The sequence below is a fragment of the Protobothrops mucrosquamatus genome, unplaced genomic scaffold (assembly GCF_001527695.2).
Source record: "Protobothrops mucrosquamatus isolate PMUCROS unplaced genomic scaffold, P.Mucros_1.0 scaffold791, whole genome shotgun sequence".
In the NCBI taxonomy this organism is placed as follows: Eukaryota; Metazoa; Chordata; class Lepidosauria; order Squamata; family Viperidae; genus Protobothrops; species Protobothrops mucrosquamatus.
This window is the reverse complement of record NW_015387058.1, coordinates 338,170-410,258: the sequence shown is the minus strand read 5'-3', so window position 1 is coordinate 410,258 and position 72,089 is coordinate 338,170. Positions and strand designations below refer to the sequence as shown.

The following is a 72,089-nucleotide window of genomic DNA, read 5'->3' as shown; positions in this document are numbered from 1 at the left end:
GGGTGGGATATGGAATAGGGAACATACTAAGGCAATTGGCACAACTGCACCTAAATGCTCTTTCCAATATACTTCAAAAATAGAGCTTTTGTGTTTGTGCATGTATGTATACATATACATATGTACATACACATGGAAGAACAGGAGCTGAAGTGGCATACAGAGTGCAGTGGAAATTGACTCAACATAAATCTGAGCCACTACAATATCAGTGTGCATTATGTTGAGGCAAAACATGCAAGATTGTTTTGCACAAATTGCCTCTGCAGGCTCATGGGCTGATGAATTATTTCAGGTGTGAGAGAGCTGATTTTACCTCTACCATCTCCTCCTTTAATTAGATCACAGAACCTTCAGCTATTTGCTTTTAATGAGAGGTTTTTTTTCTGGATAGTATCTCTTGTAGCCTGGCCAGTCTGGTAGCAAATTTAATTATGGAAATATCTGCTAATTCCTTTTGGACAGAAACAAAATGAGAGTATACCAGAAAAACTAAACACCCTATTGGACATAGTACACTCCAGTACTAGTTTTCTTTGTCTTGGCTCAACATTTAACCAAAAAGTTAAGACACATCTCCCCCTCCCCCCCCAATACTGCTCTACTTTATGGGTGTACTACAGGTAATCCTTAAATTATGACAATTCAGACCAGGATTGCCATCATAAATCACTATGGCTGTAAAGTGAAACATCACATGACTGCACTGATTTATGACAGCAATCCTGGCACACCCCATTGTAGTTGTTTACCAAGAATCATGGGTCATCAGGCAAGAACTCACCACATTCTGGGTTTGATCTTTTCCAGCACAGAGCCTCAGGTAAAGGACTGCCTCCAACTCCCCCCAACTGCCTATCTCCCCCCATCTCTATTCTGCACCATGCCTTGCTGGATGGCAAGCAGCCCCCAGGGCCACATGGATCTGAGACCACTTGCCATACTCAGGGCATTCTAGCCCACCCCAGCAAGTGCCAGCAAGCATTCATTCACCCAGCTGCTTTGACTCCCAGTTCCCCACACTGACCTTTCAGCTTTTGTCCTCAGCCACTGCTTTACTCCTTTTTGGACTCAGCTTCTCTGGTGAACATTTCCTACCTGTGGCTCCCTCAGCCTTCAGAAAGCCGCTTTGCCTTTGTAAAGCTGTGCTATCTTTCCAAAGGCTTTCTGAAGACAGCACAACTGTTTGAACAGCCATAATAGGCCACAAGTCTATTTTTTCAGCACTGTCAAAACTTTGAATGGATGCTGAACAAATGGTCGTAAGTCAAAGATTCCTTATTTTGGCAACATAGGGTTTTTTGTTTTTTTGGGGGGCAACAATGGTTTTTGCGTGCCTTTTTACAGGATGGTATTTTTTTCTAACTTCCTGGAATAGTCTATGGTGGGATTTCATGATGGCATCCTATCTAAATACTAAACAGATCTGTTTGCTAGATGTTGCCACCTGCTGTGGCAGAAATTCCTCAGTTATAACATTACAAATACTTCTAGATCAGGCTTAGACATGAATACTGTAACCCACTCTTTATAATCTTGTCTATGCCTCTAATTCAGAAACTTCCAGTTTGTATGCAACTTTCAGCTCTACATGGTTGAACAGATCAGGAAACTGACTCCACGGGAAGATTAAATGTTACACTTTATGGAGATAGGCTGTAGTAACAAAATCTTGCAAGTCTGCCTATATTTTTCCTCCCTTCCTCCTTATATTCCAGTAAATGAGGAAAGAATAAGTGTTAGGTTTTTTTTTAAATAATCTTCTCAACCTTCCACGTTTATTGCCCTTTGTTGCAACCAATAGTTGCATACTTGCATAGTTGAATAGTTCTTAGAATGGCATCTTTTGTTTAACTTTGGTTTTATGCTGTATTGTAAATCACAGTTTGGTGTAGTGGTTAAGAAGTTAGGCTAGAAACTGGGAGACTGTGACTTCTAGTCCCACTTTAGGCACAAAGCCAGCTGAGTAATCTTGAGCCAGTCACTTTCTCTCAGTGAGGAAGGAGGCAATGGCAAACCAATTCTGGAAGAAAAAACGTTGCCAAGAAAATTGGTCAAGACAGTCTTGAAGAATCAGACATGATTGAATGGAAGAAAAAAAATATCAGAGGGATATTTTACTAATTAGTAGCATGCATAATGAAATATTCAACTAAAATACCGGTAGTACCATTGCTAGATTGGCACACAATTACCCTAACAATCACAAGAGAACAGGAAATAGGTGCAAAGAGTGACTTTTCCTTTTCATCTCTGCCATTCCTGCTCTTCCAGAGTTATTTGGAAGTATTCCTGAATTAATGCCCCTTATATGGTAGTATTGGCTTATTATGAACTTTGAAGTTATATTATTCTGTTCATGCTAACTGGGAATTCTTGGCCCTGCAGTCTCAGTACAATTAGAAGGTGCCAGTTAGGGAAGATTAGTTTGCTTTGGAACACTTCATTTATTTGTTTGTTTTTAATTAATCTCCCACATTTATTATTTTAATAAATAATTCAAGTTGGTGAATAGACTCAATACTCTTTCCTCCTCCTATTTTTTGCACAACTACCCTGTCAGGTGGATTGGGCTAAGAGAGAGTGATTTAGTCATGAGAGAAACTCTCATGCCTAAGGTGGGACTGGAACTCAGACGTTTCTAGACTGGTGCCTTAACCACTAGACCAAATTGGTCTACTTTCCTGAACACTGAAATATATACACAAACAATGGTGGTTTGCCTTGCTCTGTTTTCTGCCTTCCCCTTAGGGCCAAGAATTCCCAGCTAGCATGACTAAAGTAATACAACTTCAAGGTTCATAATAAGCCAATATTACTGTATAAGGAGTATTGATTTACATTAATATTAATTTTCCTTTATTTCTATAATAATTTCTATTTCTTTTATTTCTCTTTTTCCCTTACCTGGACTATGACTCTCGCCCTACTCCAATTTGCCTCTGATCACAGTGATGCCCACAGATCTTGGACTTCCCCTAGCAGCACCATTAAATTTTAGTGGTACAATTCTGAAAAGTCATGGTGTAGTTCTCTGACATTTTGAGATGGGAAATTCATTAAAAGTACAATGCAAGCCATAGATGAGGTTTAATTTAAGGAAGAAAATCAAAGACAGAGGAAACCCAAATGGGGCACAGGTCCAAATATGTGAGCCTACTCCCAAACTATACAATCCATTGTGACTTCTGCCCTCCCCAAAATTGTAAGCCTTGCTCCCATTCCTCTAAGGATGTCCATTCCCTGCACCAGCTCTTCTAACTCCACAGTTGTATAGAAACAGAAAACTGCTATTCATTCCGTGGTGGAGAAAGAGAGGATTCCACTCAATTGGGAGTGAAGTCCCTAAGAACAGCCCCTCCCCGCAAATCTTATCTGCAAAGTCTCCTGCTGAGTTGTTTGTTGATTGAAATTCTGCTGAAATACTAGGGTGCAATTTGTCCCATCATAGAATAATGTGCAGACCTTTGCTGGGGTTTATCATTCCTAATTCAAAAAATGCAATGAGCAATGGTAACTGACCTTCAGTGTTGCTGGAAGTGAACATCTTTGCTCATCCAAACGACTTCTCTAGACAGACAGATAAGGAGACAAGGAAGGCCGGAAGAGAGGGAGGGAGGAAGAAGGAAAGAAGAAATCAATCAATCTCTGGTTTATTTTTTCCTCTCCCTCAGAGGGGGAAGGTTGTTGAAAGTCCATTTGGCCTTCGAATAACATGGTGAGGGCAATACTCCAAAAATTCTGGGGCAAGGATAATAATTCATCAGAGTAGTAATTCAATGAAACTAAATATTCTCCTAATTCACCTTCCCCATCCACTTTCTTCTGAGAGCATCAAATGGAAAGATAAATTTCATTTATCAAATTACCAAAAGCTTACTCTAGGTAGCACATCTACATGTGTTAGAGTGAGACTTTATGTGATATCTACCACACAATTTGCCCTGGAAAGCAAGTTGGGTTTTTTTATAATTCATTCCACAAATTTGAATTGAGCTTATCAGTGACGTAGAGTGATTTTAATTTAAATTCCAGTACATAAGAAACACAGATGTGCAAGAGAGGAGCCCAAAAAAACATTTCATCCAACATATTTCCCTCATGTAGGTATCCCTGCATATTTGGCCTCCTGCAGCCAGACAATTACCAGGCCAAAATGAAAACAGGGAGAGCACAGCTCTTGGAGTTACAGGCTTCCAGAAGTACAGCAGAAAGAAAGCATCCATTTCTAAGAAACAATCACAGCAGAGAGGTAAAAACATTTTCGTAAATTACAAGGAGAATCTCACAGGAGCCAGATGAACCAACAGAAACATCACGCAGGAAGAGGAAGGGTGAAATAGAAGGGCAACAAAGTAAGAAGCCAGATGTGTGGAGTGGATTAACAGCTTACACAACTATAGACAGGGTAGAGACCTTTGAAGTAATTATTGCATTTGGGTTATGGTAAAGTTCAAGTGCCAAAACAATTCCATAACAGAAGCAGCTTATTATCAGAAGTTCAAAATTTGATCATGAAACTAGAAAAACATACCTGCATTTTTTCAATCATTTCAAATAAGTCGACTACCTGTATGGAATCACATAAAATAAGAAATCAATTTGCAGACCCCCAACTTTAGATCATAATTACTGTTTCATTAGATTGTGTCTTCAGTATTGCAGAGTTTATGAAAACACAAAATACAGAGTGCTTCCTGATAGCTGCTGTCTCAGAAGAGAAAAAAGCATATTGTGTAAGCCAGGGGTAGTCAACCTTGGCTCTTTTATGACTCGTGGACTTCAATTCCCAGAATTCCTGAGCCAGCTTAGCTGGCTCAGGAATTCTGGGAGTTGAAGTCCACGAGTCATAAAAGAGCCAAGGTTGACTACCCCTGGTATAAGCTCTAATTATCTGGAAACCAGGCCATTTTGGAAAAGTGTCATGTCTTACACTTTTTAGTGAGCTGCTCATCACTACTTATTCCTTACTCAGATACTTCTTTTTATCTAAAAAGAACCAAATATTTTGCCATTTAAAGGACAACCTTTAAATTTTAAACCTTAAAAAACCATAATTGGAAGAGACCCTGGAAAGTCCAAGTATCTACTAAAAGCAGGACAGCACTATAGCACTCCCAACATATTGTATCAATCTATCAATCATATCTCTCTCACTTTCACTCACTCACTCATCTAATTTAGATACCACCCGTCTCACTCTCAGAGTGACTCCAGGTGGTGTGCATAAGGCTGCCCAGGTCTGCTTAAACACTTTAAGGGGCATAATCTATCCTATTTAAGGCAGTCTGTTACCATTAAAAGTTCTTCTAAATTTTAGCCAAAAATTTACCTCTGGCTGATTCCATATCTTTCTCATCAAGACAAAAGAAACTAATCTACTGCATATTCAACATGAAAATCTTTCAAACTGTCAAATACAACTGATATATTTCTCATCAATATATTCCTGGCTTCCATCTCTTAAATGACTGGTCCCAAATTGAAGACTACCTGTACACATAGTACTTTCATGAGAGAAGACTGAATAGAACCTTCTCCTTTGTTCTTGATGATAGTTTTTCACAGACAAAACACAGGAAATAATATTGACTTAGCAACATATATATATATATATAGGGCATTGTGACTGCAAGAAAGGAAAGAAGAAGAACTGTAAGCAGTAAGGTCAGAAAAAAATGCAGAAAAGAATTATATTATTGACAGCATCAAATTGAGATACAAAAGGTAGGTTTGTTACATAAACACCTAAACATGACCTAAAGAGATGAGAGCTTATGTGGAAAAACAGCATGCTCCAAACTTTCCCAAATCCCTAGATATATCCGTTCCATTTTCAATCTTTGATACTTGGGTGCCAAGAACTAATGTTCTAAGTTTATCCAGTTGAAAGAGCTTATCCAGCTGTGCTAACCCAGTTCCTGTCCCTGAGGAGGTGGATGCTAATTGCATTCAGTTTAGAAGATCCTCAGTCAGCCAGAAAACTGTCTGGGTGACCTTAGATTGGCTTCTCTCTCAAGCTAAGTTATATCCCTAAGGGTAACGAGGATTATTTGAAGCTCCTAAAACAAAGACAACACATAAGCACATCTGTACTATTAGTGGCAGGCAGAAAGCAAGTGCACTCCTTACCTTATTCTGAACACCTAGATTAAGGGCAGCCTGAGAGTCCTGGATAGGTGAATCTAAGATGTCACTGATGCAGTGTTCTGCTTCATCAGATCTCCTGTATGAAAAGGAGGACATGCCAGTTAGCATAATTAAAAACAAATAACAGCTGCAGAACTGTCACCTTTCCCAGATGCTGACACCCTTTTTCATAAGCCTAGGAACTGGCCTGATTGCAGTTCAGATAAGGCCTAGACTGTATTTTTATAAAATCCATTTGGAGAAATATACATAATTCTTTTTAAGGAAAGATTATAGCTGTTAATGGGCAGGAAGAGAAGGTTTTAAATGATATCTAGGCAAAGCATAGCACTAAAAGAAAGAAACCCTAGGTAAATTCCCCTAGTCATCACAGGCATACATTTATTAATACGCCTCACACAAGCATACAACACTGAATATGGTTTCAGAGACAGAAGCCATCTCGCAATTAAACCTCAGTCAGTGAGTAGTCAAATAGAAACATGTTTAAAAACCAAGAACAGAGCTTGTACAGCTATACATGCAATCACAAATCATCCTTGCCAATCCATTGTTGCATCCCCGCTTGCATTCTGGTTTATTTATTATTTATTAGATACAAATCACCTTTCATTCAGGAGTTTAAGCAGTGTATATATGCTACCTCTTCCCATTTCCTCTACACAGCAGCAACCCAGTGAAATCAGTTAGGCTGAGAGAGAATGACTGGCCCCCAAGCCACCCAGGAAGCTTCTATGGCTGAGGATGGACTTGGACTTAAGCCTCCCTAATGCCAGTGCACCCCTTAAGCACTATCTCTCCCTCCCATTCTTGGAGTGAGGTAAAGGTGTCCCTGCAGGTTTAACCACCACTTGTGACTGACTTTAGGGGGCCATGCTCATCTCTATTTCTTAAGCCAAAAAGCCAGCGATGTCTGGAGATGTTTCCACAGTCTTGTGGCCAACAAGACATCACCCCTGACTGAGACCTTTTATATATTATCCTGTCTGCCACTTCAGTCTTCTATCACAGCTGCCTTTTCCCTTTCGTGCAAAGCAACTGTTTGGGAGACTTTAACAGTGCCACTGAATGAGAAATTGTTGAACTCACATATATCAAAAAGTTTCAGCCAATCTCAGAAGATCTCAACAAGCACGAGGGGTTTTAACATGCTACAATAATTAACTGATAAAATAATCTGTTGCACACATAACCTGTGTCTTCCCCCCCACCTCATCCCCATTTAAATCCTACATCAGTCTAGCTACTCTATGCATTTGATGAAGTGCCTGGCAACTCGTGAATGCTGATGCCTTTTAATAAAATGTGTCAAAAAAGGTGCTGCCAGACTCCTGATTTTTCACATTCCATTTCAGATGCTCAGGACTCTCCACTTGCTGCAGTGACAAATTACTTCTCCACCTCTTCTCCACACAAGTATTTGCATGGATGGGATGTTCAAGAAAGTATAATTAGAAAGAGAAATCCTGAAGAATCATATTGGGAACATTCATAAATAACAAAGGAGAATGCTATGAATAAAAAATAGCATCCTCCTGGAATGATTCCCCCAAAGTTGCGTGACGTGGCAGTCCTGCAAATAACAGTTTGACCTGATTTAACTTTTTATCACAAAAAATCCTCCTCTGATATAGAAAGGCTTCCTATTCGGTATGCGTAAAATATGTGTTTCTATGCGTACAAAACCACAATGTAACAGTATAGAAGTTCTTACAATACATGACAAAACACCTGACAGTAAAACAAAAGACCATCTACTCCAACGTTCTGTATCCCAGCAGCTGACACGTACATCCACAAAGTTCAGAATTAGGACATAATAGCAATAGCCTTTGATTTATGTGTTAATTTATCTTGCGGTCCTTAGCAACAGCTCCCTATGTTTGGTCTCCAACAGCTGGTATTTTAAGATAGGCTGTGTTTGATTCTAGAGTAATTTACTAGCTTAGTAGCCAATGAAAGTCCTGTCCTCCATGAAGTGTCTTCTTTTACATCCATCTTACATCTTTCCTATTTGTTTCTGTATAATCATTTATTTCCTTGAAAGAGTCCTGAATCTCCTTGCACAAGGAAAAAGGGAGGGAGAAAAATACATCTCTGCCATGTTTTCCATCAATGCTCAACATTATTTTATATGCTTCTGTTGGATCTTTTCTTATCTGCCCTCATTTGGGCCCTTGAGGTCCAAGTGCTTTAATGTATGTTTTTGAAGTCAGGTAACAACATTTCCACGCAGGTTTTTTTTCTCTTAAAGCCTACCTTTTGGCAGTACTTTGCAGACATCTATCTTAACAGGACACAGCAGCTGAATTACTTACAAATGACAGCTCCCCCCTATCCTAAAAGGCACAAGATAGCAACCAGCAACCTACTTCTCCACTCCAAAGTGGCAGGCATTATCTGTAGCTAGTGAAATATGCTTGGATGTTAAGGATCATTTATCAAAGCAATAAAAAGACTCATTCAGTACTATAATAAGAATTACTTCTGAGTATGAGCCATTTGCATAGAGAATGCCAGGATACATATTTCGCTGCTCCAGATGCATTTCAGTCTGGATTACCTCTAGCTGCAGTCTGCTATACACTCTGTCTAGGATTCAGTGAGTAAGCTGTAGTTTAGTTATACAGAGAGCTTACCTGCATTAATAGCAGTATTACGTAAAGAGTATTATTGTGCAGTATTATGTAAATTTTCTATTAGCAGTATTATGTAAATTCTCTATTATTAGCAGTATTATGTAAATTCTCAGATTCTGCTATGTTCTTCGGCCTGACTATAAACCTAAATAAGACTGAAATACTTGACCAGGCTGTGCCAAATACCAATCCCATAGAACCAAAAATCACTGTTGATGATACCCAGTTGACAATGCAAACAGCTTCAAATACTTGGGAAGCATCTTCTTGAGCGGTGGCTCTTTGGACAAAGAAACTGACTCCAGGATCAGCAAGGCCAGCAGCTGCATACTAGAGTGCTCAATTACACAATGTCTGTACCTTCACAAAGTCTACAGAGTTGTGATTATCCCTTCTCTCCTATATGGAAGTGAATTCTTTATCAATGACATATCAAACAACTGGAGAAGTTTCACATGGGTGCTCTCAGCTTCATCCCTGATATTTGATGGCAAGACCTTGTCTCCAACCTGGAGGTCCTGGGTCACACAAAGTCCACCAGCATTGAGTCCCTTATTATCAGAGCCAAGATGCAGTGGATGGGACATGTCATCCAAATGGATGACCACTGTATAACTTGCCAATTGTTCTATGATGTACTGGAGGCTGGAAAGAGATCTTGAGGTAATTCACACAAACCCTTACAATGATGCTCTGAAGAAAACTAACACCACTGTAACATTCAGCTAAAGGAACCAGAAGCTGTGGTTGCTGACACAACCTGCTAAGTCAGCTCTGTGCTATGAAGCCTCCTTTTGTCAGCTTTGAAGAAAGGTGCTGACAAAAACTGATAGAAATCTGTGAACTGCATCACATAACAGCATCCATAGTTACTGCAACAATGGACTTTCAGTGCCCCCATTGTGTTAGACGCTGCATTCCAGACTGGGACTGCAGAGCCATCTCTGTATCTGTCATGGCCACATTGGAGCCTGGTTTGGAGGAGGAGGAGTTGGAACTGGGACCATCCAACGGAGATAGCACATCTCCTTTGGCATGTTTGGAGAGACCAGGGGTTGAGGACAATGCTGCCTGTCTGCCCTCACAGACACAGGGAAGGATTGGCTGCTGACAGGCAGTGGTGCTGATAGGCAGCCGATCCCCTCTGATGAGGAATAGCTGCCTCCCCCATTCGATCCAAGGACACAGAGTATAGGTAAGTTCAGAGAAGGGCTGCAAGGCTACTTGGGAGAATGTCACCCCACCCCTCCTCACAAGGAACACCTGGAGTGGATTGACTTAAGGAGAAGCCATGGGGAATTAGTCTCTGCCAGGAACATTTTTTTGTTTTGGCTTATACTCCCCCGGCTTTGACTCGTGCCTTTTGCCTTGCCTACTAGCCTTGAGGATTGCCTTCCGCCTTTTGCTTTGCCTAGCCTTGAGGACTATCTTCTGCCTTTTGTCTTGTATCTTTCCCTTGCTTTGAGGACTGCTTTTTGCCTTGTATCTTGTCTTTGCCCTGAAGACTGCCTTTTGTCTTGTGCCTTGATGTGCTTTGTGGACTCGCTTAGCCGGGTGGACTGGACTTGGAACCCTGGAACTTGCCCTGTGAGCGTGCTCCTACTCTGTGGTCTTTCTTTGTTACATACGGCCTGTTATTTGGGGGACTGACGTAGCTGCCTTCAGGGTAGCACGGGGTGGAGCCTTACCAGTCGTTGGAGGACTGTTTGTTGGAACATTTACTTAAAGCAATAAAGGACTTTCTAGAGGTCTGCCTTGCCTTGACCACCTGGGTCTTAACAGTATCCGCAGATGAACTGTACAACAGTATGTCTTCTTTAAATCTGAAGGACTACCTATATGTAAAGAGGAAGCAGCTCTGCCTTCACATCAGTTTCTCACAGATAATCATGTAAAAGGGCAAGGCAGACTTTGCACAGCAAGGAGCCATTACTGCTTCCAATAAACCCAGGATTTCCTAGAAGAGTGTGCTTCTAGAACAAATGTGCACTAGGGGGAAAAATTACCTCATCATGGCTCATTCACATAGGTAAACCATTTGTGTCTAATGCAAATTAAAGTGTTCAATGTAAGCTTTGTAATGTGGATTTAAAGCAGCTAGAAAATCAAATAAGAACAGCTGGGTTACCCGAAGTTGCCTATTGCAAATCTAATATTGAGACATCTCAACAATTACCAGAACAATCTACTTCAAACTAAAAATGTTAATTTCCTGGGGACAAGAAATAATGGGAACTGAACCCAGAAATATCGATTGATGAAAAGGAAAGGATAGGATCAACAGCCAGAGGCCAACAATAAAACTCTTGTTGAGTGGCCACTAAAATATATTAGCTTTTAAAACCCTCCAACAGTGGGATATTTGATTGGTACCACAGAATAATGGCTATCTGGCAAGTTTCAATAGTAATAAAAAAGAGAACATTTGCAGGAGAAGGCAGCTTGGTGTCCTCCAGTGGTTTTGGCATTCAGTTTCCATCAACTACATTCAGCATGGTCAGACAGTGACCAGGGACTATTTATAGTCCAAAACTTCTGGAAGACATGAAGTTCAGACCCTGAACATTTCTATAGTTTATTTGACTGCTCAAAGTGATCGTAATAATGCATTATCCCCTTTCTGCAGGGAGCTCCAAGATCAAGACACAGTCATGTTAGAAATGATACCTTTGAGATGTTAATGAAGCATGAATATTTGGGAGAATATTTACCACTATTTACCATAAAGCATTTATATAGCCATTATATTTCCAAACAGTTTCTAGCAGAATAATGAATAATAAAGTTGAAAGGGGCCTCAGAGGTCTTCTAGTCCAACTTCCTATTCAAGCGGGAGATCCTATACCATGTCAAATGGCTGTCCAATCTCTTCTTTAAAACTTCCACAACTTTTGAAGGCAAGCTGTTTCACCGGTTAATTGTTCTCACTGTCAGGACATTTCTCCTTAGTTCTAAGTTGGATCACTTCTTGACAAGATTCCATCTGTTGCTTCTTGTTCAGCCTTCACAATAGGTTGACTCCCTCTTCTGTGTGGCGGCCCTTAGATACTGGAAGACTGCTACCATGTCACTCCTAATCCTTCTCTTCATTAGGCTAGACATGCCCAGTTCCTGCAGCTGTTCTTCATATGTTGTAGCCTCCAGATCACTCACAGCATTAGAAGTCAAAATTAATTGGGAAGTCCTTCCATCTTCCACAAATCTTCACCAGTGAAAAAATGAAAGGAAATAATGGGGCTAGACCCTTCCCTCATAATAATCCAAAGTAAAGAGAAGAGTTCAATATTAAGAGGACTTGCTTAAAGCTATCTTTTGGATTTATGGCTATAGCAAGATTTCAAATGATGTCAGCAATGGCACTCTTGACTTTTAAGAATAAAAAAATGAGGTGAGTACAAGGGAGAACTCATTTGCTTCAAACCCCCTTCTGGTAGTATTCACAATTGTTTACCATATTTGGGGGAATGACTGTCTTCCCTCAAGGGGATTTTTGTATTTTTGGACACTCCTTGCCCAATTGAGAATGCAGATTTCTAAGTTGTGCAGACAGCCTATAGGAACACAGAACAAATGTCTGTGAACACATGGACAGTGTACCAAAACTGGTGATGGATGCAGAGGGATGGCAGAAATAGAATACTTCCACTACCCACCCACCTTGCATACTTACTGGATGTTCCCCTCCGAGGAGGGGGGGGAGGCAAAACAAGTGATAAAATATTTTTCTTCTACTGACTTGCAGTGGAATGTGCGGGCAGAAATGATTCCTAATTGCTCTTAGCCTGCAGTGCTTTGCCAACAAGAGCAAAACTCCCATCTTCTGGGGCTAATTGACATGAGGCACTTTAATTTACATATAAAAATAAGTATCCTATTAATAATAATATTAAATAACTGAAAACATATTTGGTTACCTACTCTGGGTTAATTTATATTGATACTCTGGACTTCTAAGCATACCATAAGGTCTTTCATAAAAATGTAAATGGAATGAAAACTTCCTTCCCTTTAGCCCTCCATCTTCAGTCTAATTCACAACTGAAGTCTACAAAGTCCTACTGTATCTACACATTTTAATGGTAATGCCTTATGAACAATCAAATTTAGCCATTTCTACATTTCCAAAACTATGTAGGCCAACTCTCCATAATCTGGTTCCTTCCAGACTTACTGGGATAGCAACTCCAACAAATCCAAGCAACATTAGCATTAGCTAGCAATTTTGAGAGCTTCATTTCCAACATCCCTGGAGAGAACCAAGTTGGGGAAGGGAGAAAGAGAAACAGAGGCAAAAGCATCCTGAAATAATGAAGCACACTCCTCTTCCTCACCAAGGTATACAAAGCCATACTTCTCTTGCAAGTGGCTCCAGTTTCTTAGATGTGCTAAAAGCACATGGCAGCCTTTATTTCCTTGGAATAAACATGGAGAGATATAACACAGGTTGAAGGAATGTAGAGTAAAGCCATAGTTGGTCTAATACGTACCCTCCATAGGTCCCAAAGGTCAAACTACGCTTCCAAGAAAACATCCTCTCTTCTTGCAGGCTCTTCTGTGCCTGTTGAGGCTTTGTTGGTCTCCTGCATGTAGGCTTTGTTCTTTCTGTGCGGTATACACTGGCCAGCCTGTCTCCAGAGGGCACAACTACTATCCCCAAATCACTTCCTCCCTGGAAGTTAAATGGCTACTGCCTTTCTTTCCTGAGATACACTTCAAATGAGAAAAAGAAGAGCCTATTCTGCGCAAGAGCAGGAAACTCCTGGGGAGACACTGCAGGTTACCAGCCATGTGAGCGAGTGAGCGAGCATCCACAGAGAAAATGGGAGAGGAGGGGCTTCATGTAAAAGAAAATCATAGAAGAACTGAATGAGATAAACATAAAAGAGGAAAGTGAAAATACATTTTAAAACATAGCATATCTTCCATAGGAATATTGTAATCTGGGTCCCCATCATGTTTATTATTTTATGGTTTACCTGCCACAAAAATACACAGAGGGATATCCGGTATATCATGCAAAATAGATACTTAGATCCTACGGAGATAACATTTCCAAGGGAAGTAAAGATAGAAACGTAATAGTGTACTCAATCTTTATTGAAGAAGGACAAAATGATCCTCATTCTGAGAATGTATGTGGAATTTTAAAGGAAACATGTGGGCATGTTTCAGTGGTGCTAATAATGTAGAGGTACAATATAATTCCATTTAACTGCCTCAAGTCACATCCTGGCCAATAATTTTTCATAGATTATTTTTCTCCTAAATAAATTAAAAGAATAAAATAAAATAAAAATAAATTATTTTTTTCTTTTCTTCTGACTCATCCCTACATCAAATATAACTACGGTAGGTCTTCAAATCTAATTTTCCTACCTTGAACCACTAAGATAAGAGAAGATCTTTATATCAAATTCTCCTTATGCAGGATGAGAATCTACTCATAGATTCGAGAACTTCTGTAAGTAGAGATCTTCACTAAGACCCCCTTTGGCCAGTGTCATTAATATTGCCTGTTTCTATCTTCAAGAACATTATAACAATAACAATAATAGAGTTGGAAGGGACCTTTAAGGTCTTCTAGTCCAACCCCCTGCTCAGGCAGGAAACATGAAGACAGATGGGATTAGGGTTCTAAAGCAGATTTCTTGGTAATATTTTGTTCATATTAATAATCTGAATCTTGCTCTTCTATATCAGGAATTAACCTAAACCATTTCCCTAGATAAAAATTAATATATAAAAAGGAATGATACTAAATAGAGGACAGAAACAAGAAAAAACACAAATTCTATTCTCTTAGTTACTTTACACAATAATAAATCTCAAGCAGAATTACCCATAGCCTATTTATTATACCAATTTTTTGTATAAAAGGGTGAATTATATAAAAGTATAGCTGTTGGACCGGTGCGCAACGACACCGAGTCAGACCAATTTACCTTTTCTTTCTTTTCTCTTTCGCGTGCAAACACAGTGTCCACACTGTAGATATATTATCATCCATATATTTTTGTGCACGTATAAGCTTACGTTGCAACACAGTTTTAAAGTTTCTTTAGCCACTTCTTGAAAGCCTCTAAATTCTAAAACTTGTTTGCTACATTTACATTTTTATTTATATAGATTACCTTTACCTTATCCTCACAACAGTAATTTTGGTAAAAAGCTGGACTGAGGAATAGAGTTGGTTATGTATAATGGGGTAAGCCTTAATGTGTTGTTTTTAAAGAATTCAGACTTATTGTAGCATGTAGATTTGCCAATTCAAGATCTTCTGACCATAAATTTATTTAGGACTCTAAAGATAAATTAAACTAAACCATGAAACTATGAGGTAGCCAGTTCCCGTAAATAGATAGATAGATAGATAGATAGATAGATAGATAGATAGATAGATAGATAGATAGATAGATAGATAGATAGATAGATAGATAGATAAAATTACTCTCTTAAGAGAGGTTTGGGGCTTATCTTTAATTATGATGTTGTTTTGAGATTTTTTTTTCCTGCTGTGCTTTCTGTTTTATTGATATTACCCTTAGGCCCTTGCAAAAAGTAAAAGGAACAAAAATACATAATTAAAATACAAGCAACCAAAATCAAATTTGCAGCAGTCATTTAACAGCAAGAGAAATATGTTAAAATGGCTTTTCTCTGCCAGACAGCCAGGGTAAACCTCATTTAGACATGAATGATCCAAATATAGTAAGTTATAGAAGGACATTCTAAATAACTTTTGCTTGGCTTTTAGCTGAATTTAATGCAAAGCATGTTGCACTATATAGTGCTTTATTGTTTAATGTTTAATAATATATTTAATAATATATTAAGACTTTTAACACTGATGAGAAACATCCTGCCAAGTTAAACACAATACGCTATTGCCTACAAGTATGCAAAAGGTTTCTCTCATGCCACAATCTTAAAAAAATCCAATCATCATTATAAAATCATCATCTATTATAAAAATAAATATTAGAAGAAAACTAGAATAACAAGATATTAAAAAGTCTTTGAAATGTCAAAAGTTGCAGAGGAAAATACAGATATTAAATTTAGTCTGAAAAATGTAATTCTCTCCAGTAGCTGGGTGCATACATCACATCAAGCCATATTGTGTTAATGCCTTAAGCTTAGCACATTATGGAGTCCAGCCATTGTGGTTTATTAAAAAATATTCTACTTAAAACAAACTATACTTAGCATGAGGTAGATTTTACTTTGCTGAGTACTATAAAACCCATGGGGCAAATTGTTCTCTATCTTTTAAACAATCTATACTAATAAACTGTACACTATCAGTTTTGAAAAGTAGCCATGGAAAAACCTTATAATAAAATGTTGGTGTCACCCAAATAACAACCTCTGGCGTATTTCTTTGGCAAGAAACACTATTTGAAGCTTGGTTTGAAGTTAGCTTATGAATCCTGGCTTTCTGATCCCATGGCTTTGTCAAAAAATCAGAAAGACAGATTTCTACCTACATGGCGTGGCCATTATTTCTGAATCTAGAATCTCTTTTCCCAGAATCCCCAACAATATTGTTCTGAAGTTCAGCATCACTTTGAAAGCAATGAAGAAATGAGAATCTCACTTCCAAATCCCAAACTACATGTTGCATCAGTGCAAGAACATCCCTATTTCACAGATGAGAAACTAGGAGACTCTGCTGTCCTCATTTTATCTCAAAGGTGCTTTTTCAAAAGGCAGCTGGATTGTTTTTTTTGTCCTTTGAGGAAGAATAACAAAACATTTTGTTTCTCATCCGAGAAACTTCATCAGATGTGATAGGGGGAAGGGGGGAATGGGAGGATAGGTACTGACAGTCAAGACTAGAGAGTGGGGGGCATGGAAGGATAGGTTCTGACCGGATTGAGGGGGGGGTGAGGGAAGGATTGTATTTCTTTGCAGTCATCTGGTCGTTAGCACTCTCCATGAGAGCTCTTGAGGCCACTTGGGGGTTTATCTTTGACCTCAGGGTCACCTGAATCAAAGTACAATTGGTTGTGGAATCTTCCTGGAACTGCTGCAAGACTGGAGATAGGTGGTGTCTTATCCCTCCCCCTCTGTTGAGAGAGGGCTGCTCAATGTTATCATAACATACATGGCCTCTTTTACCCCTCTTTCAGGCCAATGGTCCTCTCTATCCAAAATGTGGACTTTGCTGTCTTTGCCGTGGACTTCCATCCCCGCCACCTGCCACTTCTAATTCTGAACCTTTTAATGCTATAAAGCATGTATGGATCAAAAGCTGTAGGAGTGGAATGGGGGAAAGAACAGGCAAGTCTCCATTCTGAGCAATAAGTAGTAGTAAAAGACTCAAAATCCTGAAAAGGAGCAAGGGAGTAGAACTGTATTCCAAATTTTGTTTCAAGTCTTTACTTATACTGCAAGAAGAATAGTCCTTTGGGGAAGAAGGGCTGTTATAACCTTGAATGATAGACTAATTTCCCACACACACCGTTCCCTCCCACCCCCAAAAAAGTGGATAACAATCCTCACAATTTCCAATCTGTGGATAATGGGAGTTGAAATTCAACTAACCCACAGAATGTCAGGCTGGAGAAGGCTGTAAAAACCATTTAGCTTGGCTGATTGCTTGCAAAATTAAGCAACAGATAAATTTCCAGATTGGAGTTCTGTATAAGATCTTTCAGAAAAGAAAGCAGGTTTCAGATCAAGCCACTTTTCTGTACACAAACATTATCTATTACAATGTTTATAGATTGTAAGGCAGCTTCCATGCAAAAATATAATGGGAGAAGTTTCATTTCAGGTCTCCAGTGCTGCTGTTAAGAGTTTGAGAATGACTTTTGGCTATTAACAAATAGAATCACCTTGACTTAGATAATAAAATTATTCTTCCTTGTTCATAAGTGATTCTGCTAAAAGAAGCTTTTATCTCCTTCACTTCAATAGCATTTCAAATTTTATTTTACATGGAAAAAAAGGAAAGAGACAAAAATACTCTTACAAGCATATCACATATAATACAATTAAATTGTTCACATATAATAGTTTGTGTAATACAAAAAGACAGGAATCAAAATAATAAACTAGTATACAGAGATAAAATGTCTTAACAGTCATCAAATTAAGACTCTTAATTAAGTCATCAAATTAAGACTCTTATTAATAATGATAAAGTTGGAAGGGACCTTGGAGGTGTAGATCAGGTTGGAGGACGAGTCCGTCCTTTGGGATATGGTAAAGCCTGTTTACCGACAGGTCAAAGAAGAATTTTTGAAGGTCACAACCACGTAAGTGGCGAAGACCTCCGTCCAACAAGGTGACCAATTAACAAGATTGACAGTCCTTCAAAGAGGAATCAACTAGGTTGCTTCTCTCTTTGGTTAGTTTCCACCCATTGCTTCTTGTCCTGCCTTCAGGCGCTTTGGAGAATAGCCTGACTCCCTCTTCTTTGTGGCAGCCCCTCAGATATTGGAACACTGCTATCATGTCCCCCCTCGTCCTTCTCTTCGTTAAACTAGACATACCCAATTCCAGCAACTGTTCCTTATATGTTTTAGCCTCCAGTCCCCTAATCATCTTTGTTGCTCTTCTCTGTACTCTTTCTAGAGTCTCAACATCTTTTTTACATCGTGGTGACCAAAACTGGATGCAGTATTCCAAGTATGGCCTTACCAAGGCATTGTAAAGTGGTATTAATACTTCACGTGATCTTGATTCTATCCCTGTTAATGCAGCCTAGCACTGTGTTGGCTTTTTTGGCAGCTGCAGCACACTGCTGGCTCATATTTAAATGATTGTCCACTAGGACTCCGAGGTCCCTCTCACAATTACTACTATTGAGCAAGGTACCCCCTATACTATACCTGTACATTTGGTTTTTCTTGCCTAAATGTAGAACCTTACTTTTTTCACCATTGAATTTCATTTTGTTGGATAGCGCCCAGTGTTCAAGTCTGTCCAGATCCTCCTGTATCCTAAGACTGTCTTCTGGAGTGTTGGCTATTCCTGTTCGGATATAAAAACTGAGGCATATCTTTCAGACCACTGTATAACTGAGAGGAAATGGATGTCTTTTCAATTTTGTAATATCAGGTTTTCACTATTATAAATACATGCACTACACATTTTCATTCTTCCCCTGTTGGCTTCCAAACCATTGTTATATAATTGAAAAGAATATCAGCATTTATATGTGTCTGCATGTTCCCCAAAACAAAATGAATGTATTGAATATCTTATATCCAAAAGAGAACCATTACAGTACATGATTATGTCTTCAACAGTTATTAAATCTTTCAGTTTCTTCTTCAAAAGATATATATGAGTCTAACACAGTGCTTCTCAACCTGTGGGTCGGGACCCCATTTGGGGTCGATCGACCATTTCACGGGGGTCGCCAAGCAAGGCTGTCCGCCATTTTTTTTGTCCGCCATTTTTTTTTCCTTTTCCGGCGGGTGCCTTACCTCCCTTGGGCTGGGCCATCTGGTAGTCGGCCTGCTCCGTCTCTGCCGCTTGCCAGGGGGCGGAACCACGCATGCGCGGCGCTCCCAGGCAGGGAAAGTCCTCGACTTATGACCGGTTGGGTAGTCCTCGACTTACGACCGGTTTAGTCCTCGACTTACGACCGGTTTAGTCCTCGACTTACGACCGGTTGGGGTCGCGGCATTAAAAAGGTTGAGAACCACTGGTCTAACATATTCTCCCTCCTCTCCTCTCCAACAGTCATTTTAGGTTTTTAAGATTTATATCCTGTCTTTCTTCTTAAATTGTTACAAAAAATGGAGTTTACAGGACACATCATACCTCCAGCATCACTTCTGTTGCTCTTCCCAGTTCACACAGAGGACAGATGGCCCATATCTTGCAAAGTTGGGAGCTTATTAATTGCGTATCTTAAAACTTCCAAATACTTCTTAAGGCATCCATATCAGCCTTTAAAATTTCTAAACCTCCACATTGGTTCATAGACCTGCCCATTGTGCAGCCCTCAGCAAAATGTTGTATGGTCCTCAAGATGACCATAACTCTGCTCTTCTGCTTTAGAAGTTTAAGGCATCAGACACTATATATGCTTCCGCAATTTTATCTTCACCAAACAATCTTGTAAAGTAGGCTGCACAAAGAGATTGTAACTGGGGTAAAGGCACCTACTAAGCTTCCACATTTAGCCCAATATATATCAAACTGACTCTTGTAAATGAAAAGATAGGATCTTCTTCTCCTGTGATCAGGTGAGCTGCGATAATATTTAATCATCTCAGGAATGTATTGCCATTGTAAAAATCTGCTGCTTGGTAGTAAAAAGCTACTATAATAAAATTGTTCATTGTTCACTGTGTTCTTGACTAGGGGCAGAGTCAAAGTGGTGCCTGGGGCAATGTCATGCAGTTATCTGGGATGCCTTCTTGCCTGTAGCTGCCAATGAAGTGGGTAGAATGTTCTGTGATATGATTTTGCCATCCGATACTTGATCCATATCCATCACGTTTCTCTGTCTCTCTCCCACTGTATATGTGTGGAAGAGAGAAAGAGAGGGAGGGGGAGGGAGAGGGAGGGAGGGAGAGTGAGTGAGTGTGTGGGAGGTAGTCAATATCTCCTTCCCCATCTCTACTCTTCCTTTATTAGACTTCTCAATGTTAACTGGTATCACTGAACACAATTTTTTCTGGACCACTGCAAAAGTTGGGAGTTGGAGGCACTGTATCACAGTGGGTGGGAGGAGAAGAGAGGTTGGTCTAGTGGGGGTAACATGCAGGGTGTTTCACAGTTTAACGCTCTTCTCCCTGCTTTTTATTTTTTTTAAAAAAGTGGCAAAATACCTAAACATACTGAAAAAGAATACAGTTAAATGAGACTTTGTGCAAACTTAATAAAACGGGGAAAAAAAGATTTTAAAAAATGCAAAACTAAAAAAATATATATCTATATCTATATATTTTATATATTAAACTTATCAAGTTACTGATTTACTAATATACTACTATATAATATAAAATATTATTGTAAAATACTACAAAATCTCTCCTATAGTAGAATATATTGCTTCATCTTTTATTAGTAAAAATATTCCCTTTTCTATAACAGATGAGTCACACATTTCTAAAAGCCTTTCCTTAATCTCTGAAATAATGGTGAATTTTCCAATTTCTCAATATAATTATTTTAATCATCCTCCATGCTTGATACTGTATAATCATAATTTCCAATAAACAGTGAGATTTCAAAGCTTTGGTATATAATTCAACATCAGGTTAACAACTTAAAATTTAAAGATTTTTCCTCTGTATCCACTTATGTACATTAAAATACTATTCCAAAAAAGATACATGCCCATATAATATGGGTTAATGAATCTTCAGTTTTTTTAAGTCACCAATGGAGAAAATCTGATGTCCATCCTTTCAAATACATTCTTTGGGGTGTCAAATATTCTCTGAATACAATTTGTGATGAATCAACTTGAATGTCAAATCTGTAGATACCATTTAAGTGACATGAAGCAATTGATGGGATATTACTGCAGACTTTGGTTCTTTAGTCCATGTTTGAAATATACTAAAAATGACCACTTTAAAAATATTACTCGGCTTCTGATAGAGATATGTTATAAGTTTTACTTCTGTCATGAAGTCCATGTAAGAAAGTAACTCTGAAGATGCCAAAGTATCAAGCCCATATTGGTCCATTAGAACATGCTTAAGTTGAGGATGTTCACTCTCTTTCTGGCCTGTACAGAACTCCAAATTCTGAGATTAGAGCACTGCATTCTACTTGGGACTGTCCTTGAAGACTACTAAAAAAAAAAGACAGTTGATGCAAAATGTAACAGTCTGCCTTGGCTGTTCATATTCTGAGTACAACTCAAAGTGCTGATTTTATCCAATACAGCCCTATAGGAGTTTTCTCCTGGGTACCCTCAGGACCAACTTCTTCATGTAGAATTCATTGATACAGTGTGTCCTCTCCAACAAATTGTATTAATACTTCCCCACTTCTGCAAGATTAAGAAGGCAGGAACTCACAGATAGTAGATTCCTTTATACCTGTTTTAAGGAAGGTTTACTGGAAGGTAGTGAAAACAGGTCTTCCAGAGAACATCTGAAAGATAATAGATTGGTGCTATCTGAGTTTTACTGGGTGTTGCTTTGGCCTGGATTTATGTGCTGTTTTACGGATGTCATCCATCAGATGTGTGTGCAGGTTGTGATATTATGCAAAACAAACAAATATATGCTAAGTATGCTGGGCAGAAAACTATGTCCCTATTCCTTAATTGGACTAAGTGAAAAATAAAGCTTGATCTTGAACATCCAATAATTCCTATCTATAATTAGGACATTTTTAAAGGCAAAAAAAAGGCCTACATTATTACAAGGGAAAATGTGTGGAACTCTGTTTTGGGACACTCTCAGTGTAAAAGAATAAGACCTAGCTTAGATTTCCCTTTAGCTCCATTAAAATGGAAATGGAAATGCTCCAAGCTGAAAGGAAAATACAGCAAGGACACTTTTTGGTTGAGCATATGTCAGATGATAGCATCTCTGGCATCAGATGTTAGTTATAAAGCAATTATAAACTCCTCCAGATTGGCTAACTGGGCTCAGAAAACAGCTTTACTAATCCAATCATGTTTCCCTTTTAAAATTACTTGTCAACATTCAGTTGAAATAAGGTAGAATTTATTCAGCTGCCAACTTGGAATTTAAGTGCATACTGGGAGGTTTTTATTTTTGGTGCAGTAATTTATAAGCAAACATTTAAAAACCAGCTTGATATAAAACTGTGAAGTTTTAGTTTAGTTATTCTTAAATTCACCTGCCCTGGTTTTCATGGAAAACAGTTTTTTTTCACTGCCAGTGTTCTAAGAAGTATCCTCTTTTGTTCCTGATGGATGTTACAACATTTTTAATTTGTATGTGCAGTAAAGAGATAAAAAGAAAACATTCCATATCCTTTACCAGGCTATCTTCGAATATGTCAGAATAGATTTTCCTATCTTTGATGAAAGGGCACGATTTAGGCTGCACAAGTAGATCAAACTGATGTGCCATCCATCAGTTAAATAAATGACACCAAGACTGTAGTAGCCTGATGTGAAACAGAAGAAAACAGGACAGAGCCATAGTCACTGAGATACCATCTTAAAGCCTTATTTATCACCCAGAGAATACATTTTCCATCTCAAGGTAACAGTGATGTTTGATGAAATAGGATCCTCTTGACAAAAACTTATGCCACAATGAAACTGTTAGTCCTTAAAATGCCACAGAACACATGCACATATATACTTCTGTTTTTGCTGCAACAGATCAGTATGTCTCAAACACAAATGCAAACATCTGCTCCATGCAGCGCAGCACAACCAAGACATGAATATGGTCATCTCTTTTTAATGCATGAAAATGGAAGCAAGCCCTCTTCATTCATACCAAATGTATAATATTGCCTCCTATAAACAAGATACAGTTGGGGAAAATCAAAGCCCCTTTTGCTTCACCATTGCTTCCAAAGCACCTCAAAGACCAACATAGCTGACCAGCAGGCACAGACACAAATGGCAAGCAATCTTGAATTTGTATTTCTTGTCAGACTGATGAGGTGGGACAGTTTTTGCCTAAATATAATTTCCTCTCTTATTTTATATCTGCTCAGGAACACTCTTTATAACAACAAAACCCTTTTACTTCACAGATAAGCCTTACCAATGAAAACATATGCTGGATCTAAACAATACTGAGTTCTTGCAAAATACAAAGACCATAATTATTGGTGCAAGAAATCAAGACCCCTTAGTGCGGTAGCCAAGGACCGCAAAGATGCTTGTGCCGTTTCTTCTAATACTGCCCCTTCGACAATAGCAGTGATAGGCAGCAGTTCAAGAGGGACATCAAGTTGCAGTTCTAAGGAACAACTCTTGCAGCATTTTCTGCCTGCAATGTTTTAAACTGCCCCAGAAGAAAAGATATGGGAGAAGTGGTAACTCCTCTGGAGCATCTCTCTCTCTCTCTCTCTCCTGCTCTTCCTTTCCACCAACCAGCTCCACCTGGGGAGAAATGCGATTTGCGCTCAACTTAAGGCTCAGCCGAAACATCTCTCAGTCCAGGGATTCACTCCTTTATTTTTTTTTTTATTTTTTTAAGAGAGGAGTCTGAATTGTCTCAGCCCTTCTCAGTAAACGGTCACGCAGGGGTACACTGCTTCTGAAGATGGAGGCTCGACTTATCTGCCAGGGCTAAGAGCCGTGGCTCTGTCCTCCTCCGCCCCCGAGCAGCGCCCCTCGGTGCCTCCTTGCCTTTTCCCGCGCCTCCTTAATTAGCCTGGCAGGAGAGGCGCCACGCGGCGGCCGAGCTCCCCTACCTGCGCGCAATTCTCTCATCGCCGGCGAGCAGGCAAGCGGACGGCGGCAACGACGCAGGGAGCCCGGCGCCCGGCGGCTCCTCCGCATTTGCTAGCTCTCCCCTTCGCAGCCCAGCCTATCAATTATTCAAGTAGGTTGCGGCGTCCTTTTCTCCTCCCCTTCCGCTGCCGCGACTCCACCTGCCGACGAGGGCTGCTCTTCGGCTAGGGCGATTTCGCGGAGAAGGGGAAACGGGCGCGGGGACAGCGGGTGGGTGCGCTGGTTGGCTATTTCCTCTCGAGGAGATGGCTCAGAGCCCCCTCCCAATTCTGCTTCCCGTGAAGGAGATGAGGGACGCGGCTCTAATCTGAGCCCAGTTATATCAGGCAGGGCAGTTTCCTGTTTCCCCTCGAAATAAAAATTTTGCTGGTTTTAAATTAATGCCTTGAACTCTCTCACATGCAGGCTCGTGATCTCTGAACGGCGGAGTAGGATTTGGGGTTGTTTTTTTTTTTTACTTTAACGTGTGTATGTGTGTGGGGTGATTAGGAAAGCAAAACCTGCCTAAGTAGTTTATCTCAGTCCTGACAACCAGCAGGGGTTAGGTGGCTGGTGGTGTCTAGACTCTAGTCAGTCTGATCCTGTCTGTGCTTCCTTGAAGCCACATTCCCCCAGTTCATCATCTTTGGAGAAAGTCCCGTGGTTTTCTACTGCTAAGCCACACAATGAAACACGAGAACCCAAAGCCTTCCTTATGTGACCTTGGATGTACATTTTCCAAGCTTGCAATGGCAACCTGTCCCTGTAGAAGCAGGAAGCTAAATAGAAATCTTCAGTGAAGAGAAGTGGTGATCAATAGCTCAGTGTTTGGTTTCATTAAAGATTTTCTGCTAATTTTCCTTTTTCAAAGGATGGGAGAGAGAAGTTTCAATTCACCTACGGATTAATTCCTTTTACTGTAAAATCTAGAAAAAAAGTGATTTAACCTATGCTGAGAAATTTCATGACTTTGAATGGGACTTTGCCTGGCCTGGGCTCTATCACCGAGACAAGAACAAATATTGGCTAAGTTTGTATTCTGTATTGGGCTGTGATTATTTTAACCATGTTTTCTGGAAGTCAAGTTCACACAAAATGCTGGAACTACATATTCTGATGCAAACCATAATTGGCTGGGTTTGCACATTTACTAAATCAAAGGTCATCCCATTTTTACTCAGAGCAATGTATAAGCCCATCTGTGTCTCAAAAATATTGATCATTCCCAATCATGATCTTTGGAGAATATTCTCCAAGTTCACCTATCTTCCTGCTTTTAGCAGATGCAAATTCCCCTCTTTTCAGGAACTGCCATAATTCATAATTCAAGTTAATCATAGCTTCTATTAAATAGCAAAGGAGTAGATAACTTCAGAATGTGGGGGGACAAGAGTGGGATGGATCAAATCACCCAAGTAAATGGGCTTGATTGTAGGGGAATTTAAATTTGTATTCATGTTTAAGATGTGACATACTACACTTACAGTATTTGAGGGCTGGCAACAGTCTTTATCTGTTTCCCACTTGAAAATGGCAGAAAACCAGCCTTTCGTTTTTCAACAATCCTAGGAAAAAGGAGGGAGAGGGAGATAATTTGATGTAGTGATTCAGACACCACTGAGAGATCGTGAGTTCTGATCCTATCTTAAGCACAGTCAGCTGGGTAAACTTGGGTCAGTCACTCTTTCTCAACCTTAGGAAGCAGGCATTGGCAAACTACTTGAAATCTTGACAAAATAAAATGCAGGGATTTGTTTAGGCATTCATCAGAATCACTGATTTGAAGATACACAGACACAAAAGCGGGGGGGGGGGGGGACTGCACAAATGGATGACCAGAGCCTCCTGCTGCTCCATGTATGAGTTGACAGAATGAAAGTGGAATTTTATTCTAAGGTTAAACCAAACCATGGGTTGGGAGAAAAAGCAGCTCAGGTTATGACAGAAGAAAATATTGGTAATTATGACTCTTATGTGTGTTTAGGAACCAAAACATAAGATGTTTAAGATTTAGGGACCAAGTAAGACTTGATAGCAGCAGATTTGGTTTTATGACAGGGTTAGATTTAAGGATCCCAAGAAGCACATTGATAGTTGGGTCTTCTTCCTTCTGTGGCTCTACTTTTCAATAGCCTCTTTTCTCTCTTTTTGCCTTGCTCAAGTGGAAGTGTGTCCTTTACTCCTTAAATGAGTGTCTTCTTCCTGTGTGATCACAGCTAGGCTTAAGCACCTCGATATTCAGATCTGGTCTGGCTCCTGCAATGAAATATCTGCAAACTCATCTCTTCATGAAATATACGTGTAGCAAACAACGTCTGGCTATCAATTGCTACTGATCATATTTAACTTCCAGAGAGAAACTGCCAGAAGCAATTTGTGACCTGGATTATGCTTCTCCTACAGTATTATAAAAAACCAACTAGAGGAGCTTTTTATCGGTGCAACCGAGCTCTTGTATCTGAAGGGAATTCATGTACATGAAAGAAAGCCATGTATGAATCTCTGTGCCAGATATAACAAATGCAACTATTAGCATAGAGAGATCTATCCAAGATGTTTTGCTGCACTGAAGGAAAAGTTTCTCCCTACTCCAATCCCTTCTCATGTACAGAAATTAGCTAGATAACCTTGCAGTGGTCCCCCCCCCCCCCGGCAATGCCTCGGACAGTCTCCTTTGCTGCCTGAGGTGAGCACAATCAGTCTGTCCTTCAGGTACTGCTGCTCCCTTGCCTCTGTTCTAGGGTTTACTGTATCTCTTGGCTGCCATCTTGTGGAAATTTGGATTTAGTAGTCCAGCTCAAGGAGCCCTACACATCGCCTACCGTCTGTTTGCTAACAAATGCTGCAGTGCAAAAATGCACATGTTGTCTGCTAGACAAGTCCTAGAATCCTCCCAGCTAGCATAGCCATTAGTGAGAATTCTGGGAGTTGAAGTCCATTCATCTAGAACTTGTTTTTCAGGTTGAGGTAGGGCTGCTTAGCATGTTTATTCAATCTGTAGGCTTTCTAAATTGCCTTGTCCTTGGCAGCTTGGGGTCTAGATGGGATGAAAAGGTAACTCAGATTTACATCAGGCAATCTGGGGGAGAGAAACACTGACTCAAGGAGATGGAAATACAGTTTTTATTCTGCCGTACCTACCAGAATTTTCTGCCCAAAGCAGCCAGCTCTTTATGCTTTTAATAGCAAGCCTGTCCAGCTCAAGCAGATGCTGATCTCTTTCAGATTGCGCTGAACAGGTCAACAATGCTCTCCAGTTGTTCCATCTCTTGCATAACTTAATATTCCATCTGGTATTTAATGGATTACTTTAGGTTTTATTGCTCAACAGTAAGGTATTCTAAAGGAATGTGGAGAGGCTGCTTTTCTGCTCCGTTTATTAGAACACTGACTTTTAAAGGCTGCTCTGTCGAAATGGATGCCATCATAGTATGGTTGTGCTCCCAAACAACAAGACTGCAAGAATAGCTAACAAAAAACAAAGACAACACAGCAACGGCTACTGCCTTTCTCCCATCTCTGTCCTGGGGCAGACAAAAATGGAAACGATTCTGTGCAAAGCTGTAACTCAATATAAAACGTAATAGGCTTGAGTCCCTCCAAGGGTTAATAGGGCAATACAATAAAAAATCAGATGCTAACCTTCGAAATACCTGGCAGTCTTCTACATATTATCCAACCACACAATGTGCTTGACCTTGTTGCTTTCCTCTTAGTAGCTGGAAGTTCATGTCCATACTTAACTGTCCCACTGCTATCAACTGGATTATTGCATCAACCTGTGAGCATGTTCTGCCAGTGATGGCCTTTCCTCCACCTGGTTTTTCGGAATGCTTCCAACACGAGATGCAGAGTGTGCGCTGTGCCTCTGAGAAAACCACATCCCTCCACTTCCTTCAGTCCTGCCATCATCCCAAACAGTGCTGTCATCCCAAACAGAGTTTTTAGGGGCAGCCCCAGATGGGGTATTAGGGAATTGGCTATGGCAGTTGAGGGTGTCCTTCAGGGTTCCCATAGCATCATCAAAACGGTTGGAATGGCTGTCTGAAGATTTGGAGTGTGTTGGTGACCCATCATTATCTCTACTGCAGGTTGAAGGGTACCTATCAAGGTTCTGAACTGGGAAATTTGCTAGGCAAAAATCATCTATTTAGAGAACAGTTTCCTAGTTAATGGAATTGCTGAGCTGGAAATAGGGTTATATTTTCCTGCCAATTTTTAGGTCAGGAATGACCCTGAACTGAGCTTTGCCCAGCAGGTGTGCCAACAAACCACACTTTTGTGGGTTTAATGGCTACATTGTTCTTAGAGAAAGAGAGGTTTTGCTCCTGATGACTTATAACTTAATTTAAACCAAAAGGCAAAATCTCATAAACATATCTAATCTGTGGAGTCCTTGGTGCTCACCGGGCTTGGTTTTTTCCTTGCAGAGAAATAATCAAGTAATAAACCACAGCCTAGTCAAGGACCTACCAAGGAGAAAACCATATCCCCACCAACACTGACATGGCAAGCTATTGTATATAAATAGAAAGCAAACACCACTCCCTTCTAGCACTAAAGAAGTTAACCAGTCAGGTAACAAAATGTCTGCCAGCAAGCAATCAGTCTCAGAGAGTGCTAAAGACTCCACAGTTCAATCCTGAGCTACAAATGTTTTCTTCCATTGGTACCAGTTCTAATCTCTTATATTACTGCCTTTGAACACAGTTTAAAGCTTACCAGTAGGTGTTATCACAGAGTATCTTATTTCATCGGAATGCAGGCATATGCATAGTAGAATCTGACATACAAAAAAGAAATAGTCGTATATTGTTCATGCCGGACTCTCTCTGAGCTCAAGGTGAGGTGTGGTTAGTACTTGGAGGAGAGACCACCAGCAAATATAGGCCTGTAAACTAACTAGGACATTTTGAAAAATTAGAAGAAGACAGTAGTAAACCAGTTTTGTATTTTTGTCTTAAATCTCCATGGATGCAACCATGATATTTCCAAGAGTTGAGCCTGATTTGATTTGGCTTTATACTGTATGTAGTGTGAATGGGAGGGATGGGATGGGGGGGGGAGGTGGAGCCAATAGTTAAAACATTCAGATTCAAAGTAAGGCACTTCCAATGTCAGACAACAGAACTGGACATTGCAGTGTACAAGGAGTAGGGCCAGTCTAATTGCCTTCAGATGGACTATTATCTGTCAAAAATGGTATAGGGGCTCCTGCTTGGGCAGGGGGTTGGGCTGGATGACCTACAAGGTCCCTTCCAGCTCTCTATTCTATTCTATTCTATTCTATTCTATTCTATTCTATTCTATTCTATTCTATTCTTTCATGTTGTTCTGTTTTGTTCTATTCTATTCTGTTCTGTTCTGTTCTTTACATACAGATGATTGCAGTATCTAATTGCAACTCCAGAGGCTTCAATTGCCAATATTCCAGGGTTTTTCCAAAACTATTCACTATGGCGGTTGTTGAATTATCTAGTCACTTGGGTGGGATGGTAGAGTTAGGCATGCAAACATAACAACAGTAATGGGTTCCAGTCAGAAAGTAGGAGTGACAGTACAGGGATAATACATGGGTATTATGATTCGGAAACCTTGGATATAGACATCTGTTTCTGGAGCTGTTCATTCCTATCATGGTGTTGACTAGTGTACCATCTGTGTTATGAGAGCAAGCCAGGACCTAGAAAGCAGAGACAGGGCGCCTCTGATTCTTTGAGGGCATTTGTGGGAAAGTGAAAGAGAGAAAGAGGAAGGAAAACAAAACAGGAAGCAACAATTTGTTTCTTTCTGATGACTACATCTACCTCCTCTCTATCTTGAACCAGGAGTGGGGTAGGGTACTGGCAACTTGAGACTCTGTTCTTCCAAAGTTAGGTTGCAGCAGCTATTGGCTGGCCCTCTTTAGGTACAACAGGTGAGCATGCAAGTATGTGGCCATCCTCCTAAAAGGATAACAGTGACCCTTTTCTTTTGCACTAGAACTCTCCTGCCAGTATAAGAATTCAGCCAGCAGTTTCAACTGGCGGAAGGAAAGGTATTGCTCCTGCAATGAGAATAACATGCCTTCATATCTTTGGACTATAGTGGTACAAAAGAATTGAAGACCAATCTATAGTTCTGACTGATGAGGGTCACATATGATTGTGGTTTCAGAATTTTTAGATAAGTGCTCATTTTTTGGCTTTAATCTCTGAACTTTAACAAAATCTTTTTTCCAAGCATCCTTCACTATCACTGTTGATGACACAAAACCTGATTAACCCACTTCCTTTGCATTCACCAGAAATGACAAGACTTGAGGTTTTTAAAACCAAATCATCTCCAGAAGATGGCAGTAATTATGTCAGCCAGCCAATCATGCTAGCAAAGATGACTTCTTCCTAATGGTAAAAAATAAAATAAAAATCAAGGGCAAATGGGTGATTGCTGACATACGAATGCTCTTGTTTTTCTGGCACAGTATTTTCAGCAATGGAGCCAAATGACAGATCAATCCATAACAGAGTTACATGTAGATTTCTACAAGTTGTGCTTCCTCTAAGAATAAGATAAAGATATTATATATTGATCAATTAATTGATTATATTACTGTAAACTCTCAGCAACCACATACATTTTCTCTTTCATATACTTTATTTTATTTAAAAATATCTGTGTCCTTAGCAAGTGCTACAACATGTGTAATTGAGTCTCCCAAGTATGTTTGTCTTTGCAGGATTATATATACTGACATGGTAAACATCCAAACATCTACATCCCAAGAAAATAATGGAATGATATAAGGAATTCCTTAAAAAAGCACTCTTAGTAGGGAGGATCTATTAAAAGATGTACCACAGAAACAGAACATGATTGGTTGTTAACTATAGCTCACAGTTAATGCACAGTCAAATGCATCATTAATAAGCTACAGTCCATATTGCACTAGTTGGAAGATCCATACTTGCATACAGACAGCAATCCAACCTGAAGCAGATTCTCACAAGCAGTAGAAGCAGGATAATATAGTTCACATGGAAACCAGACCCTACAACAAACCCAGATGCTTATTTTGCTCCCACATATATATCAACATCACAGGCCCCAATAAGCACACGCATAAGATCAGAGCCACCTTCACATGCTATTCTTCTAATGTGATCATCTACCAACAATTTCCCTCTGGATTAGAAATGGAACAAATTTTTGCACAAAAACCAATAAACACAAATTTAACATCAGAATTCAAAAGAAGGATGAAGCATTATCAGAGCATTCTAACCAGAACTCTGTGGCAGAAAAAACCACTGAGCAAGAAATTGTGGAACTCACTTATAATCAAAATGTTTCAGTTAATCTCTGAGCGTTTCAACAATGGCTTTAATTCACTGCTGTACAATTATTGATAAGACACTTGTAATCTGACTCTTATGTAACCTGCATCTTTATAACCAACCTGTTTTTCCCTCTCTCCCAACTTCACCCCAATTTAAATCATACAATAGCCTAGCCCTGTGGTAGCGAACCTATGGCACACGTGCCACAGGCGGCACTCAGAGCGCTCTCTGTGGGCACACGCGCCGTCGCCCCAGTCCTAGGTCTTCAGCTGGGTTTTATAAAACCTTTTCGCTTTAGGCCTCTGCCGCCGTGTGCAAAAAAACCAAAGGTTTAATCAATCAATCAATTGCAACTTCTCGTGGGAAAAAAAAAGATCTCTCAAAGTTGGAATTGATTGAACTTTTTAGTCCCACCCAGTCTGCCGTTACCAACACAGCCACGTCCACCCAATGGGCCACACCCACCCAATGGGCCACGCAGTACCTGACGATACATAAGTGGGTTTTGGGTTGTAGTTTGGGCACTCAGTCTCTAAAAGTTCGCCATCACTGGCCTAGCCACTCTATGCATCTGATGTTTGCTCCAGCTCATGAAAGTGTTGTTTCTTTTACTAAAATTTGTTAGTCAAAAAAAGGAACTTCCAGACTCCTTTTTTATAGAAGGGCCCTGTAAATCTCGTGCTTTAATGCCAATGCAAAAAGATGGGAAGAAGTCTGATTTAACATATAGCCCTTTTCTCCAAATATACTTACCTGGAGCAAGAGTTTAGAATGTATTATTAGAATATATTAACACTGGCAACTAATGCCAGTATTATTTGATAAGCAACCCACTAGGCCTCTGGAACATATCTGATGTTGAGAAACCTCAAAGAAAAGGGAATCTGTTTTGCTCACCTGTGTCATTCAGCAAGCAGATGTTAACATTGGATGGAATTCCTGATTTCAACTGTCAAATTGCTCTCCTTTTCTACCACAGCTTATTGTGACAGGAAGGATAAACAAAAGGTAGGTTTGAAATAAATAGAATATACGCTATGCACCCCCTTCACTTACTGTAATGTCCTTATTTTAAGAAAATATAGCTCTGCAATTTGAATATTTGCAGGGGTTTTTTTTAAAAATTTTTATTTTGCTCAGTTGAGGAGGTTACTTCCTTTCACCTAATCTAAATCTCATTCCAAGAACAGGTAGAAATGTATTTCATGGTAGCTAGAAGAGGCTTTCTTAAATTATTCTCAATGGCAGGTGTCTGCTAACTAATGAGCATATTCCATTAGCTTGGGTCAAGTAGAAAAGGACAAAGAGAGGGAGAATTCAGTTGTGTGTCGTTCAGTTGGATACATATAGGTTCTCCAGTGTTTAGCTAATAAATGTGTATTTAGCACTTTACAGAATTCTCTCAATAATCCTTACACCAATAATCTTCTCTAGGCAGGAATATATTTCCCTTATTTCAGGCGGTCTACAGAAAACAGGGGTGATCTGTGATTTTTTCCCCACGTTTCTTCTGAAATTTATTTCACTTGGTACCGTAGCTTGCTCTTATGTAGTTTCCCCTATTGAAATGCCCAAGCCTCCAATGCTATTATTAGGCCAGGATGGCAACTGATATCTTCAAAGACGTCATCAGTGGTTTGGCGCTAAGAGACTGAGGCTTGCTGAGAGCTACATAGAGAGCTTAGGCAAAAGAAAAAGATCACAATCACTTTTAAAACCCTGGAATTTCAAATATTCTTTACAAGGAAACAAAGATTGCTACAGGAATTTCTACATGTTGTAGCAATTAGTTTCAAGAACCTTTTTTGCAGATAGACACCAACCTGTCATTGCATTGTTCATGGTGACTAGTAATTTCTTGGCTGAAGGGAAGGATAAAAATAAAATTGGTGAGATGTATAGTTAAAGTTCAAACTGTTATGCAGTGGCCTGGAAAACAAACATATATCATCCAACACTGTTGCATGCCCCAGTCCAGGCCTATGTATACCTAGAAGTAATAACCCAGTAGTCCTTACTCCTGAGTAAACAGGCACAGAACTGGCAAACAATAGTTTCCATCCACACCAAAAGCTGCCCAGTGTTGAGTAGGTACGATAGCTGGTATATTCACCTTTCAGAGGGCTTTGCTTCTTGCATTTGGATGCATTCATCATATTAAAGGTAAGGTAGTACCAGCAGATGGTTTCACATTCTCATCCCCATCTGAGCAATATTAAAAATTCTAAGACAGGAAGGGTTCCAAAGGAGCATTTTATCTGTATTTGCCTTGCCTATTTGTGGAATTTTATAGGGAAAGGGTGTAGATGTTATCATACTGAAATTTATTTATTCCCCTATGTTTTGCTCCCTCCACCACCAATACCTGCCACAAAAGCAAAAATAAAAACACAGATTTAAGGAGGGAAAGCTGGAAGAACGGCACATAACTAAAAGATTAAGAAAACCTCCTTTAGTCTGGAAGCACTTGAGGTTTCTTATGCAAACAGAGGCTGGGAGTTTCAATATAACTCCTTAAGTTCTACCTTACTTCTCCAAGTTCAGTTTATAAGCAGAAACAAACATCCTTGGAGTCGGAAGGGCTGGAGTTACATATCCTAACAAGCTGAAATATGTGAACCCATGTGCGGAAAAGGCCCCTGGGGGAAAACCATATCTCTGGGGAGGAGCGCAGCAGATGAGAGGCCAGTTAACCAAGTCCTTCTGGCTACATAGCGTTACCAGATCTAAACTGCAGAAATCGGAACGGCCCCTTTACTGCCGTCAAGCGTCGCCGGAGTTTTGCCCTCCAAAGCTTGTTAACCATAACCCAGTTCTTCAAAATGCATGCCTGGCTCCGAAGGGGCCATCCCATAAGATTTCAGACTCAAAAAAAAAATTCCCAGCCGTGTTTTCTCCAGGCAACGGAGCCTAAGGCTGAAATGAGAGAGAGGCGGAGAAAGCACCGGAGCTCTCCAGATCCCGCCGATTTAACAGCTGCTGCCTGTGTTACGGAATGACGTCACCCGCCGTCTCCAGGGGAAAGGCGGGCAGAGCAGAGGCTGATTAGTGTGGACCGCACGATCTACTGCAGTCTGGGAGGCCGGCTGGGGCGGGGTGGTCCGGGTGTGGGAGTGGGACAGAAGGACTGCCGGCAGGGACAAAAATACACCATTACCTCAACGTTTTGCGGCCTCCTTGATTACCTGCCTTTCAAAGAAAGCCACCTTCAAGAACGCAGCCGTACAGAGGGTGACCGGGTAGCAATCTTGCCCCTCTAGGATCGTATTTTCCATAACCACGTTTCATGGATTAATGATGGCTAATTGGCATATGGGGTCCCGTTGGGAAAAAGGGGAATTTTTTCTTTCTGTTACTCTGCAGCTCAATCCCTCTCCTTCTTCCCCACCTGCCGTCTCTATTCGGGAAGTTGGGTTTGCTTTTAGGCTCGAGTTCGCTTGCTTTTGCTTTTTTAAAAAGGCGTTTTGAGCAAACCAGTTCTACCGTACTGTGCCACCTGCAGATCAGCTTCCTGTTTGTACTGTAAAAGTTGTAGCCCTAAAAGAGCAGCTGTGTTGTGACCCTGTAAACCAATTTTTTAGTACATCAGTTTCCCAGATTACAGTCCACTTGATCCTGCTTCCAATGATGCAAGAAAGCCCATTTTGATTATGTGCCATCAAATCCTTTTCAATTCTTACTGACAGATTTTCTCCATGATGATCTATCCTTAACCCAGGGGTGGGCAACTATGGCAACTTTATAACCTGTGGCCTTAATTTTCCCAATTCCTGAGGCATCCATGCTCATTCAGGAATTCTGGGAGTTGAAGTTCACAGGTCGTAAAGTTGCCATAGTAGCCCACCCCTGCCCTAACCTGTTCTATCAAGTTTCATAGTGGTGCACTAATTACAACTGTAACTAGGTCCATCCACTTTGCTGCTGGTCATCCTCTTTTTCCCTTTCCTTCCACCCTTCTCAGCATTAGAGCCTTTTTCCAGAGAGCTGGGTCTTCACATAATATGTCTGAATTAAGGTAATTTAAGCCTGGTCATTTGTGCCTTGAGTCAGAATTTGGGGTTGATTTATTCAATGATCCATCTATTTGTCTTCTTGGTTGGCCATGATATTCACAAACATCTCAAACATGAATAAGTTTCCTATCCTGCTTCTTCAAAGTCCAACTTTCATTTCCATAGAGTACTATAGAGAATACCATGGCTTGCACCGTTGTGATCTTTGTAGGTATAGCATAAACACATCATGGCATTTTGACTATCTTTTCCAAGGCTTTCATGGCTGTTCGACCAAATGCGAGACTACTATGACTGCTTGGTCCTTTATTGCCCTTTACTGTTGATGGTTGATCCTGAAAGGCAGACCATAACCACCACTTTGATATCTTCACTGCCAATTTGTGAGACGTGGCATGGATAAATTGGTAAACAACTTAACAATAGGAATTCTGATACCATTGCCTTTTTGGAAGATGTTACTTAGCTAGGTGACTGTAATTGGATTATTGAGTCAAAATTCACATTAATGCTGTATGTTGTGGATATCATAAATGTACAGAGAGGAAACAAACATCCAGATAAAATCGAGGTGCGGTCTGCAGCATGCAGAACCTCAAAAGCATGAAGTTTTCCCTGCAAAAGTGTGCTTCAGGTTGAGCACAGATGTCTCTCTCTCTCTCTCTCTCTTGCTTCACCTTAGTAAGCAAAATGTACTAAATAGATACCAAACATCAACAATTCTTTTTTAGCCAGATCCCCATTAAAAAAAATCTGACATGACAGAATCTGACATTTCACAGTGGCAATATGAGTTTTCTCTATACATTGCGTAAAAAAAAGAATAGGACTTGTAAAAAACTGTGACAAAGACCCAGTGCTCTTTTCTTGCCAAAAAAAGGTCATGAATGTAATCATTACAGAGAAAAAAGCCGTGAAAAATAGTACTTGGGCAGAAGATGAATAGTATTGAACAATTTCATTAAAAACTCTGAAGGAAACAAAGCTTAAGGCACATATCTACATCTGATCCTATTTTTTATCCATGATCATTCTTGCCCTTGGCATCCTCTCCCCTGTTTCCAGACAGTGGGCTCTTAACATGATCAATCAATAGGTATTGCACAACTGTTCTGCGTTTCCTTCCTTAATGGAGTTTCTCTAGTAAGATAAAAATAGAGGAAGCCAAAGAATGTACAGCTGTTTCAAAATAAAAAGAAAAACAGTCACATGAAAACCTTATAAAATTCCTGAATGAGGCAAGTGATTGCACAACAAAGACATATCCGAGTCCTCTGATGCCTTTTCCTTCTCTCTGCTGCTGAATTTGTATTCTGTATTCCTTTTTTATTTATCAAATTGAAAAAGTAAGCTAGGGCCAATAATCAGAACCATTATATGCCTCTGTTTTAGAATAGCCTTAGCAACTTCCAGTCTCGTCCAGACCCTAACTGAAACATTGTCTGTCACCTTTAAAGCCATTATGAACATCATGTGTTTCATAGGAGAGCCCTTGTTACATATCCTACTGGTAGCAGCAAAGGTTCATTTATTTGGGATGGAGAGTAAGCTGGCTTCTTTTTCATAGTCATTTGTCTTTCTTATCTCTAACCTTCAGTTGATTGTGTGCCATCAAGTTGGCTTTGCTTGTTAGGGAGCACATAAGCAGAACTTCTCTGATCTGACACCGCCCCGCCCTTTTAGATCTTCCAATGGGGCACCCATTGTTGTTATAATCAAGTCCATCATCCTCTTCTTCGCTTTCTTTTTTACCTTTCCCAGCATTGTAAAGATCTCAAGAAAGTTAGATCTTTGCACTATGTATCCAAGTATAATTTGGGGGGGATGCTGATTATTTTGGGGGGAGGGGAGGTGTGCCTTTGAGTCAGTGTTGACAGCTGGTGACTGCCAAAACAAGCCCTTGCAGGTATTTTTTTGCCAAGGTTTTTTATAAGTGGTCTGCCATTGTCTCCTTCCTAGGATTGAGAGAGAATGACTCGCCCAAGGTCACCCACTGCTTCTACTGCAAAAGATTAACATAATGACTGTTATAGAGTGCAAAAGAAAGCCAACTCTTTTATCTGGGCAACTGGTACCTCTGTTTGTGTACTAGATTGAAAGCAAACCAGGTTTCTTCAGAAGAATTACGAAGTAGGAAAAGAGCTAAGTCTTATGGCATAGTAGGTGGTGAACTTTATTTGCATTCAGTTATCACCTCCCATCTGTCCTATTGCTGCCAGAGAGATCAAGGAAAAGAAAAATTCTCTGTCACAGGACTTTCCCTTCATAGCAAAATGAGTGGAGGGAAGGACTATATTTGTTTCTAAGCATTCACTTCATGTCTCTGAAAAATTTAGCATGGGAATTTTTCCACTCATGGCTGAAATCTTATGCTTTCTGAATTTCATTGATTGTTCATTTTCTTTTATGATCATCCATGTATGAGACCTAGCAACCAAAAGGGGAGGATTATAAATATTGTAAGTAAGTAAACTCAGTGAGTTAGAAAACAGATTGCCAATGGATGGGTTTAAAGATGCTGACCTGCTTTTAAGCCTTCAGCAGGAACTTGCATAGCAGAAATCAGTAGGCAAAACTTTTCAATATACTGAACATCAAAGGTCAGTGGTTGTGATCCATTCTCTTTATTGCCAAATTATGGAGAATAGAATGATTTAATAATAGGAGCCAGATCTATAGTAAATGCCTACTCTTCAGTTACATTTTGGTAAACTATTTTCATCTGAAAGATGTAAGACTGTTAGACCAGTGCTTCTGATGTAATAATAATAATAATAATAATAATAATAATAATAATAATAATAATAATAATAATAGTAATAGTAATAGTAATAGTAATAGTAATAATAATAAAGTTGGAAGGGACCTTGGAGTTCATCGAGTCCAACCCCCTGCTCAGACAGGAAATCCTACACCATTTTGGACAAATGGCTGTCCTTCTTAAAAACCTCCAGTGTTGGAGCAATCACTGCTTCTGGTTAGTGTATGCTGGTCTTTGACTGTAATAAAGATTTGATTGCCAGCGATAGGACACATCCATTTCCCATGGATGCAACCCAACGTGTTTCACTGTCCATTCAGTTGATGGAACAGTCAGGTGACCTGGGAGAGTGTGATCAGTCCTATTGACTAATTGTCTTCGGTGTCATTTAGTTCTAGGCAGCAAGAGAGTCTGTTTTTTTCAAGTTAATTTCTCCTGCTGTGCTTTCCTCATCACTGAACTCTTGTGGGGTTTGTTGGCTTGAAAAGCGATAAACAGCACCGAACACAATTGGTGACAGGGATAGAGAAATCTGCCAAGGGAAGTGATCAAGAAACAGATCTCTGCTGCTTCATTGTCCCATATTCCCCGCACCTGTCAGCCATGGTCTGAGTTGCTTTTGAACAATGAGATTAAATGCTTTTCTGGAATACTATTAAGTTTGTATCCAAAAGGAGCCCAATAATACTCTTTAGGATTGGAGGGCTTGTTGAACTAGTGCTTCTTCGGGATATAACACTAATCTGAGCGTCAGCTCAACTATAAGCTCTTTTTGAATACACAACACACATGCACAAAATGAGTGTGAGTTTTGACAGATGCTTAAATTCAGGAATCTGCTCTAAATAATAAAATTAACTAAAGTTAAACTGAAAACCTTGAGAAATACACTGGAGAGCGCTATTTGCTGTCATCCTAGCTATGGTAGGAGAGTGATTCCTATAGAAACAGCACATTTTATACCATTATAGTTTTCTGCTCACTTGATAACTAGTGAATATCACTTTAACTTGCCTGTGAGAAAGAGCACTTTATCTGTGGTGCAATTGTACATCTCTCTCTCTGGATCTGAATAATCTGATCTCTGTGTTAGTGTAGGGTGAATTAATATTTCTGGGGCTAGGGTCACGTGGAACTTTTCAATGAAATTTCCTTTTTCCATCTCCTTAGGTTATTAAAATACTGTACACTACTATGCTTACTAAATTATCTTTGTTGCTAATGATACAGTTATCCATATCTTCAAAGTGTAGCTAAATAATTAATGAATTAATTAATCTACCAGCCTCTAGGAGGCAGCAAATCAGCCTGATATCAGGTATAAATAACAATTCAGCAAAGTGGATTAAAAGACTAGGATTTAAATGCAAAACTCCTGGCAGGGCAAATGCTCGTATTTCAGTTACAGAGAATTTTAAGTATAACTAGCTAAGGTTTATCTGAGACTGACAAATCTAAAAAATATTACACTGATGTCTGTCTGAACCCTTTTCTTTTCTTTTTTTTCTTTTCTTTTCTTTCCAAATACAAAATTCTGGTTTGGTGCTACAGATCTTGAAGTGTCCTGCAAGACTTTTTCACAATGAAATGGTGTGAGTTACTTGGTGCTGTGGGTTCAGACAAAGTCATAGGAGTGAAAGACAATGTGCCTTGCAATTGAATAGTGTTGTAGAAATGATCTCTTCTCTACAAATAATCTGGATGCCTACATGGAATGAAGTGTACAAAGGTACCACACTTCTGAGTCTTGGGCTATAGAGGCAAGCCAACAGGAATGGTCTTTTATGAAGTAATGTACTCTGAAAACTTTCCAAAAAACTTCTGTTTGGCTACCATTCCAAAAATGACCCTTGAGAACATCCAGCAAAGAAGTTCTTGTATTTTTAATGGCATGATAATTCAATGGAAAGTAATTTGGGTATAATGCAATGTTATTTATTGTGCCCTGGATAACAGATTGCAGAAAGGACAAATTCACAGCCTCCAGCTTTGATCACGTGGATAAGAAAAACAAGTTTTACATTTCATGAAAAACTCTCTGAACTTCTGAAATTTTTTTTAGTAAAAATATAGATACTGCCTTAGGATCTAATGAACAGTTGACTGCATTAAAGTGCTATGGAAATTTTCACTTCATTGGGTGTAGTTGCCTAGAAAATAGATGTATTTGCACCTAAAACATGTCTCTGTGTTCTTCAATTATTGTGATCTCCAATTCTGAAAATGTAGGTGCTTCTAAATACTGTAAATAAATTTCAATCATAGCATAAATCAAAAGTCCAGTGGGATCCTGCTGGTGTACCAACCTCCCTGCTAGCCATCAGAATCCCTTCCTGAGCTGTAAAGTTGGTTTCTGAGCAAGGGGTTGGAGAATCACTGCCTTTTAATGCTTGGGGATTTCAAGCTGCCCACCATGGAAGCCAAGCTTGGGAATTCATCTCCTCCATGACCATCATGGGCTTATTCATGTAATCTTGAGCTTGATTCATATTGGTGGTTACATCTTGGATCTTGTACTCATCTCAGAGTGGCTGAAATTTCCTAACTCTTGGGCAAGAAGTTCTGGCCACTATCTAGTGTGCAACTGGCTGCAGAAAGTGTGCCAGGCTCTGGACAACATTGCCTCTAAATAGTGTCTCCCTAGCCCAGTTGATGCCATGGTTTTCTAAAACTCTCTTGAAAATGAAATATCCACAATGACACTTGGAGGAAATCAAGTGAATTGGATGGAGCATGGTTTGTGTCTATATTCAAGTCTACAATGTGGCAGCAAGAGGGTGATGTATTCCTCCTTTACTGTGCCAGTAGACTGACACCCAACAGCCTTATTTAGAATGGCCAACTCTCTACTGTGGAAAACATGAAGATCTGCCATCTGACCAGTTTGCCCAGCACTTTGCTGGTAAAATCACTCAAATTTGCTGAAGCCTTGACTCCTCATGTGGACAAGGCTGGGGTTTCTTTGGGTCTGTGACCTTGGTGGAAGCTGTCTACATTGTCATTTGCCATCTCCTTTTTAGAGCCTTGACGATCCTGGATAATGCAAGGAGCAGGCAGAGAAGTGACCACCTGCACCTGGGAGACTATAAATTCCTTCTTATAGGAGGAGAAATTTTCAACAGCCTTGAAGGAATTGTGGTGTGCCCCCTTCCAAACAGGCAATCTAGGGGAGTTGGACATCATTCTGTTTCCAACTTTCCTTGAGACACTGTTGGCAGTACAGTAGTAGCAAACCAGTTTCACAACATCCTACTTGAAATTGATTACCTGGACCTTTTTCAGTCATATTTCAGGCTGAGACAGAGACAGAAGAAGTTGCTTTTTTTGATGCCTGTTTCAGAATTTGAGTGTCAATAGTGTACCCCTCCTTGTCCTTTTGGACCTCTCAGTGGCCTTCAGTATTGTTGACCATGGTATCCTTAGTGGTGGTTTCAGCCAGAGAGTCTGTATGCTAATAATAGTCAACTATTGTAAGAGCCTGGATGGGAGAAAACAGACTGAAACTGAACCCAAGTAAAACAGAGTTACTATATTTATATCTGGGTCCTCTGTCAACATCAGTGTTGCCTCTGGATGGGCAGGTATTACGCATTAAAGAGCAAATTCACAACTGGAGGGTCCTTGTAGACTCATAGCTCCTGCTAGAACAGGAATATCTAACGAGGCATTTGCCTAGCTAATGCACAAAGTGTGACTCTGTCTGGTGCAAGAGAAGCTTGCTAGAGTAATTCATGTTGTCACCACCACCCTGTTTAACCACCCTATTAAAGGTTCTTCAGAAACTGCAACTGGCCAGAATGTAGTGACCTATGTACTTGCCAACTTTTGGCAATGGCACTAAATAACACCCATTTTCCTGACCCTGCACTGGTTACTGATATGCATACAGTTTAAGATTCTGGTGTTCACAAAAAAAAGCTTTATGACTTGGAATTTGGGCATCTGCGGGGCTGCCTGCTCCAACCAGAATCAGCCCACTTCATTAGATCTTGCAATGGAATAGGGCTGATACTGATTTCACACTTCTGGGAGGTGAAGGAAGCCAAGGCAAGATGACATTGGTTTTTTTTGAAACAACATCATTGTTTAGCATGGTCTCTGAAACGGTATGCTCGATATATTGCACTGAACCATTTTAATTATTTTTATTTATTCTATTTTCTTGTCATCCATGCTGGTTTTTACTATGGAAATTTTCATTATTATTGGGTTGCATGTAGTGGTGGGATTCAAATATGTGAACAACTGATTCTCTGTGTGGATGTCGCTTCCAGAAGTCCATTCTGGGTCTGGGGAACAAAAAATTAGCTACCGGTTCTGCCGAAGTGGTGCGAACTGGCTGAATCCCACCCCTGGTTGCATGCTTGTTTACTTGATTGCTGCAGGATATAAGTTCAATCAATCAATAAAAGTCAATTGCAGAAATTGTTCTCTCCTTAAGTGGTATTTTTCTCTACAAAACAGTGAGAAAATATGTAATAATTAGAAGTGAAGACAAGATAATCTGGATCCAATACAAAATTGCAGGAAGGAATACAGCAAATATCCAGTAAAAGGTGTCTTCTGGAAGCTACTTGCATTCCTCAAAATGAGAAAATTCTGGAATTAATAAATCTATCAGATCAGCACTGCAAAATGTTTGATGACCACCAGATGGCAACGGCAAAGCACTAACTGCCCTCTTTTTGCTGCCACAGCACAGGTTAGTCCTAACAAGTTTAAGTCTGGCATCAAATCAAGAAGCACAGTATACCAACCAGGGAACAAATTCAAGTAAGCAGAAGTGGTTTAAAAGTGATGGGGCTGACCAGACACAGTCCATTAGTCAGGTTAGCTTGGAGTCCCATCTGGGGTGCCAAATTGTTCAACGAAAATTCTTCATCAGGATCCAGTCCAAGCTGGGAATAAACAAATGGAGACTGCTTTAGAAAGAAGGTTGTAGTTTATTGAAGGGCAGAGCCAGACAGAAGCATGGTTTTGGAAAATTGACCACATGTTGCTGGGAGTGGTAGGTTTTTATACCTTCCTGGGCTTTTGTGTTTAGAGTTGTTCCTGTTTGAGGCTTTGTATTCCCTGTGTCATGTACCTTGACCTGAGTCTGAGTGTGCCTTTCTGGTATTCTGATGGTGGTGAGTTAATCCTATTATGTCCTAAAGGTCATATCCTCTTTCCCTGGGGCTGTGGCTGATGGCTATGTCCTGTGTTAGATTTTTTTGGGTGAGGAGTTGTTGATTCTAAGGATATTTGTCTTTTTAATCCCATCAGCTCCAGCTTCCTGGCTGTAACCTTCCTGAATGGATTATTACATCTGCATTTCTAAAAGCTGGTTTCTGCTGAGTTTTCTGACTGGGGGGAAGGGAGAAGTTTCTGCCTTTTAAATATCTTCTCCATTATTCCTTTGGAGAAATATATTCTGCCTTTTTAATATTTCCCAAAATATTTTTTCCTCTGGATTTTTCCTACAACACTTTATCTGGGGCTGCAAGTTAAAATGGACAGACTACATTTACGAAAGAGACTGAAATTGACTGTATTCGGAACTGTTCTCTATTGTTTAGTTTTTGGCTAGACCTCATTGGGTGATAAATGCCATTCTCTTTTCAGTGTGTGTGTCAGAGGGGAAGCGTGGCTGTGGAGGGGGGAAGGTAATAATAAAAGAAGGAAAAGTTGGAAGAAGCAATTAGACTACACATTTTAACAGTTGAATTTTTAAAGAGTGGAAGTAGGGAAAAATTCTTAACTCAGAAAGTAAATTTGGAAGAAAATTCATGATGGCAGGTGCTGGGTACAGACCAGAGAGAAGTGTGATTGTACTTATGTTACATTGAAATCTGGAACTAGGTCCAGAAGAGGACACCTTACTAATTATCTTGAAAAAGAGACTGTAAGTGACATTCATTTTATACACCTCATGATGGGATCTTGCTGAAGGAGGAGCAACAACCTTTAATCCAGGCATGTGAATTGACAGAAACTGGTTAAATTCTGTGGTAAGGACTAGATTAAGGGGTGTGGAACAATGGCCCTTTTATGACTTGTGGACTTCAACTCTCAGAATTCCTGAGCCAGCCATGTTCTGGGAATTGAAGTCCACAAGTCATAAAGGGCCCATCGTTCCACAACTCTGTCTTAGGAGTATTGTTCTATATTGAGGGCATAATCCAGTGGGATATTCTCTTGCACAAATCTTGCAGAAATGAATAGGCCCATGGAAAAGCCTTACTGCGGTCTTTATTAACATTGCACAGCTTGCTTCCTTGGTATTCTGCGAGAAGAGTTATAGAAGGTAATGCACTGTTAAACACAATAAAATGGCAGTAGAACTTTAACACACATTCAGATTTCTGGGAAAGCTGTACATTAATTAACAGAGACCTATGTGTTGCTGTAAATTTATGAGGAACAGCCTGTTTGTATAACCATACATCACTTTACAAGATGCCCTTTCCCCTGAGCATTTAACAATTTTGCATTTACATCCTGCACCTGGTACTCATGTAAAAGTAACTGAAGTCATGACAGGTATATTGCTCTTTCTTAGAATTATAAGGTTGTATTTTATTTGTCTATTTATCAAATTGATGTAGCCACTAATACATATGTGTCTCTGGGTGGCATTCAGTAAAAATAAAATAATTAAAAAAAACTGTAAAAACCATTAAGAATTAAAAATATAAATATACAGGTCAAAGTCCTTGATTTATGCCTCAGTTGAGACCAAAATTTCTTTCACTAAGCAATGCAGTCATCAAGTGAGTCATGACTGATTTTATGCCTTTTTTGCCACAGTCATTAAATTAATCACCACCGTCATTGAGCAAATCACACAGTCATTAAGCAAATTTCACTTCCCCCAGTCAGTGCTTAAGATAGTTTAGGATGCAAAACAGCCATTTTGAAGTGGATCTTCAAAACACAACCAGAGTTGTATTTGTGATGGGCTGGGAGTAATTGGAGGACAACATCACCCAATTTCTACCTTCAAAAAGTGATGGGTAGCTTATATCAGGAGTGTCAAACTCAATTTCATTGAGAGCCGCATCAGCATTGAGGTTGCCCTTGGGGGGCCGGGTGGGTGTGGCCAGGGTAGGTGCGGCCTACTGGGTGGGCGTGGATGGAGTGGGTGTGGCCTACTGGGTGGGCATGGCCAGCTCTAAATCTTTCGCGTCAAGGGTGCCTGTGGGGGCCTGGACAGGAGTGGGACAGATCTGAGAGTCTCTGGCAGAAGGGGTAGGACTGGGGCAAGCGCCAAGACATGGTCCATTTCTTCATTCCTCACAAAGGTGACGCCTCCCCAGCATGCACCCAGGGGGTGGGGGCGACACAGCAGGGACTGGTTCCTCGCTGTTTCTGGACGGCCTTGTAGAGCTAAGACTGAATGCGTTTCAGCAAAGATGGCCACCACAAAATTGTACATTGGCTCCCTCCTGGCCGGCCTGGGCCAGGGCCAAGGCAGCGGGGGCTGTTCCCTCACTGTTTCCAGGATGGCTTCGCGGGCCACATGAAACCAGTTCGCGGGCCGCATCAGGCCCCTGGGCCTTGTGTTTGACATGCCTGGCTTATATCATGGAACAAGCAGAAATGCAAATCTGACTTAGGACTGGAACTTCACCCATTCTCCAGGATTATCCTCTTAACATCAGCTCAGGTCAAATAATTGCTTAAAACGTGAGTACAAAAAATTCAAGCTGCTAACATTTTGTGATTTGAGTGAGTGTGATCAGAAATTTAGTACTTCTGTTTACACAGTTTGGAAGAATAAACTAGCTATCTTAAGCTTTGCAGTAATTCTTTTTATCCTTTACTCTCCTCCCAAGATATACCACCTGACCTATCCTCTTTGAGAATGAGGTACTTACTAGGCTGTGCAAAATGTAGGGTGGCTTTGGTGCCTATTGATTTCAGCATTCCAGGTTTAAGTAGCTAGCCTTTTCAATTAATCATGGATATGATTAATCAACAGTTTGGAGTGTGAGTAAACAGGTGATCCAATGTAGAAGCCAAAGTTTATCAGTCTTTATTTGCGTAAATATAAATTACTTTATTGCAGTCATTAATCAGCACAAGAGAACTGATATTCAAACATCCAAAACTAAATTGACAAAGTCAGGATAGTTGTGAAAAGTACATATAGATAAAATTTCATGGCTAAAATATGATATTAAATCATGATTTGCTAAAAGGCTTGCTTAGGCTACACATCTACAGCAAAAAGAGATTAAAGTTAACAGTCTGAATAATATAAACTAGGAATACCAAAATAAAATGCAAATACTACTTAGCTGCAATTAAGTTTCACTGCATAACATTTAAAATTTATTTGGAGTATATGACTGAATAAAAAGCGTAAAAGGTATTAATTGTGCATAGCCAATAAGCATGGTTAGGCACTAATTACACAATCTCATTTCTGTGGAAAGTCCCTTTACACAAAATTGGACAGCAACAGTAGCCTTCAGAGAACTGAAAGTAATTCAAAATGAATTTCTCTTGCTAATGACATAGAGCGGTTTCCTCCACTTACCATCCTCCAAATATATTGGGACTGATGAGGCCGCAGATCCAACATGCAATCAGCAGTCCTTTGTGTTCTATACAGACCTACTTATGTGTGTATTAGGTGTACACAGCCTGTTTGAGACAAAATATTATGAGTGTGAAAAGGTGAAGCAATGACACACTCAAACTACTTTCAAGACAATAAAACTTGTTGTCCATCTCTACAGCAGCAGAAAAATCAAACCCATTCCTGTCAGCATGATTCAGCATATCATGTAAGGCAACTGAAAAAGTAGGGATGATTTAGTGTTTTCAGGCCAGAACAAAGATAGGAAAGTCTATCTTTGTCCTGGCCTGAAAACACTAAACCATCCCAGGCTTTTCAAATAATGTATTTCATTTGTCCAAATTCAGACTGTGGTGAAGGATCTTTGGCTGAAAGATATTCCCATTAAATGTAAACTCCCTTTAATTAAAAGCCTTTTCAGATTAAGGCAAGTGCTGTCAGCCTTACCAGGTAGACCAGATAAGAAACAGGCAGACCAGCTAATTCTTCTTTATTGTGAAGCTACATTAGCAGAATCTTGTAAGTCTGAAAGTACAGTTCTCCCAACATCCCCTTTACAGACCCAACTTAGGGAGGGTCCCTCCTGGCCTCTTGCTCTGCCCACTGTGCAGCTGTGTGCTATGCTACTTCTTATCTGACAGAATCTTTTTACCCTGTCTCTCAAGGTCATTCCCATACCATTACAATGCACTGTTTTCCAGTTAATTACAGAGTGTATTGGGCCAAAGGCAGGCCCTGAGCTATACAGTATTTTCCATTTGTGTAACTTTGAACCTCAAAGGAAGAATGAGGAGCCTTAGGATTAGTTACTGAGCACGCAGTCACGAGATCTCTATTACTGTCCTAGAACAGTGACAAAGAGCATCCCTCTATAGACTTGGGACAGGCAAGGAAGTAGCAGCCTAAGATCTGAAGAATTTATGGACAGCCAAATCAGAAACAAAATTCAAGTTGCATACACTAGATACACTTTGTCTGTTTATTTGATTTGATTTTGGTGCAACCTAACTCCAAAACAAAATAAAAATCACACAATAAATGCTGACCCATATGGGCAATCTAGCCAAACAACATAGAACAGGGGTCTTCAAACCTGGCCCTTTTATGACTTGTGGACTTCAACTCCCAGAATTCCTCAGCCAGCTTTGCTGGGCGTTGAAGTCCACAAGTCATAAAAGGGCCAAGTTTGAAGACCTCTGACATAGAAAAACATATATAAAAGGCAGCCAACGAGGGTCTCCATCTTGCCTTGCTCAAGATTTAAAGGAACAGTCTTTAGTGGAGGTGGCACTTCTGTATAAATTATTTTATTTATTGTACTTTTGATTTTTCCAGCTATGAAATTTAGAGAACTATTAAAACCATTAAAATTTGTAAAAGCAAACATGAACATCACAGTGTAATTCCCCTTGCAGCTTTTTCTACCACTGTTGTTGCAGCTGGTAACCATTTAGATGATATCATCTCACAAGACATTGAAGATCATTGTTCCTCACTACGAAGCAGGACCAGAACCAGAACCATCCCATTCTGCAATTGATTCACATGAAACTGGCCCTCCATCCCCCACAACAACTGATTATATCCACAACTTGATTTTGAAGACTAGCCTAGCTGGACCAGTAAAATTTTTAGCATTACAATTAGCTTCATATACTTTATCAACAGCCATATAAGATAAGAGCTGTACTGTTATCCCTATATTAGGAATGCTGAAACTGAGAAAATTGCAGCTTTCTGAAGACCACTCTGTCCTCAGGGCCAGAGTTAAAAATGAAACCCTAGATTTCTCTGTTTATATCAGCCACTATACTATATCAAGGGCACATGTCCTTCATACCTCCCAAGAATCATTTCTGCCTCTCTGTGTCCTTATGCCATCATCTGTGTTCAGCAGCTGAGTTGACTGATTTCTGGTTCATCCTTGGTGTAACCAAAACAGAAAAAGTGATATCCTATTGCAATAACAAAGCTGTGTTGTCCTTGTGGGTGGGCTGTTTCCTATTGGTGGTAACTCTTGTCTCACTAGTCCAGTGGTGGCGAACCTACGGCACGGGTGCCAGAGGCGGCACTCAGAGCCCTCTCGGTGGGCACATGCACCGTCGCCCCAGTCCTGGGCCTTCAGCTGGGTTTTATAAAACCTTTTCGCTTTAGGCCTCTACCACCGTGCGCAAAAAAAAAACATTCAATCAGTCAATTTCAACTTCTCGCGGGAAAAAAAAAGATCTTGCAAAGTTGGAATTGATTGATTGAACTTTTTAGTCCCACCCAGTCTGCCGTTACCACCGCAGCCACGCCCACCCAATGGCCACACCCACCCAATGGACCACGCCCACCCGGCACCCGACGATGCATAAGTGGGTTTTGGGTTGCAGTTTGGGCACTCGGTCTCTAAAAGGTTCGCCATCACTGCACTAGTCTTTCTATGTTCTATATAACAAAATGAGTCTGAGTACTAAATTAGGAAGTCATAAAGTGGAGTTATTCCCAGAGTTTTCCATGACAGGAATTGTTAAGGTTTGAGACCTAAGTAAAATATGTATGACTTTGTTCAAATGGAAGGCATTCAGAGTGATCCAGTAGAACTCATTATTAGCTAAGGCTCATAGCTATGGGAGTTCCATTAATTTTTCTTTAGTTTTTCCAGGGTAATGGGTACCCTTTGCTTGAATTTACTCTAGGAGATGCAATATTTGTATTGCTATTCTTACGGATTATCAGCAATAGTTCCCTGTTACTAAATCCAATCCAATAAATGATTTCACATAATTCCTGTTACTTACACACACAAAGATAACAAATAAGGAAATTGGCAATCAAAAAATCTATGAAAGAAAAAAGAGAAGAGAGGGGGGGAAAAGAGGGAAGAGAAATTTAGAGGATCAACAACCTGCCTTTATTGCCTCTGTTCCTATTCTGTATAGTCATCTAACTTTCCATCAAGGGGGAAAAAAGCCTAACAGACTTTGGAACTGTTTTATTAGACAGTGTCAGAATAAAGAGGAAAGATTTTGATACCGCACAACTAAGGATGGCTTAAACCTTTCGTGCTCATGGGCTGGGAATATATGGTAGCACAAAATAGATGTTGCCATGACTTGTCTGTGCTGAGGTTAAATTGAGGTGAGGAAAGGATTTAGTGATTCCGTGCCAATTTAGAAGCAATTTTGGACCCCTGTGCTTCTGTGACTTCAGTTGGTTTTGCAAGCTGAGTTATTTTTATTGCCAGCTGAGCTTCGTGAACCCAAATTGCAACCAGTCAACCCATTTGCAACAGTCCATTTCCCCACAGGAAGAAACTCTTGTCCCCCTGTTCTGTTGGCTCCTCACCTTCAGCCTTCCCAAGTATTCCATTGCATGTCCTTTAAGGAGAAGGTCAAAAGTAAAACTGACCAGTGTCCTGTCGGTTTCCCCCTTGATTTCCACTGGGAGAAGCAATGTTCTGTCTGGGTTCCTTCTTTTTTCTACCCTTTTTTTCCTTTGGGTGGAGTGAGGGGTGAAGAAATTTTTGATTACTCTAGGGGATTAGAAATGTTGGCAATATTACACAATAAATTCCAATAGCTTAAGAACTGTGCAATTTATTTAGATTGTAGTACGTAGTAGTCTATAATTACCTACTTCATTATTTTGATGATGTAAAGTTATGCCATCTCCCTGAGCTTTTTAATACAAGAGGAATTATGGCAATGGCTTCATCCTATTACAGTCAGTTTTCATATAACACGTGTTTATACAACATGAATTCACCTACACACAATTAATAAATAGGAGGACAATGTCTGTAAAATAGAAAGCATATTTGTGTATGTATGATTTTCCTGACAATCAATTTTGCAGTAATTAGACGTGGCAGGTGAACACTCCAAGCGCTACCCAATTTAACATTAACAGATTGCTGCTTTCTTTACTGCTCACTCAACTCAGTTTGCTAAATGTGGGCTATTTTGTCAGCGTCTATTGTGCCTCTCTTCTCATTTTTTGATGTTATTCAAGGGTGTCCATAATGGAGGTTAAAAGAAAAATTAAGATGGTGACCACAAACCAGTGATCAAAGCCCTGGCCCCTTTTTAATCTGCATTGTGAGACAAGATCAAAAAAGGTGAGGCTACATGATTGTAGTCATTATCTTGACTTTTCTAAAATTCCCTTCCTGAGGGTAGCCCTGGTGTTATTACCGTTTCCTGCTAAAATAGTAAAATAATTGAAAGTAATGATACTGGTGTTAAAACTTCAGGTAGAGAAAGAAAAGAAAAAGCTTTATCAACTGAGGAGAAATTTTTAGATTCTCAAGTTTTTGAAAACAACTGAAAGAGCATGTAATACAGTATCATGCATGCTGCTGAGATGATGTTGTGGACAGCTGGAAAAAATGCGGAGAAAATACCCACAAACCTTTTAGAAGGAACAAGTCAAGTGCTACAAAGTCTGCTAGGACAAGTCGTAAAGGAGGAGATGGAACATCTATTAAGAGTTTGGATTGATGATGAAAGAGGATACTGAGGTAAGATTTTGCTTGATAAAAGAGAACTTATTAGCAATATGTGAAGACCTCAGAGAAAAAGCTGAAAATCCCGAAGACATGTTTCCCTCAACTGTGTAAGTACTATATTGGGATTCTTTATTGTATTGGTTGGCTTTGGCTTGCAAAAATATTTTTATTTTTGAGTGTCTGCTTCTAACCCTATTCTTTCCCCAAAATCTTATTATTCATTTGCATGATTTTGCATCACATGAGGTTTTCTAGCAACACAACTTTTGTAGTACATACTGTTAAATCTGACTGTTCAAGCATTTGAGAATTTGACACATTGCATCAGATAAATACACATCTGGGATCTAGCAATTTATTCCACTTCCTTTTTGTGTAGAGGTAAGGGTATATTATTGCTCCCGGCCCAGCAGTAGCATGGACAGGATACCAAATGAATAACTTTTTCCAGCTAAGCTTTAATTGTTCAGTTAGGGTTTGGCACTTTGTGTTGTCAGTATTCTGAATTCAGCAGGGTAATTGGCAAATTGCTTCCAACTACTTTGGAAGGGATGAGTGACATGTCAAAGTGTCCTACATGTCCTTGAAGCCTCCTTTCAACTCATTTACTAGATTATGGGTCAACAAGGTATTATTCACATACCGCAGAGTGTGTGCAGGGTTTCTGCTTAATTGACAACCACGACCCAAGTTATTTTCTCCATGTTCCATACAGGACTAGTAACTGACCCTAAGTGGCAATAGGACTGTGGCCTCCACTTGAGGGCAGAGTTTAGGTTAGGTACCAACGCTTTCTGTCAGTATGAAGAGACCTCCAAATACAACACAGCTGTTCACAGAGATGTTGGTAACTGGAATACCTGGAATAGGTGTTGAATTCCAATCAGTACAAAAATGGAAATCCAGGTAGCTCCAGCCCCTGAAGAATTATAACAATGTTATGCCACAGTTGCAAAGGCAGAATTATGATTCTGCCTTCATTTTATATCCTGAAATCTCAACTGCAGAGACAATTTTGGAAGTCACAATCTGGTTGGGAGATTAGCAGGAAAAAAAAAAGCTCCAGATTCTCATAGAAGATGGGAATTTAGCTTTACCTGATGGTTCCTCTTTCGACCAGTTATTCCCAATTCTCACTTAAGAGCCACGTTTCAGTCCCCATCACAGGTATGAAACAGGTTGGAGGAGAAGTAGAATAAGAATTTTGTCATGGATGAGGAGGAAGTGATTTGGGTCGTTTGTTATAAATCATTGGTTCCTAAAGATAAAACATTTAGACACCTCTGAATTATAGTGTGGTGTTTTTTTCTTAACGGAAGTCTTTCAGACAAACAGGGCTGAGGAGTCACTGTTGAAAGCTTAGTTCCTCTTGTTGATATTTCCACTAAATAGTTGTAACTTTACAGAATTGTTGAGTATCTGCCCTTTCACTTTTTTCTAAACTTGTAATCATTAGGTGGGTACTCTTAATTACAGACACCTCCCTTGCCTGGGAAGCTAATTGGGTTGTCACCAGTTCAATAGTACAAAATCTAGGGCTAAAACCAGCACCTGGCAAGTAATCGGAGTAGCTAAGATGCAGTGTGTGTATCTTTATAGCACTCATAAACAGTTTAATGAAGAACAGGCTATGGATTTAAAGGCTAGGCCAAAGCCTCACCCTGGGGAGGGAAGTGTCACTGAAGCCTTTTTCCAGAAGAATGAGAGATTAACCCCGATAGGGGAAGGAGGGTAAGAGGCAAACTATATACATATTCCCTCCCTCTCTCCCTCCCTTTACACCGCCCTTTTCCTTCACTAGCTTCCTGATCATCTGAGTAGCTTAGCCTGAAAGGCAGCAAAGAAAAGTGAAGAACGTATATTGAAGCTGAAAGAAGACAGCTTTATTTGGGAGGGGGGAAAATCTAACAAAGCTGAAGAGTGAGATTTTGCAATTATGTCTTCTCTCTGACTTTCTGAAACAGTGGTGAAGACAGGAAGTGTGAGAAGTTGTTGGAGTTGCTTCAGCCGGAGACAGTGGCAAAAGAGTTACTACAGCTAGTTGGAGATGACAGCAGGAGGCAAGAACACATGGCTGAATCTGCCATAGGATTCCCAGGCCTGGTAAGTATCCATAGCCTATTGCATCTTTGGTACAGAGATGAGGACTGAGTGTATAAATGAATTGAGTATGAGTTTCCTCACAATATGTACTGTAGCTGTATGAACATAAATGAATGGTACTGTATGGAGAGTGGTTGACAAGCATAAAAGCAGATCAGAATATGTCCCAAAGGTGCTTTTCAAAAGGCAACAGGACTTTATTGGGGGTTTTTCCCCCTTGAAAATGTTTCGCTTATCATCCAAGAAGCTTCTTCAGTTCTGAGATCAAAGTATCTTCTCCACAAATTTTACTGATGTGCTGACAGTGCTATCCTATTCATGTTTCTTTGGAATTTACTATGTTCACGAGTCTTTAATCCCTGGTACTTTTGTTTGAGATGACATTAGAGATATAATGTAAAAATCTTAATTAAGAGAATTCCAACTGCAATCTGAAACTTGTAAATATCACTTGTTATATATAGATATATAACATTCAGATACATTAATATTGGTATCGCCCTAGTCTGTTTTCATAACTCATAACATTTCCTAAGTGTTTAAAAAGACATTACAAAATTTACATCATGAGAATCTGAGCTGTCATTTAATCAAAAATGTGGTAAGGTTGGCACTACTCACAATGGAGAAATGGTTGGTGAAGACTAAATTAACCTTTTTGATTAGAGAAAAAAGCAGTATCAACACTTATGGCTGAAAAGAAACCCCTTATAATTTTTTTTGCATGAAACAGAAAAATGCAGTTTTGATTTGTAGTTTTGATGATTAGAAAAAAAGGTGGGTAACAGAGAGCAATTAGCTTTTTTGTAATCAGGAAATAAGAGAGAATTTTGTAATAGTATTTATGTTTGCTGCAAAGAAAATCAAAGGTTGCTTTTTCTTTTCTTTTTGCATGTTTTCTTTTTTCTTCCTTTATGGCTGTTATTCTTTATTAGTTTGTGTTAGTTTTTATGTTCTTTGTAAAACTTTTAATACATATTTACATACATATGTATTCTGAACTGTCAGTGACAAACTTGAATTTGAATTATAAGGATCAAGGAATAACAACGTGAAATCTTTCTGCATGAATGAAAATAATGGTTTCATTAATTTTAGGACTGAGCAAGAAATAAATACCTACATTTAATTTTAATAATTACACCTTAATCTATAGATCAGAGAAGTTCTCAGACACTGTGTGATACAGTAGGTGTCCACTAAGGCTTTATGAAGGCAAAATGAAGACTGAAATCCAGAATCAGTTTTGACATTCCCACTTTGCCAAAACAAGTCTGATCAAAGACTTTTTTTTTTATTAGTGACTCCTCTCCAAGTTGCTTATAAACTCCTGACATGGTGGTTTCATTCAGCAGATTGAGAACTGCTGGCACATGGTTTGCAGATTGGTGCCAACATTCATGACACACCTTTTAAAACATGATGGAGAAGTATAAAGTCTAGTTATATCTTTCTCTGTTTAAGATTTCAAAAGGTGTATATTCATATTAGCCTTTGTTATTATAATCTCCAGCAGTATCACTACAGTGGCCTCAACTGTTCCCCTCCAAATTCCAGCCCCTAACTAACAATGATTCCTGCTCACCTATTTATTCATTGAAGTTGAGAACAACTTTGTGAGTCAGGTTAGGCCAAGAAATTGTTGAGACATAGGTCATTGTGAGTTTTAATGGGCAAGAAGAGAGTTATGCCAGATTTCTTGATTCCTAGTCTAATGTTAGCCAGCACTTCATAACAAACCATACCACATAATCCTACACATCATAGACATCTTTGCTTTCATGAAAAAATTATTTTGGAAAGCTATATGTTTCATACCACCCATGACCACATTTTATTCTAGACAGCCATAGCCTAAGACAGTGGTGGCGAACCTATGGCACGCGTGCCAGAGGCGGCACTCAGAGTCCTCTCTGTGGGCACGCACTGCCGCCACCAGCAGCTTGTGCAGGTCCATTAGGCTACCATGGCAGCCCAAGGTAGGGCCAAGGTGCGTTGGATGTGTGAGGGGAGCAGACTCCATGCGCGAGCCAAGGGCAAGATCTGCAAGGGGGCTGAGATGACCAGCAGCGACCTGCTCTCCAACCGCAAGCAAAAACAGACGGGACGGAGTAGGGGTGTCCGGTGGTCTGCACCACATGTCTCCTCCCTCCCCCACTCCGCCTGCTGCTGGAGGCCTGGCCCAGAGCCCCAGAATGCGCTGGTTGAGGGGCCAGCAGGCTATGGCTGCTGATGGACACCATTGGCCCCCATGCACTCGCTGGCCTCTGTGTGTGGGGGCTGGTGGTGTCAGGCAGCAGCCGCCCCGACCCCTGCCTCGCCTCGCCTTGCCCTGCAGCAATGGCACCCCTGCCCTGCCCCCTGCCTCACCCCACAGGACGAGCCTCCTGCCCACAGTCCCATTCACCACAGACCCCCTGGATCTCCCCCAACGCTGCCCCCACAGGCATCCCCCCCATGAGCAACATCAAGGTGGACACACCCACCGCAGCCACCACACCCATCCAGTCTGCCATAACCACCGCAGTCACACCCACCCAGTGGGCCGTGCCTCTCCCCCCCAAGGGCACCACAATGCTGATGTGGCCCTGGCCCTTTGCGATAAATAAGTGGGTTTTGGGTTGCGGTTTGGGCACTCAGTCTCTAAAAGGTTCGCCATCACTGGCCTAAGACAAGGAACCTGAAGGCATTCAGAAGTCTTTTGCAGGAATGTCCATAGTAGGTGTGTCCAACCTGTGTCCTGAAGGCCAAATGCAGCCCTAGACAGCTAGTAATGCAGCCCCAAAGGATTGTAAACTAATAATGTATTTATATACATTGATTATATTTTAAATGTGGCCCAAGATCATTTGTCTTCACTCAATGTGGCCCAGGCAAGTCAAAAGGTCTGTCTATACTTTCAGGAAACAAGTGTGTTTAAAATATTTTTTTCAGAAGTCTTAGTTACTCTCTATATAAATTAGCTGCTCCGTTCTATATTTAGAATTGCAGCAAAGTTTAATATTTGGAACTGTGCATGCATGTGAATGGCATGCATTCTTCTGTCTTGTTATATGTACAATATTGTGCTTCTTGTGTGGATGGAAGTAAAGACTACAATAATTCAGGGACAATTCATTTGTTCAAGTAATTATGCAACTCCTACCATCTCTCCCCTTTATGCTCCCAGTTTTCTGACTATTTTCTTTCTTTTTTCCTCCCTCCCTTTCTAATTTGGGGTTTCATAAGCACCTTCTGACTCCGAAGAGTGGAATTTTCCTGCCCTTTTGCTGTCAGCAGATGTGAGCTTAGGCACTCAGAACAATCTCTATGTGTGATTTAAGCCCCAAGAAATGTGACTGTAGCAATAAAGCTGCTATCATTGCGAATGGGAGAATAAGAGCAGAACTTCCGTCAGCTGGAATTTCCTTCAGGCCAAAAAAGGACAACGTTCAAGTGGCACCGAATGCCTTGAGAATATTTTCCTTCAGAACTTTTTGTTTTAAGGACTATGCCCCTAACAGGCAGTAGAGGGCTTACTTGCTCCATTCACGATAAAGCTTGGCTTTGGTGTCTCAATAACTCAGATCAATATTAGGCTATTTCACGTCTAAGGCAAAAAGGCAGTTACTTCAGACCAGGTAGGCTTCTAAGCATTTCATCTACAGAAGTCATTCTTAATCCTGTGTCAGATTGCAGTAGGTGATGGTATTAATTTGTGGTGTGTGTTTTGATGTGTTCTTGGAGCTGATTTCTGCTTGCACTCCTGATCCTGCCCAGACAATTCTCATCTCTTCCAATTCATTGCTCCAAAATTTGTTCATTTTATCTCCAGCCTTGTGTTGTCCTTTGATGTATTAGAATAAAAATACCCCCCCTTAAATTGATTTTATCCTACTCAGATTCAAGGCAAGCAAAATGTGTGACATCTGTTATCCTGAGTTGTGGACATAAGAAGAAGTGTGTTCAGTGTGTATTTGGCATGGCCATTAGCCATCACCTCCTGAATCCACTTCTCTCCTGGTGTTTGCACCCCCCCCCCATTTGTTTCTTCTTATGCTACCATCTCTCTTTATGTTTAAAACCAGTTTCTCTCCAGGCTTCTGACAAGGGAGGTGTGCTGAGATCAGATCCCCAGTATTTAATCTGAGCAAGAAAAGGGGGATATTTATTTAGTACCAGATTAGCACTATGCTAGAAGCAGTATTTTTATTTTCAGGCATGGGATAATCACTTTTTTCTCACAATAAGATTCTGAAAACCACAAGGGACCTCAACCTGCGCCTTTGTTGGTCATTGGCTGGTTTTACTCACCTTGCACAACAGCTAGTCAGCTTTAGTTAACCCTGTTTAGAGGACATAGTTAGTTGTACAATCATAGCAGAATGTGCCTTCTTCTTAGCGATTGTTTCTATTCTAATGTTTCTCTGTTCAAAATTTCATATTTTAACTTGGGAGATGTATAGATGGGATGTGACAGGAGGGGCAGGCCAGGCTAGAAAGGAATCCCCCCCAACCAGGCCTACCCCATTCATGCTGCAGTGCCCTGGTTGGTGCTGATTTTTCCGACTGCCTGGTGATTTTCTGAAGGAGGATAGCAACTTAACCAGAGAAGACTAACCACTGATTATAATGACTGACATATGTGCAAATCCCTATGACACAACCAGACAGTGGCATAGAATGGATGCAAAAGAGACAAAGTAGGAATTGGTGATAGGCATACCAAAGTTAATGATGGCATTGTGTTTTGTGCCAACACAAGGAATGAATAGCATGTAATAGTAGGGAAAGGCCCACAGTTATTTAGGGATCACTGAATCTTGTTTGCCTCTGGGTAACTGTTTGAGCAATTTGTTGCTAGCTTGCCATGTCTTTAATAAAACTCATAGCTTTTCTAAGACATTCCAGTAAACTCTTGGATTCTATTCATCCATCCAATTGATCATTTTCCTCTTCCATTTCCCTCAACCTTGCCAAGCACCTGAATTGGCTGCTGGCCTGAATCCACAGATTCTGTGGAATACATGACCTTGAGAAGCACCACCTTGTCTCCCTCCCACCTTGTCACTGAAACCACAACGAAGTGGACTAGCAGCTCTTTGCTCCAAATGCTGGTGGTGACTTTTGTGCTATTTACATCTAAGGCACCAGGCACTGAGAAGCCCTAGGTCTTTGCATAGATGGTTGGGAAGGATTGTGTTGTTTTTTTCAGACTGGATATGTCCGAGTTGGGGGATGTCTATTTTCTCTCTGGGTGTGAGATAGTAGAGTTAACATTCTCAGGTAATGCCAGTCTGCAGTTGTCAGTGTGGGATGAAATCAGTGGTTTGTGTTATAGTATGTTGATTGATGTGATGGATTACAGATCTGAAGTTCCACTCTGTGCATGAGTAAAAGTGAATTAAGGTTTCTGACAAGCTAGTTGGTTAGAGAGTAGATGGTTGCATCATATTTCAACCTAGGGGAAAGCTTCCAGGTTTTGGAGGATTGGTTCAATTGGGGGAGGGGGGGATAGGCGGTTGCCACTTGCTGGTGATAGGCAGAGAGAGATATGGCAGGAGATGGGCAGCTCTTAGGGAAAGTGTACTCAGTTTATTGTACCAATTCTGCCTTCTAGACCCCTGGCTCAACTCCAGTGCTAGTCACTGATTTCTCAGGGGTCCTTAATGCCATCTTGCTCTGTAATAAACCATTCCTTCATTCTGGATCTTATTATGGATGATAGAGCCACCTAGCATGTCTTACCAAGGCTTGGATAGACTTGAATATACATTTCCAACTTTGGATTATTTGAGGCATCTGTCACGTAATATCACTTGGATTAGTGCTTAGTGGACTCCAGTTTGACACAGCTACCTATCTGAGAAAAGTTTGTGCTTGTTCATCTCAGGGATGAACCCTACTCCTAACCCTAATCCTAAACTCATCTTCTGTATTTTCTCAACTTGTTCCCAAACATCCATTTATGTGAATCAGCAAGATAATTTTCCTCCTCTCCCAATTGTAGGGTTATTTTGAGTTTCTTTCTCATGCTTCCTTCAATCTCTTGTCCAAGTACCTCCCTAATAGCTTGTTCATGCCTTCCCAAAGGTCAGCTTTTAATTTTTTATAACTTGAATCTATGAATAAACTTAGAGAGGGCTTGGGAAGGATTCCATGGATGAAAATCCTCAAGGGGAAAACAACTCAAGAAGCTTGGGAAATTTTGAAAAGTGAGATAATAAAAGCCCACTCTAGCACAATACCAACGAAGAAGAAAAATAACAGTTCTCAAAAGAAACCAGCATGGCCTCATAAAGAACTCTCTGATAAATTGAAAGATAAAAAGGACAAGTATAAAAAGTAGAAAGAGGGGCACATAACTAAACTAGAATATCAGCAAATAGTCCAAGCCTGCAAAGATGAAGTGAGGAAAGTTAAGGCTTAAAATGAACTAAGGCTTGCGACCAAAGTCAAAAATAACAAAAAAAGCTTCTTTCAACATGTAAAAAACAAGAAAAAAGTGAAGGAAATGATTGGTCCATTAGTGGGGGAAAGTGGCAAGAAGGTGACAAGCAACAGGGAGAAAGCAGAACTATTTAACTCATTTTTTGCATCTGTCTTTACACAAAGGGAAAAAACAGTCCAACCTATCAAAAACAGTACCATAAAAATAAATTAGAAACACAAGTTAAGATAGGAAAGAAAATGGTAAGTGAGCACCTGTCCAGCCTAGACGAGTTCAAATCATCAGGACCAGATGGATTACACCCCAAGATTCTCAAGGAACTGGTAGATGTGATCTCAGTACCACTGAACTAGTGGACAATCACTTAAATATGAGCCAGCAGTGTGCTGCAGCTGCCAAAAAAGCCAACACAGTGCTAGACTGCATTAACAGAGGGATAGATAGATCACGTGAAATATTAATACCACTTTACAATGCCTTGGTAAGGCCACACTTGGAATACTGCATCCAGTTTTGGTCACCATGATATAAAAAAGATGTTGAGACTCTAGAAAGAGTACAGAGAAGAGCAACAAAGATGATTAGGGGACTGGAGGCTAAAACATATGAGGAACGGTTGCTGGAATTGGGTATGTCTAGTTTAATGAAGAAAAGGACAAGGGGGGACATGATAGTAGTGTTCCAATATCTCGGGCTGCCACAAAGAAGAGGGAGTCAAGCTATTCTCCAAAGCACATGAAGGCAGGACAAGAAGCAACGGATGGAAACTAATCAAGGAGAGAAGCAACCTAGAACTAAGGAGAAACTTCCTGACAGTTAGAAGAATTAACCAGTGGAACAACCTGCCTCCAGAAGCAGTGAATGCTCCAACACTGGAAGTTTTTAAGAAGAGACTGGGCAGCCATTTGTCTGGAATGGTATAGGGTTTCCTGCCTGAGCAGGGGGTTGCACTTGATGACCTCCAAGGTCCCTTGCAACATTATTATTATTATTTTCATACTTCCATCGTGGTCATCTTCCTTGCACTTTACACACACATTGCATAACCTCTGACTAAGGTTGTAATAAAAAGATTGTAGGAATGTTCTATCATCTCTGATGGGAATTTGATTATTATCTTTTAACATTTTGGAGGGATGTCTTTAACAAAATGACACTTATAAACAAAGACTGGATACTTACCAAGTTTAGACCTTCTGTATTTGATAGAAGGAGTAAAAAGTTATGAAACAAGAGTGTTATTGTCTAACTGCAGTAAAGTTAATCATTTCTCACCAGTGGAAATATTTTGATAATTTCTTACTCAAAAACTGGTTTGATAAGACGTCAATAGATCTGCTTGAGAATGTCTTCGATGAAATTTATGTGTGTGTGTGTGTGTGTGTGTGTGTGTGTGAGAGAGAGAGAGAGAGAGCGAGAGAGAGAGAGAGAGAGAGAGCGAGCATTATTTTATTGGGACTATCAGGATTGTATCTGTTTTATACAAGATGAAATGAATAATCCTTTAGGTTATGGAAAATTTAAAGGGCCTATTTAATGTAGGAATGACTTGTATAATACTATTTTTTAGAATAAAAATGCTTTATGCCACAAAGATGAAGGAGTCAAGCTATTCTCCAAAGCACCTGAAGGCAGGACAAGAAGCAATGGATGGAAACTAATCAAGGAGAGAAGCAACCTAGAACTTAAGGAGAAATTTCCTGATAGTTAGAACAATTAATTAGTGGAACAACCTGCCTCCAGAAGCTGTGAATGCTCCAACACTGGACATTTTTAAGAAGAGAGTAGACAACCATTTATCAGAAATGGTATAGGGTTTTCTGCCAGAGCAGGGGGTTGGACTAGATGACCTCCAAGGTCCCTTCCAATCCTGTTATTCTGTTGTTATTCAGTTATACCTATTAAATTCCAAACTGCAATCTTCCGTATGCCATATAATGACAAGATGAGCCCAATAAATGTTGAATTCTGCTGCCCAGCTTTATATGTCAACACTTTATATAAATATATTTTTTTATTAGGGCACCAGGCTAGAAAGCAGGGGACTGTCAGTTCTAGTCCTGCCTTACCTATGAAAGCTGACTAAATGACTTTATGGCAGTCACTCTCTCAGCCCAACTCAACTCACCGGGGTTGTTGTTGTGGGGAGAATAGGAGGGAGGGAAATATGTTGGATATGTTTGCCTCCTCGAGTTATTTGTAAAAATAATAAAAGCGGGATATAAATAAAATAATAAAATAAAATAAATTAGGTTACCAAGCTATTCATTTCTATCCTCAAACAAACTGAGTAAACATTCATCATCACTAAGTCTATTCCAGTCTACATTCTGAAATAAATCATGCTACAGTTATTTTTCTTGCACAGATGACTAAAGCCTTCACAGAAAGAATCCTTGGCAACCTTTTGACTCAGCAGGCATTGAATGAGGTTCTTTCTGAGTCAGAGTCTTTCTTCATCCTCCACAGTCTCCTGATTCATGTAATTCATCTCCTAGTGGGATGCTCAGATTGATTGTTTCTATTTTCATTTTGGCTAAAATCATACTTTTCTTGACTTAAATGTTATGCACTTTCCTTTTCCCTGAGCAATCACACTTTCCAGGTGAGAACTTTAGGTTAATCAAACTCAGGAGTGTCAATGAATACAAGGAACTTTTATTCTGTTACATTTTATGACATTTTTGTCCTTGCTATAAGAAGAAAAACCTCTTTTCTCTTGTTTTGCTTTTTCCTTTCACTGCCGGGCTAATTATATTTCTGTACTGACTCTTTTAGCAAAGAACAAGCCTACCTTCTATTTTTTTCCTCCTCCTCCTCCTCCTCCTCCTCCTCCTCCTCCTCCTCCTCCTCCTCCTCCTCCTCCCTTTACCCTTGAGTCTACCTTCCTGCTTTTCTGTTGTTATTTTTTAAAAATCCTTGACATTACTGGATCCTTCCCCTACTACTTAGAAAAAAGTACCTCTCCCAGGTAGAGCTCAGTAACCATTGACCTTTACCCAGGGCTTTTTTTCTCATAGAACGCCCAGAACGGAATTCCGGCACCTTTTTTGGATGGAACCTTGTAGGGTAGGCAAGGCGGGTTGTATGATGTGTGTGAGTTCCGGCACCTTTTTTCTTTTTTTTACAAAAAAAGCACTGCCTTTACCTGAATATATGCATTGTTGAATTTCTTCCTATTTATACTAGGTAGGGCTTGTTAAGTGCTTATAAATGAGAAGTACTGTGAATGGTCCTGCCTAGCACCCTCCTTAACTGCTGCTAATAGCTCAGTATCCTGACCATTAAAGCCCATCAAGATGATCCCTCTCCCATTGTTTTATAATAATCCTCTTTATGGTTTGCACTGTTCTATTGACTGAATCTTCTTTGTATATAAAAGAAATGTACAGGTAGTCCTTGACCTAATATCGGAATTAGCCTGGAATTTTGGTTGTAAGTAGTCGCGTTCATTAAGTGACTGCCTTATTCAATGACCACAATCTGAGCTCTCCCTTTTGTGATCATTAAGAGACTGCACAGGGATGCTTCAGGGAGTAGGGGAGGCCCTGAGAGGCCTGGCACACACCAGCATGCTAAAGTTTGCCATGGGCTGGGAGGCATCAGCCAGCTACGCCCAATGGCGCACAGACCCTGTCACTGCCTCACCACGCCCTGATCCATTTACCTTTCTGTTTCCTTGTTTCATCCTGCACGTGGGCCCTATTCTCATGATTGTTTGGAAGGCTCCTTCTTCAAATCGCACAATTTGGATAAAAGACCTTCACAACAATCATGAGGCCAACAGCATTTGCTAGTGTTTTCTCCTCCAGAGAGGAAGACGCCAGTCAAACCAGCATTCTGAAAGGCTCTGAGTCTCAGGCTTCTGCAAACGCTGAGCCTCAGCCTTTCAAAATGCCAGCTTTGCTACAATTTTCAATAGATTTGAAATCTGTTCTTTCAGCGCACAATCTCAGGTCAACCCCAAAATGTGGTCCTGTAAACTGGGGGAGGGCAGCACAACATTTTTTAAATGCCTAGAAGTGCTTTATGGCCAATTTTGACTATGGAAAGTAGTAAAACAGCCGGTCATAAGTCAAGGACTACCTTTATTTAAAATTTTATCAACACATTTTAAAGAAGACACGGTTGTCACATGGTAGAGTGAAACAAGGATATGTTGCATTCCTCCTAATTCCAAAATTTTAAAACACAGAATCATTGCCTTTTGTCCTGCCTGCATGTACTAGCAGTTGATCATTGGAACAGAATAGAATGAAGAGTGATATATGAAGTGTCAAATTGAATAATCATAATCAAATGCAAAACATTAATGATAAAGGTAGACCTCCATAATTGGATATGTTTAGATTAATTATGAAATGCATTGAGTCATGCATATCACTCTGTTTTGGTGGATGCCATTTCAACTGTTGGAGACTGAGACTAATGATATTACAATTTTTTCAGAAATATGGTAGTTAGGTTCAAGAGATTTCATGGCCTACAAACATTGCTTGAATTTATGTGTCTCATCAATCTGCCATATAGGTATCTTTGACTTACGACTGGTTGCTTAACAACCATTCAAAGTTATGATGGAATTCAAAAAAATTACTTAAAGTTACTGTCTTCGAAGTTATGACTACTGCTCAGTTCTCACAGTCATCGCATTTTGGGTGCTTGGCAAACAGCTCCCATATACAACTGGCTGCAGCATCCCAGAGTCAAGTGATCACCTTTTGTGATGCTTTTTGTTTTTTTTCTGGCAAAAAACGCACTTTGAATAAGCTGGAATTGGACTTACAACCATGTGGTTTGCTTAACGACCACATGAGTCTCTTAACAGCTATTGTAAAAACGGTTGTAAAATTGAATCCGGTCATGTGGTCATATGATCGTAACATCTGACAACAAAAATTCTGGGTTCAATTGTGGTCATAAATCAAGGACTACCTGTATGCTTCTATAGCACTTTGAGCTGTACATATTATATGTTCTTCACATCATCAGGTGCTAGGCACATTCATTGTATTGAATATTTTCTCTCCTATGGATAAATAGGCATGTGTTACTTTGTGTACTCTGTTTCCTCTCTTTCACAGGCATCCATACTACCAGCTAGTCTGCCACTTTCTGTCAACAACTGTTACTTCCATTTGTGTTGTCATGTTGACAGAGTCACGCTGGAGGAGTCTCCGTCATACCTTGCTGGTGCTCTTCTCAGCCACCCTTCTCATTGGCATAACCATGCTGGCCATCTCCTCTGAAATCAATCCCATTGGGGTTTTCTTTCTTGTGGCAGGGGGCTTGTGTTTGGTTGGCTACCTCATTAGTGTGGCAGTTGAACAATGCCTGAAGCATCAGAATGCAGGAGAAGAGACCCAGGCAGCCCCAAGAAGACAAAATCACGATGGGTAAGACCACGTAATTGTGCCAATTTCCACATATCTTAATCACAGGAAATAAGCATCCATTTCTGACAGCAGTTTAAGGGAAACTGACTGAGACCAAGGAGTTTTCTAGTTTAGCATCCTAATTCCAGTGACGAGTGCTCAAGAGTTTTGGGAAATCTATAAGCAAGACATGAAGATAGTAACCCTTCACTGTTGCGTATTTGCAGCATCTAGAACTCAGACAGTATTAGACCAACAATTGCAGAGCAGAATATTGCCAGATTGAAAAACGATGTTTCTTCATATACCCAGTGAGGGCTGACATGCACGTATGCATTTATTTATTTATTTATTTATTCATTCATTCTGTAATAAAATCAGACTCAAGGCAGCTAGCCTTTGATGCTGCTAGAGAGTTTAATTTGTATTACCACTCTCTGCCTTTCTCCAGATGGATTGAGATTGCAGTTCCTAGAACTCTAAGGCAATTTGATAGAGAGCCGTCCGACAGGGAATTCTGTTCTGTAATCCCAACACATCTGAAAGCTGATCCATTGGATAAGATTGAACTTCAAGTAGTCCTCGACTTACAACAGTTTCTTTAGTGACTGTTCAAAGTTACAACGGCCCTGAAAAAAGTGACTGATGACTGTCATTAGTTCCACTTGTGACAGTTGCAGCATCCCTGTGGTCACATGATCAAAATGTGGACGCTTGGCAACTGACTCATATTTATGACGATTGCAGTGTCCTGGGGGCATGTGATCACGTTTTGCAACCTTCTGACAAGCAAAGTCAGTGGAGGAAACTGGATTCACTTAACCGTGTTACTAACTTAACAACTGCAGTGATTCACTTAACAACCGTGGCAAGAAAGGTTGTAAAATGGGGCAAAGCTGTTTTGACCGTTGATCAAAACATTATCTTTTTTAGTAACGTCCATCGGATGTGCTATGGTAGTCTGGGGAAGCAGTGTGGTAGCCAGAACTAGAGGTTTCTCAGTTGTAGCAGCTCAGTCAGGGAACTCTTCCAAGGGGAAGGAAAGTAGACTCCCTGGTTGTGTTTTAAATGACTATCCAGCAAAGTACAGTAGGTGTGCTTCAGGTCCCTTCTATAGAAAACAATGTCAGCTAGTGGAACTGGAAAGCTCACTTTCTCTGTTACAGTGATTACTCTTTGGAACAGCATAGTTTCTGAGATTTGGATGGTTCTGACTGTGTTGGCTTTCCATAAGGTTTGAAAACCCATTCCCCCCCCCTGGGTTTTGGGGCCAGAATGTGGGATAAGCTCTTCTGTAATGATTTTGGATTACCTCTGTGGTCTCAGTTATGCTCTACTGCAGTGCATCTAAGCATTTTGTTCGTTATGCTTTTGTCCACATGTAAACCACTTAGTCGCCATTCATGAGTTGGGTGGCCATACTCAATCATTCAATCAATCAGAGACATGTCTGTTAACCCAGGCATTTGTAGAACAACAATTTGTTCCATTACAGATTGCCTTTTAGGTTGCTCAATTTACTGTATTCCTTTCCTTTTTTAAAGTGAAACTTGTTAATTGTTGTTTTTATTGCATTTAAAAATGGTTGGTTTAATTATTTTCTTTTTCACTTAAGATTTTCTTGGGAACTGCTCTAGGCTTATCGGGGAGAGTTGTACTGAAATAAAAGTAATAATAATTATAATAATTGCATTACATGCCCAATAGTGCATGAAAGATATGACAATCTACCGGAAGAATACTAGATTCCTGTCAGGGCTTATTTATTTCAGTGATAGTTCTGAAGTTGAAAGGTATAGCATAATTTACAGAAAAGGAGAAGAATTTTGTATTCTTGCAGGTTAATAATTAAATGGGATATAGAATGCAATTATGGGGATTAAGTAAAAATTAAACCCACTTGCTTGAAATGATTTAGAATCCTGCTTGTGTCTCATTTAAAAAAAATAGGTAACTGTTCCTCACGGAACTAGGTAGCAGTTATTTTGAACTTTCCCCCCATTTTTTTTTTATGCAGAGACAACGCAACCTATGAAGCACCAACATATGAGGAAGTGGTGGCTACTGGCTACTTGTCAGATTCAGCGCCCACAATTTGGACCATCACATCTAGTCCTGGAACAACCCAAGTAGAACCCCCTCCGTATAGTGTGGTTATTGAGACTCCTCCCCACGGAGAGACTGTGGTAGAGACATTGAGTGTCTCAGTGGCACCAGGTGCACGGCGGGCCTCCGAAGCAGATCTGTACTCCAGGCTGCGCCTCCGACTAGTCCTACCCCCAAGGCTAAAACGCTTTGTCTCAGATACTCATGAACTCAAAGGGACTGAAGAGCGCCTGGAACGCCTGGAGCCTCTCACCCCACCTCCTGCCTATGAGAATGTGACTGGTGACGAAGTCTTTGAAGGACACTTTCAACCTTCAAAACCTTGACTGAAAGGCTGGAGATTGATAAACAGTGCCAGTATTACCACAGGACTTCTTTTGAGCCCATTATCAGCTGGCTGCTGTAGCCTGTATTACATTTGAAACAAAGTTTGTTTTGGGAGGGCTTGGCTCTCTTTTATGGAAAATGCATGCATTATAGACATGCATGATAAGGACTCCTTTGCTTCCTTTGGAGTTTCCTCCAGGGAGAGGGGAAAGGTAGCAAGGTTCTTAGACATTTCATCTGATGGTTGGACATTTCCAAAGTCATTCATATGCTCTTAGCATTGAACAATAGCTTAGGCTACCTAGGAAGTAGAGAACAAAAGACAGGTTGTCCTACCAGGAGGCAGATTGTAGGCACAGATTGTTAATCATCCTGCCTAGCTCATAAAAACAGAGGTCTGGAGAGAAGGAAGAACAAGGCAGGGCAGAGAGCCAGTGAAATAAAAAAAATTAAAAAGCAGGAAGTCACCTTTAATTTTTTTAACTTACCGGTAAGTTCCACTGATAAACTAAAGATCTTCCTGGCAAGATTAAAATCAGCCCATACACTGGTGATGATTCATCTTAAAACTGGTTTCTCTTATTTTCTGTGTCATACCTGTCATAATAAGTGTTAGTATTTGTATTTGTCTTGTGTTTTTCAGTCAGGAGTAGGCAATTTATCCAAACATTTATTTCAATATTCTTCTGAATGGAAGCTAACCGTAACAATGACCATCTTCCTTAAAATCGAGTACGGGCAAGTAGGGGCTCTGTAATGCAGAGAATAGCGCCCTAAGAATACTATTGAAGTGTCCCCTTTCTCTTATTTATTGAAACTGGGCTTGCTTTACATGAATCACAATATGTACATGTGGAGTATTTCCTGGTATGATGATAATGAATACAGTATGGATCTGTGTCACAGCCTTAGAATCTGTCATGATGAAAATAAGCTTTTATATAAACAGTTCATACAAGCTAGTGCAATATAGTTTCAAAATAATTTAATTAAAATATTTCAAATCTGTCTTTGGTGAAGGGGGCTAGTAAATCAGATTTCACTAATTTTACCTGAAATAGACACAACATTGTAAGTGGCAACTGCTCCACACAAAGTATGAAATAACATAACCCTTGGTGGCAAATTTGAAATTCAAATAATACTAAGGGTGCCATTTTACGATTTTTTTAAATAGAGAAATCTGAATAATTTCCAGGTATGTTCAAAAGATTCATGTCTGAAAATTAGCTGCTAAAAGCAGTAGTAATGAGCAATATATGTTCTTTTTATGGCTGACACATTGATTGTGAAGGTGCAGAAGGATGAATTTTAATACTTTTTAAAAATATGCAAAATTGTAAAACTGAATATACAAAATACATTTAATAGCTTGCTAGATTTTAAAAGCATAAATCCAGCACTGCAAAGAATGCTAAAACAAAATAAAATATTTGAATACAGAAAATCTATGGGCTGATCTCTTGCGTCCAGAATAACAATCAATGGAAGATGTTAGTTGAGTAAGTCTTTTCCTTCCAAGCAATGCACTTTTAGGAATCCCTGGAAATAGACCAGCTATATGATTCCTGTGTCTATTAGGCTGAGGGGTAGTCACAAAAGAATAGCACGCTGGAAATGGAAAACAGAACTTTCTATTAAAAGATAGTTCTTTCAGGCACATTCATTCCTGGATAGAGGAAGAGGATTCAGCCCTAATCTTCTAGTTTGAATTAATTCTAGGGTGGACAATTGCATATATTCATGACTTTCATGTGCCCCACAGAACTCTCCTGGATTCTTCTAACTTTTCTTCATGACAGTTATTTTGGGCCATCACACATTCTATATGTTGCCAAAATACAATGGCTTTCAATAGAAGAGAATATATGTTGTTGTTGTTAGTTGCGAAGTCGTGTCCGACCCATCGTGATCCCATGGACAACGATCCTCCAGGCCTTCCTGTCCTCTACCATCTTCTGGAGTCCATTTAAGCTCACGCCTACTGCTTCAGTGATTCCATCCAGCTACCTCATTCTTTGTCGTCCCATTCTTCTATTGCCCTCAATCTTTCCCAGCATTAGGCTCTTCTCCAGTGAGTCCTTCCTTCTCATTAGGTGGCCAAAGTACTTGAGTTTCAACTTCAGGATCTGGCCTTCTAAAGAGCAGTCAGGGTTGATCTCCTCTAGGACTAATTGGTTTGATCGCCTTGCAGTCCAAGGGACTCGCAGGAGTCTTATCCAGCACCACAGTTCAAAGGCCTCAATTCTTTGGTGCTCAGCCTTTCTTATGGTCCAACTTTCACAGCCATACATTGCAACTGGGAAAACCATGGCCTTGATTATGCATATTTTTGTTGGCACTGTGATGTCTCTGCTTTTTAGTATGCTGTCTAGATTTGCCATAGCTTTCCTCCCCAGGAGCAAGTGTCTTTTAATTTCTTGGCTGCAGTCCCCATCTGTGGTGATCTTGGAGCCCAGGAAGATAAAATCTGTCACTAGAGAATATATGTAGCTCAGGGCTGAACTGTGAAGTCCTTGGTGCTCTGAGCTTTCTTACTTCTGAGAACCTATTTGGGGACATTAGCAGAAAGGCGTTCCACCAAGCAGTTTTTATCAAGTGTTGTGAACATGACTAAGACTTCATTTATGCTGAAGGCATTTGGGTATATGAAGAATATAATAGTGGCATTGTCCAAAACCCATTTGTCATTGAATGGAAACACAACAAACAATTCAGGACCATATCTATAGCGTTTCTGAAGTGAGCATACAGCATACACTTTAAAACCTTTCGGACACAGAAGTATTGTATGTTTTTTTAAAATCTGCAATTACTGTTCACTTGCAAGTTTCAATTGCCACTGCATTTTTTTTGCTTTTGGTCCAATTTTCAATTTGCAAGAATTTGAATATTGATTTTCTGTGTTGAAAGTCAGTTTTTTTTCCCCCAACCCAATGGAATATCAGAAAGATATTCTGTAAAATGGCTTGGGTACTGAGAGTGCAATAACTCTCCAAAAACAGAATGGCTCCAAAATTTGGGAGGAGAAGCTGAGGAAAAAAAATGATAATAATAATGTATAGTGGCTAGGAGAGCCTTCACATAGCTTCGAATTGTGTGCCAGTTGTGGCCATTTCCAGATTGGGAAGCTCTGCTCACAGTCACTGATGCTTGGTCATTTCCCAGATGGAGTATTGTAATGCGCTCTCTATGGAGGCTGCCCTTGAAAAGTATCTGGAAGCTTCAGCCAGTGCAGAATGCAGTGGCATAGGCAAATCATTCAAATGCCCCACGAGGGCATCTGCTTTCTCTCCTTACAGATCCAACCCCGCAGCTCCTGCACATGACAGAGGAAAAAAAAAGCCCCAAGCTGCACCTCACAGAAGGATTCCAGCCGGCACAAGACTGAGCGTGAAGCCCTAAGAACCTCGCGCTGAACAGCTGATAGGCGCGCTGGATCTACGCGCCAAACAGCTGACAAGCGCGACTTTTGAAAATGGTCTTGAGACTGACTGCTTTATCCCTTTAAGAGCTTCTTAAGCACGCTATGTGCACATGCCTCACTACAACCGTTGTTGAACTGTTATGTAAATTTATGCGCTTACTTCCCCCTTCTCATTTAGCCTTTTGCTCTGATGATGTTAACAGGTTGTTAATGAAAGCTCAGCAATTAATAAAAAAGCCTTTTACCTTACATCCCAGAGTTCTTTATTTTTATCTGATTGACTTTAAATAGGCAGTTTTGTATATCTCTAGAATGGAACACATTACAGCAGTGGTTCTCAACCTTTTTAATGCCGTGACCCCAACTGGTCGTAAGTCAAGGACTAAACCGGTTGTAAGTCGAGGACTAAACCGGTCATAAGTCGAGGACTAAACCAGTCGTAAGTCGAGGGCTACCCAATCGGTCGTAAGTCGAGGACTTTCCCTGCCTGGGAGCGCCACGCATGCGTGGTTCCGCCCCCTGCACCGGCCGAGGCGTAGCTGGCAAGCGGCAGAGACGGAGCAGGCCGACCACCAGCTGGCCCAGCCCAAGGGAGGTAAGGCACCCGCCCGAAAAGGGGGAAAAAATGGCGGACAAAAAAAATGGCGGACAAAATAAATGGCAGACAGCCTTGCTTGGCGACCCCCATGAAATGGTCAATCGACCCCAAATGGGGTCCCGACCCACAGGTTGAGAACCACTGCATTACAGCCTCTACTCCACAACCGGCATTTGATGGCAGCTTGCTTCCAGGTCCAATTCAATTTAAAATACTTTATGGCACGGTGGTGGGTTATTTGAGGGAACACTTCTTCCCCATTACATTTACCCATCCCATCTGATCTGGAAGAAGAGACATGTTGTAGGCTCTGTCTGGTAAAATGCCCTAGAGATGGGCATTTTCTGCCATGGCATGCAGCTAATGGAACACCATCTCCCCCCCCCCCCCGAATCTCAAGGTCAAGGTGGCTCCATCCCTGTTAACTTTTT

At 40.3% G+C, this 72,089-nt stretch overlaps 2 protein-coding genes across 3 annotated transcripts in view; one reads left to right on the top strand and one right to left on the bottom strand.

The window, feature by feature from the left end:
* LOC107289970 (rap1 GTPase-activating protein 1-like) overlaps window positions 1-6,213 on the bottom strand; it is a 48,619-nt gene extending 42,406 nt beyond the window's left edge. The window contains exons 1-3 of the mRNA XM_029284653.1: window positions 6,133-6,213; window positions 4,535-4,570; window positions 3,523-3,570 (exon numbers count right to left, since the gene is read on the bottom strand). Of these exons, the coding sequence (XP_029140486.1) occupies window positions 3,523-3,570; window positions 4,535-4,552 (66 nt within the window). The 5' untranslated portion in view covers window positions 4,553-4,570; window positions 6,133-6,213. The remainder of the gene's footprint in view (window positions 1-3,522; window positions 3,571-4,534; window positions 4,571-6,132) is intronic.
* A 46,900-nt stretch (window positions 6,214-53,113) lies between these two features.
* Window positions 53,114-69,059, top strand: TMEM139 (transmembrane protein 139). 2 transcript variants are annotated; one of them, XM_015818798.1, is made up of 3 exons: window positions 53,114-53,395; window positions 64,910-65,221; window positions 67,218-69,059. In XM_015818798.1, the coding sequence occupies exons 2-3, from the start codon at window positions 64,974-64,976 to the stop codon at window positions 67,630-67,632; spliced, it is 663 nt and encodes a 220-aa protein (XP_015674284.1). In that variant the 5' UTR covers window positions 53,114-53,395; window positions 64,910-64,973; the 3' UTR covers window positions 67,633-69,059. The 2 variants fall into 2 exon arrangements, with proteins under 2 accessions (XP_015674284.1, XP_015674285.1); XM_015818799.1 differs by lacking the exon at window positions 53,114-53,395 and adding an exon at window positions 57,002-57,015.
* Window positions 69,060-72,089: the final 3,030 nt, after the last annotated feature.

Bases quoted from the DNA above. Each gene is read 5' to 3' on its own strand.
- TMEM139 (XM_015818798.1), top strand. From the start codon at position 64,974: ATGTTGACAGAGTCACGCTGGAGGAGTCTCCGTCATACCTTGCTGGTG. The intron at 65,222-67,217 runs GTAAGACCACGT...TTTTTTATGCAG, and splicing joins AGAAGACAAAATCACGATGG to AGACAACGCAACCTATGAAG.